Source organism: Medicago sativa, chromosome 7 (assembly GCF_051527215.1).
Source record: "Medicago sativa cultivar Bolivia chromosome 7, Bolivia_mono, whole genome shotgun sequence".
Classification (NCBI taxonomy): domain Eukaryota; kingdom Viridiplantae; phylum Streptophyta; class Magnoliopsida; order Fabales; family Fabaceae; genus Medicago; species Medicago sativa.
In genome coordinates, this window is record NC_140755.1 from 102331663 (window position 1) to 102392610 (window position 60948).

The 60948-nt window shown below is 35.0% G+C and overlaps 5 protein-coding genes across 7 annotated transcripts; 3 read left to right on the top strand and 2 right to left on the bottom strand.

Annotated features, from left to right (window-relative positions):
• The first annotated feature begins 33678 nt into the window (after window positions 1-33678).
• Window positions 33679-34530, top strand: LOC146911458 (histone H2AX). Its single transcript, XM_085725108.1, has 2 exons — window positions 33679-33978; window positions 34139-34530. Exons 1-2 carry the CDS (start codon window positions 33781-33783, stop codon window positions 34358-34360), a joined length of 420 nt encoding a protein of 139 aa, XP_085581234.1. The 5' UTR covers window positions 33679-33780; the 3' UTR covers window positions 34361-34530.
• Window positions 34531-35807: 1277 nt separating this feature from the next.
• Window positions 35808-38857, top strand: LOC146911459 (stress regulated protein). The gene is made up of 7 exons (XM_085725107.1): window positions 35808-36112; window positions 36275-36493; window positions 37227-37313; window positions 37404-37550; window positions 37877-37903; window positions 38021-38116; window positions 38201-38857. Exons 1-7 carry the CDS (start codon window positions 35870-35872, stop codon window positions 38399-38401), a joined length of 1020 nt encoding a protein of 339 aa, XP_085581233.1. The 5' UTR covers window positions 35808-35869; the 3' UTR covers window positions 38402-38857.
• A 1536-nt stretch (window positions 38858-40393) lies between these two features.
• Window positions 40394-51682, top strand: LOC146911460 (DHHC-type zinc finger family protein). 2 transcript variants are annotated; one of them, XM_085725111.1, is made up of 10 exons: window positions 40394-40613; window positions 40717-40810; window positions 42002-42096; window positions 42186-42353; window positions 42432-42504; window positions 42612-42664; window positions 50286-50377; window positions 50469-50521; window positions 50618-50743; window positions 51254-51682. In XM_085725111.1, the coding sequence occupies exons 1-10, from the start codon at window positions 40465-40467 to the stop codon at window positions 51530-51532; spliced, it is 1182 nt and encodes a 393-aa protein (XP_085581237.1). In that variant the 5' UTR covers window positions 40394-40464; the 3' UTR covers window positions 51533-51682. The 2 variants fall into 2 exon arrangements, with proteins under 2 accessions (XP_085581237.1, XP_085581238.1); XM_085725112.1 differs by having other exon boundaries at window positions 40417-40613; window positions 50645-50743.
• Window positions 44668-47955, bottom strand: LOC146911461 (zinc finger BED domain-containing protein RICESLEEPER 2-like). Its single transcript, XM_085725109.1, has 5 exons — window positions 45852-47955; window positions 45638-45757; window positions 45318-45530; window positions 45140-45221; window positions 44668-45056 (listed from the first exon to the last, which is right to left on the bottom strand). Exons 1-2 carry the CDS (start codon window positions 47953-47955, stop codon window positions 45648-45650), a joined length of 2214 nt encoding a protein of 737 aa, XP_085581235.1. The 3' UTR covers window positions 44668-45056; window positions 45140-45221; window positions 45318-45530; window positions 45638-45647.
• Window positions 51683-54032: 2350 nt separating the features above from the next.
• LOC146911462 (protein BONZAI 3-like) lies at window positions 54033-60432 on the bottom strand. Of its 2 annotated transcripts, XM_085725113.1 has the most exons (15): window positions 59969-60432; window positions 58497-58544; window positions 58215-58360; window positions 58032-58080; window positions 57577-57633; window positions 57309-57488; window positions 56891-57025; window positions 56548-56609; window positions 56245-56456; window positions 56084-56160; window positions 55335-55475; window positions 54984-55151; window positions 54753-54866; window positions 54560-54656; window positions 54033-54357 (listed from the first exon to the last, which is right to left on the bottom strand). In XM_085725113.1, exons 1-15 carry the CDS (start codon window positions 60107-60109, stop codon window positions 54227-54229), a joined length of 1758 nt encoding a protein of 585 aa, XP_085581239.1. In that variant the 5' UTR covers window positions 60110-60432; the 3' UTR covers window positions 54033-54226. The 2 variants fall into 2 exon arrangements, with proteins under 2 accessions (XP_085581239.1, XP_085581240.1); XM_085725114.1 differs by lacking the exon at window positions 57577-57633 and having other exon boundaries at window positions 59969-60381.
• Between the last annotated feature and the right edge of the window lie 516 nt (window positions 60433-60948).

A 60948-nucleotide genomic window follows, 5' to 3' on the forward strand; every position in this document is an offset into this window, starting at 1 on the left:
CGCGAAGACCGTTTTGTTGAAGTACAAGAATTTTGTGTTGCTAAAGGTATTCCGGTGCCAAATATGGATGAAGAAATACCGGTTCGGGGTCGTTCAAGACTAGAAGAGGTCGCGGAAAGGGCATTTACCTCCTAATTTTATTTAGCACGCCATTGTCAGGTTATATTTCTTCTCTCTTATTTCAAATTGTACTTTTGTTGAAAAAATAATGAACCTCTTTTATTTCTATTTATGACTCTATATATATATATATTATGTCATATATGAATTCGGGACAAAAATTTCGCCCAGGCTCTAGAAAAATCCTGGCTCCGCCACTGGTTATACAAGAAAAATAATTTGTTTGGCTCGCATTTTGCTTGAGTGTTTCATAAGATATATCAAAAGTAAATATTGTGGTATTAACTTCGTTCAAAAGTGGTTACAATTTTAAGTTATGGGTTGGTTGGTTTTGATTTATAAGTTTTGAATGAAAGTTAAAAACAAATAAAAGGAATGTAAGTTGACAAAGAGTTAAAGATGTTGGGGTTAGATTTCATTAATCACTTTTTCAATTATTCTAATGACTAAACATACATATTTCATGCTAACATCAATATCATCGGCATCACTAATGATTTTATGACTACTGAATTTAAACATATTCATGGTGATTAACCCCGAAATTAGATGATTTATCTTAAAATCTCTGTTCGAATAGTATTTTTCAATCAAACTTCAAATCTAAAAATCAACGTATAACTGGCTAAGCTATAATCAGCAATGAACATAAAAATAAATCATTTAAATCAATTAGTAGCGAGAAGTATTTTAGAAACCTACTAAAACTTTGTGAATGGGTATTTGTTTTTAAACGAATATATCCTTTAAAATTAACAGCAGTTGTTTATTGAAAACCTAAAATGTGTATTCCTAAAATGTGTTTTTGATAAACCTCAAACCCCATAAACAATTTTGGGTGTTGTTTATGATAACCAATTGTATCTGAGTTTCCTTATAAATAGTTGGTTATTTCCTCATTTTTTCAAATTAATGTAACTTGATTTTTCATTACAGTTTTTTATCTAAATGTTATATATAATAGATAATAGATTCAAGGATATGATTGTGGCATGCTCCCTCAAAAAAAAAAAAACAAGAAGGATTGTGACAGATATTAATATAGTCAATTTGATATTGATATGCGAAAGTAAAAAAAACCTGCATCACATAGGTTTGAGTCTAGTTTATGAATAATGTCTATGAAATAACATTTTTTTCTCTCGCATAATCACACAGGTTTGAGTCTTGTAACATTCTATTATTTGATGGGTGAATTATAAATTACGCTAGTGACTATTTTAAACTTAGACAGGGGACAATATCAATGTTAGTTAGTTAGTTAGTTATTTTGTCTCTTATTATTTGTTTTCACATATTTTTTGTAGGGTTAAAATTGTTTTTTACCCTTATAAATATTCTAACTTTTGGTTTTAGACACTTTAGAAATTATCTTTGACATCCAGTCATCCATATATTCAAACTTTTCGTTTAAGACCCCTTATATATTATAACCAGAGGTTAAAATGTTTATAAGAGCTAAATATATATGCAAAAGAATTATAATACCAAGTATATATGCTCCTAAGCTTCTATTAGCACGATTAAGAATTATAATATCACAAATTTACAATGCACGCAAAAAATCATACCTACTAATGAAGTTAAATTTTACTTAAAATATAATAAACAACATGCAGAGCAATAAAATAGACACATGTCGAGGAAAAACAATAAGACGGCAACTATTATCCCCAATTTGGAACCTCTACAATAAACAAAAAACTATTTCTCCCACCGGATACGTCTTGTGTTCTGGCTTGATTATTTTAATAAATTTGGCTCTTTCAAAAATAAAAAAGTACGTATAAATTTGAGTAGTTATCATCTTACAAGTCAAGTCAAACTCGTATGGTTGAATTAGACCAACCCAAATTTTATGGACTGCAATAGTACAGTTATGTGATTGAACGTATCTCTGATTATGAAAATGTGATAGGTTCCTAATTTGAGGAAGCAGCATATAGTGCACCTTTAAACAAAGTTTTAAGGTGCAAGACACAATTTGGATATCATCTGCTGCAAGTTTTATCTGAGAGGTATTTCCTGACATGTGTTTTTTAAGTTGGATTATAAAATATGTTTAGTTCCAATGTGAAATTAATTGAATATTTTGTTATTTATTAACGCTTATTGATGGCTTGATCCAAGTAGCCAACATGATCTTATGCGATAAGACTTAGTAATAGTAGTTGTTGTTTGTTTCAAGGAGTTTCTCATGCCTTGTATATTTACTCTTTGAATTGTTAGGGAAGAAACGATGCTTTAAAACATTCAAGTTGTATGTGAAATTTCAAGATCCCAACTTTTTGGAGGAGACACCGTTGATTGATGTTCGAGAGCCTGAAGAAGTGTATGCTTCTATTTTCATCAACTTTTAACTAGTTTTTGAAATCACTGAAATGCATTATTGTATGATATGTATATGCTCGTTTGGTTTTATTACTGCTAGTACTTAGTACGTCGAGTTAAAAATGTGAAGTTGATGAAGAAATGAGTTTGCACAAAGGAGACAGTATCAAGTTGATCTATAATGCACTAGAAAATATCGAGAGCATTTCAACGTTAATTCCCTTTTGATATCTCATGGCTATATATTTTTATATGATTTCATATTCCAATATTTTTCTTTTACAATTTAGATTTTTAAAATTTTAAATTTTCTTTTTATACTGCTTATGTTTACATCAGTGGTTGATTTCGGTTTTCCTATCTTTTAATAATTATCTCATCATGCACAGGGTCACACCATCTTTGCCAAGATGTACGGTTTTTCCCATATGGTTTTTAAGATCAAAATGTTCTGGTAAGCACAACTTTAACAGTTCGAGTTTGAGTAGTTACATGCCTTTGTTTTTTGTTGTTTAAATTCATTCATCTTTAGTTTAATGCTCAACACTGAAGTTGAATTAACTGTTTAGTTTTTTTTCTCTCTCCAAAGCATGCATATCGAATGACCTGAATTCTAAATGCAGCGTCATAACGGAGTGCAGTCATTACAGGTTCGTAGGTGATTGTAGTTGTAGGTAAATATTTTTTGTTTGATTGTCCGTCCTTAAAAGTGTAAGCATGTCTATGCGTTTTTTGCCTAAGAACTTGTTCACATGCTGTTATTAGTGTAATTCTGAAGTAATGCAGACAATTGTTGTTTTATGCATTTAATATTTGTAAATTGCTTTTAAAATAGAGAATGTTGTATTGTAAACAAATACCAGAATAAAACGGTTTTCACTTTATCAAAGTATGTGTTGTAAGTTAGCGGTGTTATAGTACTATAACATAGTGCAATTTTAATAAACTGTTAATGTTCAATGATTTAGTATAAAGCGTTGTCTAATAATGTGAGAGAATACAATTGAATTGAAGGGATGGTCAAGTTATTCGTTTTGAATTAAAATTGATCTAAACCGTTTATTTAATCTATTGGCAGATATTTAACCTTCTCACTTTTCGTTTTAAAATCACTTCTCATTTGAAACACACACACACACACACACATAAAAAGTGAAAACATAAGTCAAACACGTGTAAAGCTAATGGTCAAATAATTTTTTATGACAGACTTACTACTAATATTTGATTGACTATTTGCTATCATTCTAGACATCTGACTATGGATGCAGTATAAATCTTCATTATGGAAAATAAACCAAGCTTCATAAATCATAATTCATTTTTATTTACTTTTCATAACTAATCATTAATTTGAGTATGTGTAGTTTTTAACGTTCGATAGTGATGTGAACAGGAAATCCAAGTGTTTTTTTTCATTGCTTTATTTCCATCAAATTATGGTCGAGTATTATGTTTTGGATGATAATGAGTTGTGTTTTGACAAATAATTGTTATTTTTAGACGTGTTTTTGGGTCAGAGTGTATTGTTCAACCCAATCCGCATTTAACTTATAATTACTGTTGTATTCTACAGTATTTTAACCCACGCATGCATGTGTGTGTGTGTTGATGACATTCTGTCATTACGTAATATTAGGGACTTATTGTGACATTTTGATAGAGTTCTCATGCAATTTATACTGTTCTGGAGTGCAAAAAGCTTCAAATTTGAAGTCTGTTCGAAGGAAATCGCGCCACGCCAATTTCAAGCCGTGCTGCGATTTTTGAAGCAAAAATACACACTTCCTGTAAAGAGGAAATCGCGGCACGCCATTATACAAGGCGCGGCGCGATTTTGATGGGTCAGGCCCATGACTTCTATAAATACTGCACTCAATCTGAAGAACAAGAGTTACGATTTGGGAGAACGAAAGTGCGATTTTAACACCCAGAAGGCTGCAGCGGAGAGGATTTCATCATCTCTAACCCAGTTTATGTATGTTTTAATTCTTTCATTGATTATGCTATTTGTAAACTCAATTATGAGTAGCTAAATCTCTTAGAGATTAGGTCGGAGATGAACCTATGTAACCCTAATTGATCATATGTTGCTGTGAAACTCTATTACTTATTAATGATATTCTAGTTTTCATTCAATTCAATTGTTCTTACTGCTTTTTATATCCTGATCAAATATAAACATGATTTTGTGAGATCGAATGACTACTGACCATAGCTTTCGACTTAGACCTAATTGAATTGTTCTAATAAACATGGTTAGTCTAGGAATGGATAATCGTTTGTTAGTGATATTAGGTTAACGTGCTTAAACCTTTGATGATTATTAGACCACCTAAGGAATTAGGGGCTGTAGTTTAAAAAGAGGGTCCTAACTCAAGGGATTGATTAGGGCTAATTTGTTAACTATCGTGAAACTAGAGAATCATTAGTAATAATAGGTGCAGTAACCAATTAGGGGAAACATAGAGGATTCGAAGACCTGATCTCATCTCTCTCCATATTTTCTTAATCAAATCTTTACTTTTTTATTTGATTTCTTAAAATCAAACCAAATCTACTGCCTAGTGGCAAACCAAAAATAACTTTTATACATCCTAATTATATAACGCAATTGAATTATTGAAGTTAAAACCAGTCCTTGTGGGAACGATATTTTTACTACTTCGATAGTTATTGGTACACTTGCCAAACGTCTATCAAGTTTTTGGCGCCGCTGCCGGGGACTGTTGAATTATTTCAACAAGGAAATTACGTTATTATTTAGGATTTCTGTCTTTTATATTTTTGTATATATATATTTATAAAAAAAAATATTATGCTCTTTGTTTTCTTCTCATTGTACTGTGCTGCTGAAAAGTTTATCCAAGTTTTGCAGCTATGATAGACAGGTTACTCCTCTATGACACAGAAGAGATTGCTAAGTTGCAGTATGAAAAATATATGCTATCTTTTAAGATCAAAATTTTGGACAACAAAATCTCGAGTTGTGGTCATTATGAGGCGAATCAACCAGGTAGTGATGGTGAAGGGAAGAAAGAGGTGATCAATATCGATCACAATACTCAACTTCAGAATATTTTAGATGATTTCTTGGTGTCAAATCAAGTTTTATTTGAAAAGTTTGATGTTCAGTGTGGTGATCTTGTTGAGAAAGCACATGAGTCTCAGAGGAAGCTGGTTCAGATGGAGATTGAGTGTCACAAGGTTGTGGTGGAAGAAAATCCAAAAGTGAGGAGTGTTATACCCTAATTTTGGACCTAAAAATACTTGTTTAATTCTTCTTTTCTGGCATTATAAGTCATTTGATATGTCTCTGGTCAATTACATTTTTCTCTGCATTTTATTTCAATGTTATTTGCAAAAATTCATGAAAAAGGGTATTTTAGTCATTTCCTGCATTCAATTCATTTTAATCTTTGAAAATTGTTTGAGTCTTTTAAATTGGTTTGTATAAGCCCTTGTTTCAATCTCATGTCAAAATTCATTTCAAAAAAATATCAGTTAAGTCATCTTTTAGCCAGTATAGCCCCTAGGGGCATTTTGGTCATTTCCTATGTTAAAATTTCTTTCAATTTTTAAAAATTTGTTTGAGTCTTGTCATTTGGTTAGAATAAGTCTCTGTTTCATTCTATGTCAAAATCCATTTTAAAATTGCATTTGAAGTCATTTTGGGTCAGTTTTGCCCCTAGGGGCATTTTAGTCTTTTCATGTGTTAAAACCCTGTTTAAATTCTAAAAAATTGTCTCTGAGTCTTTTAATTCGCTTGTATAAACTCTTGCTTCAAATCCCTGTTAAAAATCCAGTTTAAAATTTCATCTGAGTCATTTTAGTCGTTTTAAGCCCCTAGGGGCATTTTGGTCATTTCACATAATATTTCTGTTTCATTTTAATCTGCTTTGTTGATTTTAATCGTCTCGCTTTACGTTAATTTTCAATTTTACTCTTTCAATTCAATTTTAGTTTTAATTTTCATTTTAGTCCTCGCATTTTTGTTATTTACATTTTAATCCCTTTTAAGTTTGTTAGAGTCCAAATGCCATGTGTCCAAATGCTATTGGTCCACAAAAGTTTGTTACAAGTCAAGTCCATGTGGCATTTCCTCATTGGTCCAAGCATTCCCACATCACCTATAAATTCAACTCACCTCACAATTTTTCATTCAACCATTAATTATTTTACACATCCACAAAAATAACAAAGTCCATTTTTCTTTCCCTCTTTTCTTTCCCCACGTGCCTATTCTCTTTCACCACCATAACTAACTTTTCTAACCATTCCACCACCACAACAAACCACAACCACCACTAAAACCACCCTAACAAACTACTCCTCCACCTTCAACCTCTCATCAACAACCTTCAACCACCACAAACTCCTCCATCACCAAAAAGTTTCAACAATCTTTTCACAACCTCACGCCTCAATCAAATCGGAATTACACCGCAAATTCAACCGCAAAATCACAAATTCAATTCAACTCCACAATCATCATCATCGAACTCGGACAATCACCAAGTTCTCCTTTTCTTTCACAAATTCCCAAAACCTTCACAACATCTCAACTATCCGCCGCAAATCTTTCGAAACGGAATCCGCACAAATACACTCACGCAGACGACAACAAAGAATCGCAGCAAGGTGCGTGGATCACAAAGAAGGAAGAAGAAGACAGAATCGCAGCAAAACGAAGAGGAAGGAGGTCCGAATTCTGATTGTGTGCAAAGAGGAGCCTCATAGCTTGCTTTCGAAACCGAATTCGCAGAGAAGAGGTAAGTGTTCCTCACCTTCTTGATTTCACATGTTCTTTCTCCGATCTGCTCATAATCTCTTCTTCTTCGCCGAAATTGAATCCGGACTCGTAATGAGCATGAAAAACTCTTTTAAAAGATGTAAAAAAACTTGGAAACGGAAGAGTTCTTGAGACTCCGACGCGGTGGTGCTACTTCCGGCCACCACGCCGGAGTAATAAGCTTGCCGGACTGATTTTTGTCTCCAACGAAGGAGAAGAGATGGAGAGAGGTTCTTGTTGTGTTTCTGCGTTTTGTTCTTGCTGTATTTAGTTTATATGATGCTAATAATCCCATGCATGCTAGCCTAGCTCTGTTCCGTGTTCCCTCACATGCTATAACCTTTGGATCTCGGATCTGATCCAGTTGGATCAATCCGACGATCCTCAGGTGTTATGCTGATCCGTTTTATGCATATTTGTGGGCCTGGGCTTAATATTTCATTTTTCTGCAATTTTCTTGCTATTTTAACACTACCTAATGCTGTTTGCACCCGTGTTCTTACTAAAATCCTTTCGAAAATTCCAAATAAATTCTTGTATGTTTCTTGATACTTTTTTGAAGTGTTGTGATGATTTTTACATGTTGAACATTGATGGAAAAAATGGTGAAAGTTTCGTGCTTATATGTGATGTTTTGTATCAAATTTTGAGGAATTTCGCAACGTTCTTGACTTTAAACCTTGACACATGATATTGAATTTTGAAATGTGAATTTGTGACGAATTTACTTCTTTTTTTTGATATTTTACTGTTTGTGAATGTGTTGTTGTTAGTTACTCGTCTTACAAGTCATGGTAATATTTGTTTGTGGAAAATAAGTGTGAAATAGGTTTAGAATATGTCATAATTCGTAAAATTTGGCGTTGCCTTGTAATTCTCTTGTTAGGGCCTGAATGGAATTTTTTTTTTGGAAGATTGCAAGTAACATGAGAATTATAGGTCTTGGGCTTATATACCTTCTATGACATATTCTAGGCATATTTTTGCTATCTTTTTGGCTAAATCTTTGTGACTTTTTTTGTCGAGTTTTGCTTGCTTCGTTATGCAATTTCTACTTGCTTTATTTTCCATATTATATCTTATATTGCTAACCTCTTCGTTTCATGTTTCATTCATAAGCATTCCATACTCCATATCCTCCTTCATTTTATTTCTTGCACTTTAATCTTCATGCAAAGTTAGAATGTAAAAAATCCTAGGAATCTTGTAATATTTTACTTTTATACCACTTTTAATTTCTTGGCAAAGAGGCCATAGAATGTATCTAGGGTATGATGTAAAGGACTATGGACTCTAATGATGTACACCGACACAAGCACCGACACATGCACACACATCACTAAGTAGCTAGAATATGCATGTTTAGATGTATGTTTAGGATTGTATGTTTAGATGAATGCCTAGGACTTATACTTAGAGAAAAACCAATTTTCCAAACAAATGTGAGCAACTTCACTCAAATCTTTCACAATAAACCTTGGGGTCCAAAACCCCATTGAATTTTCCTTTTGTTTTCTTAATCAAAAATCCAATGAAAGTAATCATACTTTGACCTCTTTTGCAATTCACTAATTCAACCTCACCATTTCCTAATCTCATGCCCTTGAGGCCTCTTTCTATTCTTCAAAATCCATTTTTCAAACTTAAAATCAACCAACAAAAAAAAAACAAAAACATTTTTGAGAGAGAACTACGGTGGATTTGATCCCTTAATCGGGTACGTAGGCAAGGAACAAAATTCCTTCAATTCAACTAAAATAAAAATCCAAAAACATTCTTCTCCCTCCAATTCTTCATTTAGTAATTCTTAGGTGTAAATAACGTTTTCAAAATAGCATTTAAAAATAAAGCGCGCGCGTAGAAATTAAAGACGGTTCCTATAGGTTACTATAGTCGTTATGGGTGCCTAACACCTTCCCGTAGCGAAAACAACTCCCGGACCTCGATTCTCAAGGGTTTTGCTTACTTTTTCCCTTCCCAAGAAAAAATAAGATATCACCGGTTTAAAAGGTTCAAACGTAATCAATGTTTGACACCCGAAAAACCAAGATAAAACAGCTGGCGACTTCACTGGGGAGATTCGAGAGTTACGCCTAGTCTTTATTTCCACGCTTGCGCTTGTGTTTTTTACTTGCTTCTTTTACTTGCTTTCCTATGTGAATAAATGTTTAAATTCTTGCAAACGTGTGGGGTGAGAATATCAAAAGTCCTGCACCCGGGCTGAGTGAACTTAGGATTTAGGAGGGATATAATCGACAATTCATTCCGGGGGTTGCCTCGTGTTTTGGATTATGCGATCAATCCCACATAGCTGAGGCATTTTGGGGGTGATGTTGTCGGCGCGAGTTGTCGCGTTTAGGCACTTTGCCTCTAATTGTTCTATGACGCTATGAACCGTAGATAACCAAACCCATCCATGGCCATTTTCTAGGATGTAGTGCGGAGGCTAAACCGGGTGTTGTCTCGAGTTTTAGTCGTCACGCGATACTACACTCAAGTTAGACCTTCCACGTATAATCATGGAGCGAGTGTTGTCTCGTGACACCATGAGATACGTCGGAGAGGTTGCAACTTGGGAACCTTTTTAGAACCCGGTTACTATTATCCTAAAACCCTAGTTTCACCGGACACCGTGTCCACCCATGACTCCTCGACTTTGAACTTCAAACCCACCATGTTTTCTCCGAACTTGAACATAATCATGCATTCATGCATACATGCATACATGCATAAACTTTTTTCCATGCATTTATCAGAGGACTTAGACAAGTCATCTTTCGAACATCACGGATGTGAACACCAAGTGATACCATCTCAACTAAACTTTTAGTTTTGCTCAAGATTTTCAAATAAAACCGTGTTTCTCCGTGATGTTCACAACCACTTTGACAAAGTCCTCTGACAAAAAAGAGTCTTTTCGCATTTACATATCATGCATCATATGCATCATTCATCGGTCCACAAATGGCTTCTCTCGTGCTCATTGCCTCCTGGTTTTGTCCGCCGCAGTCTGAAAAGTGGCTCGTGTTCGCAAAGTTTACCAACCAGATAGAGTACAGCAGACAAGATGGTACAAGAGAAGAAACATGGCTAACCTTGAGGAAGAGAATGCCAGCCCCTCGGGCCAGCCCATTGAAGAGTCTAATCTGGATGAAATTCTGAGGCTTATCAAGAAGAGTGACTACAAGATTGTTGACCAACTGCTGCAAACCCCATCAAAAATATCCATCCTGTCTCTGCTCATGAGCTCAGAGGCTCATAGGAAGGTGCTAATGAAGATACTGGAGCAAGCTTATGTTGACCACGAAGTCTCTGTGGATCAGTTTGATGGGATAGTGAGTAATATTACCGCCTGCAACAACTCGGGGTTTGGTGATGATGAGCTCCCCGAAGCAGGGAAACATCACAACTTGGCTCTACATATCTCGGTGCACTGTGGGTCTGATATGATATCCAACGTTTTGGTGGACACTGGATCATCGTTGAATGTAATGCCTGAGTCCACACTAAGGCAATTAAGTCATCATGGAATTTCCCTGAGGGGTAGCAGCTATCTGGTTAAGGCTTTCGATGGATCCCGCAAAGATGTTCTTGGGGAAGTAGACTTGCCGATTACCATTGGTCCTGAGACATTTCGGATTACTTTCCAAGTCATGGACATCAATGCTTCTTACAGCTGTCTCCTCGGAAGGCCGTGGATTCATGACGCTGGAGCAGTCACTTCTACTTTGCATCAGAAGCTCAAGTTCATGAGGAACGGTAAGATTGTCACTGTACATGGTGAAGAAGCATTTCTGGTTAGCCAAGTATCATCTTTCTCTTGTGTTGAAGCAGGGTCCGCTGAAGGGACGTCATTTCAAGGCTTGACTGTTGAGGGTGCAGAGCCCCGGAGGGCTGGTGCTAGCATGGCCTCACTGAAAGATGCCCAAAAGGCTGTTCAAGCAGGGCAAGCTGCTGGCTGGGGCAAGGTGATTCAGATCTTGGAAAACAAGCGTAAAGAAGGCCTTGGATTCTCCCCGACATCTGCTGTTTCAAAGGGAACTTTCTACAGTGCTGGGTTCATCAATGCTATTACTGAAGATGCCGCTGAAGGTGGTTACGTGCCTACATTTGTTATACCAGGAGGCACTGTGAGAAATTGGGAAGCCATTGATGTTCCTTTAGTCATGCATGCTTCCATGTAATGTGTTTTGTTGCTCATGTTTTCGTTGTTTTCAAAATAACAATCCTTTCGCTCTGCCCAAGGCGAAAGTGATATCATTGTAAGGGCGTGTTTGTTTCGGCATTGCCGTTAATCAATAAAAAGTTGTCGTCTTTTTCACGACTCTTTGTTTTTTTTTACTTTTTAGTGCCTTTTTCTTGGAAATAATGGTAATGCCAGAAAAAACCAAAACATTTGTTATTTTCTTATTAATTTCAAAAATCTGCATGAAAAACTTTTTTCTAAAATCATCCCAATCATATTATGCAGATTAAACCATAATAAACCCGTTGAACACAGTGACCCTATGGTTCCTCCAAATTTTGAATTCCCCGTATATGAAGCTGAAGATGAGGATGATGATTATGAAGAGGTACCGTATGAGATCACTCGACTGCTCGAGCAAGAAAGAAGAGCCATTCAGCCTCACCAGGAAGAGATTGAGCTTATCAACCTGGGTACTGAAGAGAACAAGCGAGAGATCAAGATCGGTGCTGCACTTGAGCCAGAAGTGAAAAGGAAGATCATTCAGCTTCTCCATGACTATCCAGATGTCTTTGCATGGTCCTATGAAGATATGCCGGGTTTAGATCCCAAGATTGTGGAACATCGGATACCGACAAGGCCTGAATGCCCTCCTGTCAAACAGAAATTGAGAAGGTCTCGTCCAGACATGGCTCTTAAGATCAAGGCTGAGGTGCAAAAGCAAATTGATGCGGGTTTCCTCATGACAGCTGAATATCCTGAGTGGATTGCCAACATCGTACCAGTACCAAAGAAAGATGGGAAAGTTCGAATGTGTGTTGATTACAGAGATCTGAATAAAGCCAGTCCAAAAGATAACTTCCCATTGCCTCATATTGATGTGCTTGTTGACAGTACTGCTCAATCCAAAGTGTTCTCCTTCATGGATGGTTTCTCTGGTTATAATCGGATACGAATGTCTCCTGAAGATAGAGAAAAGACGTCCTTCATCACTCCGTGGGGAACATTCTGTTATAAAGTGATGCCGTTTGGCTTGATAAATGCTGGTGCTACCTATCAAAGAGGTATGACAACTCTGTTTCATGATATGATTCACAAAGAGATTGAAGTATATGTTGATGATATGATTGTGAAGTCAAGTGATGAAGAGCAGCATGTTGTGTATTTGAAAAAGATGTTTGAAAGATTGAGAAAGTACAAGCTGCGATTGAATCCTAACAAGTGCACATTTGGTGTAAGATCTGGAAAGTTGCTAGGCTTCATTGTCAGCCAAAGGGGCATTGAAGTTGATCCTGACAAAGTCCGAGCCATCAGAGAAATGTCGGCCCCTCAAACTGAAAAGCAAGTCAGAGGTTTCCTCGGACGTCTGAATTACATTTCAAGATTCATATCTCATATGACTACTACTTGTGGTCCAATCTTCAAACTGCTCAGAAAGAACCAGCCTGTTGTATGGAACGATGAATGTCAGGAAGCTTTTGATAGCATCAAAGAATACCTGTTGGAACCACCTATCCTTGTCCCGCCAGTGGAAGGAAGGCCTTTGATCATGTATCTGTCAGTGTTAGATGATTCAGTTGGTTGTGTTCTCGGTCAACAAGACGAGACTGGTAAGAAAGAGCATGCTATCTACTATCTGAGCAAGAAATTCACCGACTGTGAGACTCGGTATACGACGCTTGAAAAGACTTGTTGTGCTTTAGCTTGGGCTGCCAAACGCCTGCGTCATTATATGGTGAATCATACAACTTGGTTGATATCCCGAATGGATCCAATCAAGTACATCTTTGAAAAGCCTGTTGTTACTGGAAAGATCGCACGTTGGCAGATGTTGTTGTCTGAATATGACATTGTATACAAAGCTCAGAAAGCAATCAAAGGAAGTGTCCTTGCGGAGCATCTTGCTTGCCAACCTCTTGATGATTACCAGCCAATTAAGTTTGATTTCCCTGATGAAGAGATTATGTATCTGAACGCAAAAGACTGTGAGGAACCACTGATCAATGAAGGGCCAGATCCCAATAGCAAATGGGGATTGGTGTTTGATGGTGCTGTTAATGCTTATGGTAAAGGAATTGGGGCCATCATTGTAACTCCACAGGGGCACCACATTCCTTTCATTGCTCGAATAACTTTTGAATGCACCAACAACATAGCTGAGTATGAAGCATGCATCTTGGGCATTGAAGAAGCCCTTGATCTGAGAATTAAGCACCTTGACATCTATGGAGATTCTGCACTGGTTATTAATCAGATAAAGGGTGAATGGGAGACTCATCATGAGAAGCTGATCCCATACCGTGACTATGCAAGACGTCTGTTGACATACTTTACAAAAGTTGAGCTACACCACATCCCTCGGGATGAAAATCAGATGGCTGACGCTCTTGCTACTCTGTCTTCCATGTTTCGGGTGAACCATTGGAATGATGTGCCTGTAATCAAAGTGCAGCGTCTTGATAGACCTGCTCATGTGTTTACCATTGAGAATATGCCAGATCAAGCTAATGAAGATGTGAATGATAAAAAGCCTTGGTATTACAACATCAAACAATTCTTGCAGAATCGTGAATATCCACCTGGTGCTTCCAACAGGGATAAAAAGACTCTGAGACGATGGGCTGGCAAATTCCTTCTGGACGGAGAAATCCTATACAAGAGGAACTATGACATGGTCTTGTTGAGATGTGTTGATAAGCAAGAAGCCGAGAAATTGATGCATGATGTACATGATGGTACCTTTGGGACCCATGCTTCGGGTCACGCCATGTCAAGAAAACTGTTAAGAGCCGGCTATTACTGGATAACTATGGAACGTGACTGCCACAAGTGTCAAATTTATGCTGACAAGATTCATGTGCCTCCACATGCCCTCAATGTTATGTCTTCCCCATGGCCTTTCTCTATGTGGGGCATTGACATGATAGGAAGAATTGAACCAAAAGCTTCCAACGGACATCGTTTCATCCTAGTGGCAATTGATTATTTCACCAAGTGGGTTGAAGCCGCTTCCTATGCAAATGTGACCAAGCAAGTGGTTGTCAAGTTTATCAAGAATAACATCATCTGTCGATATGGTGTTCCCAACAAAATTATCACTGACAATGGTTCCAATCTGAACAATAACATGATGCAAGCTTTGTGTGAAGAATTCAAAATTGAACATCACAACTCTTCTCCTTATAGACCTCAGATGAATGGTGCAGTTGAGGCCGCTAACAAGAACATCAAGAAGATTGTTCAGAAGATGGTCACTACTTACAAAGACTGGCATGAAATGCTACCATTTGCCTTGCATGGTTACCGTACTACAGTGCGCAGTTCAACCGGGGCAACCCCTTTCTCTTTGGTGTATGGTATGGAAGCAGTTCTCCCTCTGGAAGTGGAGATTCCATCTCTTCGAGTAATAATGGAGGCAAAGTTAACTGAGGCTGAATGGTGTCAAAGTCGGTATGATCAATTGAATCTGATTGAAGAGAAGCGTATGGATGCCATGACTCATGGACAGTTGTATCAAGTGCGAATGAAGAATGCTTTTGACAAGAAAGTCCGACCTCGAGAATTCAAGGAAGGCGAACTTGTATTGAAAAGAAGGATAAGTCAGCAACCCGACCCAAGGGGCAAGTGGAAACCTAACTATGAAGGTCCTTATGTTGTCAAGAAGGCTTTCCCTGGTGGTGCTTTGATTCTTACACACATGGATGGTGTTGAACTCCCAAATCCTGTTAATGCCGATATAGTCAAGAAATACTTTGTCTAAAAAGAAAAGAACAGCGTGGTAGGTCGAAAACCCGAAAGGGCGGCCTAGGCAAAAATGCGCTTCCCGGTGGATCGAAAACCCGAAAGGGCGATCCAGGCAAAAGTTAGGGACAAAAAAAAAATGAATATGAAAGAGCTCGCTGAGATTGTACACAACTCAGGCAAGAATGAGCGCCTCGATGAGCCGAAAACCCGAAAGGGCGGTTCATGCAAAAATGAGGTTGATAAAAGACAAGTAACTATATCTGGCAAATCACCATCACCCCTTGGGGCATCTGCAACCGTCAATGATCGTCTTCATCAGAGGCTTCTGTACTTGTGAATTCAAAATTTCTATGAAATGTAGCGGTCATCGTGTTCAATGTATCACCAACCAATAAAATTACCATTTTCCAAGCTTTGTAAATCCGTGGAGTCGTGCCCTTGGCTGACTTTCACTCTTCTACATCAATTTGAGCCTTTCTGTTGTTTGAAACTCTATTTTTCTTTCTACCTTCAATGCTATATACAAAACATTTTCTTTCTATTTGATAATGTTAATGTCTGAAACAAACATTTTTGAAAATTGAAAACTCTTTTCCTATCTATTTTGAAAGCAAACCTGAGCAACAGGGTACATTTCAATGAAACATGCATGAATGAATGAGTGTCAATGTCTATTTCAATACATGTTACAAGCAGGTTACTCCCCAGGATGATCTGTGGTCAATGGCAAGAATGAAAAAACAGAATGAAAATGAAAATGAAAAATGAAAAATGAAAATGAAAAGCTCGCTAAGTTGAAAACCCGAAAGGGCGGCTTAGGCAAAAATGAGCACCCCGCTGATTGACAACCTATGAAGGCAATTCAGGCAAAAATGGGGCAATGAAAAGAATCTTTACTCCCCGGTGAATCGAAAACCCGAAAGGGCGGTTCAGGCAAAAGTGGGGTTTGAAAATGAAAAATTGAAAAAAAAAAAGCATTGACCACAGATGCGAACATCCAATGTTTACCCAGCACTGACACGCCTAGCAACGGCGACCTGTATCCAAGAACCTTCCAAGGGTCCTCCTTTACAAGTTTTATTGCCCTCAGCCATGGTTTCGATACGTCTCTCAACGACGGTCTCTCCAAAGAGGTTTCTCCCCTGTGAATATGTTGCAGCACGAGCCACTACGTGCCCAATCTTCCAGTGTCTTGTCTGCCTTTGTGAAATTTCTCTGCCAAATTGCCAACCAATCATGCATCTCAAGCATTCATACATGCATAGTCATGCATTTTATGTGCTCATACATCCAATAATCTTGCTATACCATACATACATGTTGCATATCCAACTGCCAGCTGTCAAATGTCAATGTCAATGTCAATGTCAATATTCAATGTCAATGTCAATTTCAATGTCAATGTTAATGCCAAATGCCAATGTCAATGTCAATGTCAATGTTAATGTCAAATGCCAATGTCAATGTCAATGACAATGTTAATGTCAAATGCCAATGTCAATGTCAATGTTAATGTCAAATGCCAATGTCAATGCCAATGTCAATGTCAATGTCAATGTTAATGTCAAATGCCAATGTCAATGTTAATGTCAAATGTCAATGTCAAATATCCAATGTCAAATGTCAATGTCAAGTATCCAATGTCAAATGTGAATGTCAAATGTCAATGTCAAATATCCAATGTCAAATGTCAAATGTCAATGTCAATGTCAATGTCAAATGTCAATGTCAAATATCCAATGCCAATGTCAATGTCAATGTCAATGTCAATTTCAATTGCCAAGCCAATGTCAATTTCAATTTCCAAGCCAATGTCAATGTCAATGTCAATTTCAACTTTCAATTCAATTCAAATCAATGTCAATTTACTCTTGGGCCAACAAAAATGGTCATGTCTATTTTCAAACCAGGTCAATGACAATGTACCCTCAATTGGTATCTTGTTAAACCAGACTTTCAATTTGTATCTTGTTACTGGTCAAGTGCCAGGTTCAATTCAAAAAGAACCACTTGCACCTGCTTATATGCCTATGCTTCCGGACAAACGACAAGTTCGATTTGAAGAACAGTTTGTACCCAGCTTATGCTTTGTTATCGGACAAACGGCAAGTTCGATTTGAAGAACAGTTTGTACCCAGCTTATGCTTTGTTATCGGTCAAACGGCAAGTTCGATCTAAAAGAACAGTTTGCACCCTCCCATATGACGTGGTGATAATCCAACAAGCAAGTTCGATCCAAAGAACAGCTTGTATCAACCCTTTTTGTCTATAGCTCCAGCCAAACGGCCAGTTCGATCCGAAGAACAGTTTGTGTCTGTCTATCTGTTTGTATTTTCAATCAAGTGTCAAGTTCGATCCAAAGAACAGCTTGTGTCTGCCTATATGTCTATGTTTCCGATCAAGTGGCAAGTTCGATCCAAAGAACAGCTTGTACCCGTTTCTTGTTTGTATTTCCGGTCAAGTGGCAAGTTCGATCCAAAGAACAGCTTGTACCCGTCTTTTGTTTGTATCTCTCGGTCAAGTGGCAAGTTCGATCCAAAGAACAGCTTGTACCCGTCTTTTGTTTGTATCTCTCGGTCAAGTGGCAAGTTCGATCCAAAGAACAGCTTGTACCTGTCTAGTTGTTGCCCGTTCTTTCTACCTTGATGTCTATAAATCCCTTGGTGGTGTGACACAGCCCGTAGATTCCGGTTCGATTGTCTTGCATTCATAAATGAAATGTTGCATGGCATTCGTGTTTGTTTGAAAATCTGAAAGTGTATTTTGTTGCCCGTTCTTTCTACCTTGATGTCTATAAATCCCTTGGTGGTGTGACACAGCCTGTAGATTCCGGTTTGTTTGTCTTGCATTCATAAATGAAATATTGCATGGCATTCATGTTTTTGAAAATCTGAAAGCGTATTTTTATGTCCAAAAGCAGTGCAAATGTTAATATTTAAGTATCTTCGTCCCGTCAATTCTAAGACTTCGTCTCTTGACTCTCCGGACAAAGAAACTTAAATAGGGGCAGCTGTTATACCCTAATTTTGGACCTAAAAATACTTGTTTAATTCTTCTTTTCTGGCATTATAAGTCATTTGATATGTCTCTGGTCAATTACATTTTTCTCTGCATTTTATTTCAATGTTATTTGCAAAAATTCATGAAAAAGGGTATTTTAGTCATTTCCTGCATTCAATTCATTTTAATCTTTGAAAATTGTTTGAGTCTTTTAAATTGGTTTGTATAAGCCCTTGTTTCAATCTCATGTCAAAATTCATTTCAAAAAAATATCAGTTAAGTCATCTTTTAGCCAGTATAGCCCCTAGGGGCATTTTGGTCATTTCCTATGTTAAAATTTCTTTCAATTTTTAAAAATTTGTTTGAGTCTTGTCATTTGGTTAGAATAAGTCTCTGTTTCATTCTATGTCAAAATCCATTTTAAAATTGCATTTGAAGTCATTTTGGGTCAGTTTTGCCCCTAGGGGCATTTTAGTCTTTTCATGTGTTAAAACCCTGTTTAAATTCTAAAAAATTGTCTCTGAGTCTTTTAATTCGCTTGTATAAACTCTTGCTTCAAATCCCTGTTAAAAATCCAGTTTAAAATTTCATCTGAGTCATTTTAGTCGTTTTAAGCCCCTAGGGGCATTTTGGTCATTTCACATAATATTTCTGTTTCATTTTAATCTGCTTTGTTGATTTTAATCGTCTCGCTTTACGTTAATTTTCAATTTTACTCTTTCAATTCAATTTTAGTTTTAATTTTCATTTTAGTCCTCGCATTTTTGTTATTTACATTTTAATCCCTTTTAAGTTTGTTAGAGTCCAAATGCCATGTGTCCAAATGCTATTGGTCCACAAAAGTTTGTTACAAGTCAAGTCCATGTGGCATTTCCTCATTGGTCCAAGCATTCCCACATCACCTATAAATTCAACTCACCTCACAATTTTTCATTCAACCATTAATTATTTTACACATCCACAAAAATAACAAAGTCCATTTTTCTTTCCCTCTTTTCTTTCCCCACGTGCCTATTCTCTTTCACCACCATAACTAACTTTTCTAACCATTCCACCACCACAACAAACCACAACCACCACTAAAACCACCCTAACAAACTACTCCTCCACCTTCAACCTCTCATCAACAACCTTCAACCACCACAAACTCCTCCATCACCAAAAAGTTTCAACAATCTTTTCACAACCTCACGCCTCAATCAAATCGGAATTACACCGCAAATTCAACCGCAAAATCACAAATTCAATTCAACTCCACAATCATCATCATCGAACTCGGACAATCACCAAGTTCTCCTTTTCTTTCACAAATTCCCAAAACCTTCACAACATCTCAACTATCCGCCGCAAATCTTTCGAAACGGAATCCGCACAAATACACTCACGCAGACGACAACAAAGAATCGCAGCAAGGTGCGTGGATCACAAAGAAGGAAGAAGAAGACAGAATCGCAGCAAAACGAAGAGGAAGGAGGTCCGAATTCTGATTGTGTGCAAAGAGGAGCCTCATAGCTTGCTTTCGAAACCGAATTCGCAGAGAAGAGGTAAGTGTTCCTCACCTTCTTGATTTCACATGTTCTTTCTCCGATCTGCTCATAATCTCTTCTTCTTCGCCGAAATTGAATCCGGACTCGTAATGAGCATGAAAAACTCTTTTAAAAGATGTAAAAAAACTTGGAAACGGAAGAGTTCTTGAGACTCCGACGCGGTGGTGCTACTTCCGGCCACCACGCCGGAGTAATAAGCTTGCCGGACTGATTTTTGTCTCCAACGAAGGAGAAGAGATGGAGAGAGGTTCTTGTTGTGTTTCTGCGTTTTGTTCTTGCTGTATTTAGTTTATATGATGCTAATAATCCCATGCATGCTAGCCTAGCTCTGTTCCGTGTTCCCTCACATGCTATAACCTTTGGATCTCGGATCTGATCCAGTTGGATCAATCCGACGATCCTCAGGTGTTATGCTGATCCGTTTTATGCATATTTGTGGGCCTGGGCTTAATATTTCATTTTTCTGCAATTTTCTTGCTATTTTAACACTACCTAATGCTGTTTGCACCCGTGTTCTTACTAAAATCCTTTCGAAAATTCCAAATAAATTCTTGTATGTTTCTTGATACTTTTTTGAAGTGTTGTGATGATTTTTACATGTTGAACATTGATGGAAAAAATGGTGAAAGTTTCGTGCTTATATGTGATGTTTTGTATCAAATTTTGAGGAATTTCGCAACGTTCTTGACTTTAAACCTTGACACATGATATTGAATTTTGAAATGTGAATTTGTGACGAATTTACTTCTTTTTTTTGATATTTTACTGTTTGTGAATGTGTTGTTGTTAGTTACTCGTCTTACAAGTCATGGTAATATTTGTTTGTGGAAAATAAGTGTGAAATAGGTTTAGAATATGTCATAATTCGTAAAATTTGGCGTTGCCTTGTAATTCTCTTGTTAGGGCCTGAATGGAATTTTTTTTTTGGAAGATTGCAAGTAACATGAGAATTATAGGTCTTGGGCTTATATACCTTCTATGACATATTCTAGGCATATTTTTGCTATCTTTTTGGCTAAATCTTTGTGACTTTTTTTGTCGAGTTTTGCTTGCTTTGTTATGCAATTTCTACTTGCTTTATTTTCCATATTATATCTTATATTGCTAACCTCTTCGTTTCATGTTTCATTCATAAGCATTCCATACTCCATATCCTCCTTCATTTTATTTCTTGCACTTTAATCTTCATGCAAAGTTAGAATGTAAAAAATCCTAGGAATCTTGTAATATTTTACTTTTATACCACTTTTAATTTCTTGGCAAAGAGGCCATAGAATGTATCTAGGGTATGATGTAAAGGACTATGGACTCTAATGATGTACACCGACACAAGCACCGACACATGCACACACATCACTAAGTAGCTAGAATATGCATGTTTAGATGTATGTTTAGGATTGTATGTTTAGATGAATGCCTAGGACTTATACTTAGAGAAAAACCAATTTTCCAAACAAATGTGAGCAACTTCACTCAAATCTTTCACAATAAACCTTGGGGTCCAAAACCCCATTGAATTTTCCTTTTGTTTTCTTAATCAAAAATCCAATGAAAGTAATCATACTTTGACCTCTTTTGCAATTCACTAATTCAACCTCACCATTTCCTAATCTCATGCCCTTGAGGCCTCTTTCTATTCTTCAAAATCCATTTTTCAAACTTAAAATCAACCAACAAAAAAAAAACAAAAACATTTTTGAGAGAGAACTACGGTGGATTTGATCCCTTAATCGGGTACGTAGGCAAGGAACAAAATTCCTTCAATTCAACTAAAATAAAAATCCAAAAACATTCTTCTCCCTCCAATTCTTCATTTAGTAATTCTTAGGTGTAAATAACGTTTTCAAAATAGCATTTAAAAATAAAGCGCGCGCGTAGAAATTAAAGACGGTTCCTATAGGTTACTATAGTCGTTATGGGTGCCTAACACCTTCCCGTAGCGAAAACAACTCCCGGACCTCGATTCTCAAGGGTTTTGCTTACTTTTTCCCTTCCCAAGAAAAAATAAGATATCACCGGTTTAAAAGGTTCAAACGTAATCAATGTTTGACACCCGAAAAACCAAGATAAAACAAGGAGTGCTGACATTTTCCCGAAGTCTGAACAAACAGGTGTTATACCCTAATTTTGGACCTAAAAATACTTGTTCAATTCTTCTTTTCTTGCATTATAAGTCATTTGATATGTCTCTGATCAATTGCATCTTTCTCTGCATTTTATTTCAATGTTATTTGCAAAATTCACATAAAAGGGTATTTTAGTCATTTCCTGCATTCAACTCATTTTAATCTTTGAAAATTGTTTGAGTCTTTCCTTGTTTCAATCTCATGTCAAAATTCATTTCAAAAAAATATCAGTTAGGTCATTTTTTAGTCAATTTAGCCCCTAGGGGCATTTTAGTCATTTCCTGTGTTAAAATTTCTTTCAGTCTTTTAAAAATTTGGTTGAGTCCTTTCAAATAGTTTGAATAAGTCTTCATTTCAATTCTATGTCAAAATCCATTTTTAAATTGCATTTGAAGTCATTTTGAGTCAGTTTTGCCCCTAGGGGCATTTTAGTCTTTTCATGTGTTAAAACCCTGTTTAAAATTCTAAAATTTGTCTCTGAGTCTTTTAATTCGCTTGTATAAACTCTTGCTTTAATCCCTTGTTAAAAATCATTTTAAAATTGCATTTGAGTCGTTTTTAGTCGTTTTAGTCCCTAGGGGCGTTTTGGTCATTTCACATAAAAACTCTTGTCTGCTTCGTTGTTTTTAATCGTCTCGCTTTACGTTAATTTTCAATTTACTTTTTTCAATTCAATTTTAGTTTTAATTTCCATTTCGGTCCTTGTACTTTTGTTATTTGCATTTTAATCCTTTTTAGTTTGTTAGAGTCCAAGTGCCATGTGTCCAAATGTTATTGGTTCTTAAGAGTTTGTTAGAGTCCAAGTCCATGTGGCATTTCCTCATTGGTCCAAGCATTCCTTTCATCCCCTATATAAGTCAAAGTCTTGGTCAATTTTTCATTCAATCATTTTCACAAAAACTCCACAAAAATCATCAAAATTCATATTTATTCTCTCTCAATTTTCCCTCTCTTCTAACAACTTTCTCTCTCCTCTAACTAACTTCCACCATAGCCAAAAGCTTCAACAACCTCCATAACCACCACATCTCCACCATAACCACCTTCAACCACCACCTTTAATCACTCTAACCACCTCAAACCACCACAATTTCATCACAATCCTCCACCATAATCCACCATCATCTTCACCATTCAAGTTCCATAACCGAATCAAACTAACAACATTCATCAATTCATCAACAAATCCTCCCAATTATCCGTTCTTCAATCTCCTTTTCGAAACTTCGATTCAAGATTGTTCCATAGAAATCGAATTCGTACGGCAGCAATTCACAATCGCAATGAAGCTGGACTTGCAAGGCATTAAGGTTCAACCGTGAATCATCTCTACCGAACGCAACCTGGATTTTCGCGAGTTACGGCGAACGGCCAGAATTGCAAACCAGAGAAAGAGGTGGCTATTCGTTTGAGCAAGAGCAGTCAGGATCGAAACAGAAAACAGAGAAGAAACGGGGAACAAAGGCCAAAGAAGCATCTGAATCGAACTCAGGGAACAAGAAAACAGAACCAAAGCTTCAAGGTTCGAACCAGACGAGATCGAGCAAGAAAGAAGAACTTCCAGATCAGCTTAAGAACCTCTAGCAAGCTTGATCAACGCTTATGCCCAGGTATTGTCATCAATCTATGTTTATATCTTCTTTGATTGATGATTTGAGTTGTGTGTCGAACTTTTTGCCTGAAATCAAGCTTCGAATACATCTCTCTCTGTTTTTGTGCTGAAATCAATTGTTGATTGATTTGTTATGCCTCTGTTTTGGTGAATCCGCTCGTAATCTATTGCCGTCGTGTTTAAAAACTCGTTCCATCAGCGCTTATGCCCAGGATTGTGTGCTTCGTTCTCCTTCATTTCTCTTCCGATTGGAATTGGCTTTAAAGCAGTTATGTGCGTTTTCGTATGTCTGTAAAAGTCATGGTGAAAACGGTTATGTGTTCATGTGTGCGATTTAGGAAGTTTTGGGAGAGGGATGTGTTTGAAAGAAAGAAGGACGGAGGAGAACGATTGAAGGAAAAGATGAGGAAGAAGGGAGTAGGCGCGTGTCTGGAAAGGAAGAAGAAAGAACCCATATCCATCAATCCATGGATCCTGACCCATGCCCCATTAACCGACCCATTACAAGTCTGCAGGCCCAACTGCTTGTTGTTTTTACCTTCTCCATACAGTTTCGCTTTTCGTACCCCCCTTCCCTGCGTGTTGTACTGATTTTTTTGCTAATTGCACCCCAAGTGTTCAAAAGGTCTTGTAAAAATTCCTAAAAAAGTTACTATGTGTTTCTAATGTGTTCTTTGATGAATTTTTGATATTTTTTTACATGATAAAATTGATAAAAATATATGTGATGGTTCTTGATTAATATTTTACTCTTTTTGTGTTAAATGTTGTGAAATCTTGCTATGATTTGATCATGATGCCTTGACATGTGATATGGATAATTGATGTGTGGTTTTATGATGAATATGCCTTTGAATTTGTGGTTGTTTTACTGCATTGTGAAATGATTTGTGAATTTCTTGTTTTACAAGTTATGTGATTACTTTAGTATGTGAATAAAGTGTAAAATATGCCTAAGAATGTGTCATAGTCCTTGGCTCACTTTGTCCTTGTAATTCTCATGATTATGACTGAAATAAAACCTTTTGAAAATTTGTCATGATGTGAGGATTAGAGGTCATGTATTTGCCCTATTGTTGTGATGAATTCTTAGGTATATTTCATTACATTTTATTGAGTCTTGCTACTTCTTTTGTGGTTAATTTTGGTTATCTTACTATGCATTTTTTTTTACTTGCTTATATCTCATTTTCATGCCTTATTCCACTAACATTTTCATCTCATGTTTCAAGCATTCCACACTTCATCTTCTTCTCCATCTTATTTCTTGCACTTTAAGTTTTAATTTCATGCAAAAAAGTTAGAATGTAAACACTTAGGAGTTTTGTAATATTCTTCCTTTATGCACTTTTAATTTTCTTGGCAAAGAGGCCATAGAATGTATCTAGGATATGATGTAAAGGACAATGGACTCTAATAATGTACACCGACACAAGCACCGACACATGCACACACTTCACTTTAGATATGTAGCTAGAATATGCATGTTTAGATGTATGTCTAGGATTGTATGTTTAGATGAGTGTTTAGCCTTTATACTTAGAAAAATCAATTTTCCCAAAAAATGTGAACAACTTCACCCAAATCATTTTCTTAATAAACCTTGGGATCAAAATCCCATTGAATTTTCCTTTTCTTTTTCTTAATCAAAATCTTAATGAAAAATAATCATACTTTGACTCTCTTTTGCAAATGACTAATTCCACCTCACATTTTTTACAAACTCATGCCCTTGAGGCCTCTTTCTATTCTTCAAAATCCCATTTTCAAACTTAAAATCAACCAACAAAAACAAAAACATTTTTGGAAGAGAACTACGGTGGATTTGATCCCTTAAACGGGTACGTAGGCAAGGAACAAATTCCTTCAATTCAACTAAAATAAAAATCCAAAAACATTCTTCTCCCTCCAATTCTTCACTTAGAATCCCTTTAGGTGTAAATAATCATTTTCAAAATAGCATTTAAAAATAAAGCGCGCGCGTAGAAATTAAAGACGGTTCCTATAGGATACTATAGTCGTTATGGGTGTCTAACACCTTCCCGTAGCGAAAACAACTCCCGGACCTCGATTCTCAAGGGTTTTGCTTACTTTTTCCCTTCCCAAGAAAAAATAAGATATCACCGGTTTAAAAGGTCCAAACGTAATCAATGTTTGACACCCGAAAACCAAGATAAAACAACAGGGGTTAAGGAAATCACTCGTGTGCAAATGGATGCATGTCCTTCTCTAAGGTGGGAGAGCTTAAATTCCAAAGGTTTAACTGTGAGTGCATGGGAGCATCTACTTCTTTGTTACAAATTCATGGAATTCCTACCAAACAAGAGGAAGAAGAAGGATGATGTGTTCTTTTTGACATATTTGCCACCCTAACAGTGGTTGAAACGTCAAGCTCAATGACGTAAAAGAAAGCGCTTGGTGGGAGGCAACCCACTGTTTAATTTTCAGGTATGATTTTATTGCTTTCAAAAATAAAAACACAAAAATATTTTTCTTTTCTTTTTAATATGAGGCAGGAAAGTTTTCGAAAAATTGTTCTAGTACCTCCTATCAAGAAAATCATGCAAGGTACTGATGTCTTGCATGATTCTCTCTTCAAAAGTTTTTCAAAAATTCAATAAGACTCAGGCATTTTTCAAGAAAACATGTTTTGGCATGAGAGAACTCACTGTTTCTACAAAATCGCGCCGCGCCTGTATATGGCCGCAGCGCGATTTTTCTCCTCAGCCTATAAAAACCTCACTATTCATCATCATTTTCATTCCATTTTTCCTACTTTTCTCTACTAAAAATTTCCCTAGACTTCCCATTCACGAATTTTTCCCATCTTAATCTACCTTATCACTTCCTAAACATCATCAAACCACAATCCAATCACAAATTCATCAATCCAAACCATTATCATTCACAATCCATTACAATCCATCATAATTTTCCCAAACTTCACAAAACTTCCTTTTCACCATCTTCCTTAACCACAAATGGCCTCCAATCCACGAAACACCCGCTCAAAGAAAGCCACCAACCCCAAGCCATCCACAAGCAAAGCCAAACGCCCTCGTACCGCATCCGAACCACCCGAAAACGCCATTCATTTTATCAATGACCAAGCCCAAGAGTTCCACAAAGCCATGAAAAGTTTTGAAGTTGTGGGGGAGAGGAAGTTTGAATTCACAAAGCTTGTGAATTATCCGTTCTTTGAGGCTGAGTTACGAAGGAGAGGGTGGACGAAGTTGAATGAGATGATCGATGAAGCGAACAACAAAATCGTGATCGTCGAATTCTTTGCAAATGCACGGGTTTTCGATACACCCTTTCAATCTTTTGTTTGGGGCAAGATCATTGATTTCAGCCCTGAAGCCCTTAATGCATTGCTGAATGTTCAACCGCCGGAGGAGTGTTGGGTTAAGAAACTGAGGAGGGAAATCACTGACAATTTCAATGCCACCAAGCAAGATCAAGGGGATGACATCTTTGAAGGATTGAGGACACCGGGGGCTGGACACTCGGATGATGATGTGAACATGGGCTGATCTACTGATGGATTAGCATTTTCTGCTTTGTATTTTACTTTCAGTCATTTTTCTTTGGATGTATTTTCTTTATTTTCTTTTTAATGTCGAAGTCCATTGAACTTATTTCCCTATTGTAATTGCTCCTGCACTTGTTTTAATGAATTTGTTTTGTTTCATGTGACCTATTCCAGTTTAGTAACAGTTGTTTGATGAAACGGTATTCCAAAAGTTCTAAAGGAGGGGTGACTTGATTCAAAGGCGAAGTGTACGGCGTTGCTAGGTAGTCACATACTCCCAGAAATCTCATCCATAAGGTTCATTTCCAAATTTTGTTTTTCAATTTACTTATATTTAGATTAGTTTTCCATGCAACTACATTTCTAGAACTTGCATTGTTTCTCTATTATTGATTGGTCTTTGTCAATTACACACTGAGGCAAAAGTGCTTGGTCCTGTGAGCCTTTTTGAAGCCTACCCTGTTTAATTTGTTGAATTTATCCTTTCTTAACCAATTGTGAGCCGGTAGGATTAGAACTTTTTGTTCAGTGACAAACTACATTACAAGCCTAGAGACTTTTAGGACTTGTCCCTTAATGTATTTTCTGAGTTAAGGCATTGTAGAATGTTGCTAAAGATTAAGTTTGGGGTTGCTATTGGAATTTGCAACCAACTAAGTTTGGGGTGGGGGTACTAGAGAATAAGAGAACAAAAATGAAAGAAATATGAAATTGACATGCAAAATACACACAAAAATGGTGTATCAAAAAAAAAAAAGAAATTGAATGATGAAAAAGGGACAAAACATTGAAAATCCGAGTAACTTCAAACTCGATTGTCCCTAAATGTTAAAAATATTCTCTAGTACCTTTGCATTGATTGTATTTCCACAAGGTGAATGATCGAAGGATTGAATTTTGTGCTTTAATTTTCGTAGGAATGCCTAACTCAAATTTTGTAGCCTACTTATCCAAATATATCCCACCTTTCACCTAAGCCCCGTTATAACCCTAAAGACCTCAAAAGTGTGTAATGATATTGACTTTAATTGATGTTTAGAAACTTTTCAAGCGTATGGTAATATGTAGACCTGCATGTCGACTGGTAGAACCCTGTTTCAATTTGATGCGAGGAGTTGTGAATTGGTGGATGCGAACAAGTCAAACTAGCTCATCTTTAGCTAGAAGGAGAATGAACTTTTGGGTACTATCATTTTGTCAGGTAACTGTTATTTTACTGTCGTTTGTCACTGTTGCAAGCAAATTCCTTGAGGACAAGGAATGGTTTAAGTTTGGGGTTGTGATGACATTCTGTCATTACGTAATATTAGGGACTTATTGTGACATTTTGATAGAGTTCTCATGCAATTTATACTGTTCTGGAGTGCAAAAAGCTTCAAATTTGAAGTCTGTTCGAAGGAAATCGCGCCACGCCAATTTCAAGCCGTGCTGCGATTTTTGAAGCAAAAATACACACTTCCTGTAAAGAGGAAATCGCGGCACGCCATTATACAAGGCGCGGCGCGATTTTGATGGGTCAGGCCCATGACTTCTATAAATACTGCACTCAATCTGAAGAACAAGAGTTACGATTTGGGAGAACGAAAGTGCGATTTTAACACCCAGAAGGCTGCAGCGGAGAGGATTTCATCATCTCTAACCCAGTTTATGTATGTTTTAATTCTTTCATTGATTATGCTATTTGTAAACTCAATTATGAGTAGCTAAATCTCTTAGAGATTAGGTCGGAGATGAACCTATGTAACCCTAATTGATCATATGTTGCTGTGAAACTCTATTACTTATTAATGATATTCTAGTTTTCATTCAATTCAATTGTTCTTACTGCTTTTTATATCCTGATCAAATATAAACATGATTTTGTGAGATCGAATGACTACTGACCATAGCTTTCGACTTAGACCTAATTGAATTGTTCTAATAAACATGGTTAGTCTAGGAATGGATAATCGTTTGTTAGTGATATTAGGTTAACGTGCTTAAACCTTTGATGATTATTAGACCACCTAAGGAATTAGGGGCTGTAGTTTAAAAAGAGGGTCCTAACTCAAGGGATTGATTAGGGCTAATTTGTTAACTATCGTGAAACTAGAGAATCATTAGTAATAATAGGTGCAGTAACCAATTAGGGGAAACATAGAGGATTCGAAGACCTGATCTCATCTCTCTCCATATTTTCTTAATCAAATCTTTACTTTTTTATTTGATTTCTTAAAATCAAACCAAATCTACTGCCTAGTGGCAAACCAAAAATAACTTTTATACATCCTAATTATATAACGCAATTGAATTATTGAAGTTAAAACCAGTCCTTGTTGGAACGATATTTTTACTACTTCGATAGTTATTGGTACACTTGCCAAACGTCTATCATGTGTCTATATATATATATATATATATATATATATATATATATATATATATATATATATATATATATATACACACACACACATACACACACAAAAAAAAGTGAATATCAAACACCTGTGTTTATTATAAAACTAATTATGCATGTGTTTCTTAAACATGACCTAAATATGATATGCTCCATTTTTCACATGCTTATTTCTCTTTTACCGTTTGGTTGATTGAGATATATAAAATAATTTTAACAATTTGATATTTCATAACTTAAATATATCTTTGAAACTTGGTTATTCACAATATGAATTTTCCACTCCACCGCTGACTATCAATGCATAACATTATATCATTCATAATGTCTTGTTTCTTTGTGTGTTCTACTCCACCTGGTGTGATGCTTTTATTTTGAAGAAATTTTTTGATATCTTTTATTCGGGAAAATCTAACTCAAGATTATAATAAATTAATATATATCATGAAGATCTAATGCGAGCTTATAAACATGATATATGTTGCCGTAATGGATAAGTTGTGCAATATGATGTGTGATAAGGGTTTTCTTTAGCCAACGACCACTGCACTAAATTTTGTAGATATGTTATAGACATAAATGTTTTCCATGTTTCAATTAGCTTTCAAAATTTAAAATCAGTTGCGAAGTATGCGTGCAAGAAGGAAAAAAATATAAAAAAAGGCAATTCATTTTGTATAAAAAACAATTGTTTGAGAAAAGAAAATATAAAGGTTTAATTGTATTGATTATATTTTAAAAGGCTTCATTTACACGAGTCATTCAACCAGAGGCGGATCTGGGATAAAATTATTAGTGGGACTAATTTTTTTTTTGTTGAAAAAAGTAGGACTAAAATTTTGACGAAATAAATTATACAAATCGTCAATCATTTTATTCCTTATGTAGTAAAGTTGTTTATATTTTAGTGAATTTAACTTTTTAATTATAATTTAAATGACATCATAAAAATGATATAATAATTTAAATGAATGTTAAATTTGGAGTAAAAAATCTCAAATCCAAAAATGGGTCTCGCCTATATATTCATATTTAGTTTATGTTGTTTATATTATCATCTGAAAAAATTAAAAAAATTGCAAGTGAAGAGATTTGAACTTGAAAAAATTAAGAAAAAATACAGAAATTAAGAGTAATTGAAAGTTGAACTTGGGACATCCAAGTCTGCACTCAAAAACTCAACCCACGCCAAAAAGCCAAAGCTACAGAATTGTTTTCATTACGAAATAGAGGATATATATTACTTAAGATAGGCTTTGTATAAATAAAAAAAAAAGTATGGGTTGGGCTGGTGTGGCTATTGCCACACTCTGCCCTGCTCAGATCCGCCCCTGCATTCAACAACTGCATCAACATCATCATTAATTGGTTCATGGCTGTCCTTTGTATTTCAGGTGTCATGTGCAAACATAGATAATGATGCGGAGTAGGGAAGAAGATGAATAATGGCAAAAAAGGGAGATGACGTTGGTGCATTATTGTATCTAGTAGAAATGCATGATCTAATAGTCGTATATTTAATAAAAGAGCAAACACTTAAGGGAAATGTTAACGAGTCAATTAATATTAAACAAATTAACAAAGGTTTTTGGTGAATCATCTACAACATATGTTCCACCACCTACAATATGTGTCTACCTTAAACATAGGTTAAAAGTTAACAAAATCAAACCAACTTGACTAAAGAAATAACGTCAAGGAATTCAAATGTAATGTTTAAGGATCTAGATGTAACATTAATTAATTAAATGATCAATATAAAACATTAAATAAGTTAAAAGATCGTGTATCTAATTCATCTTAAATTTTAGGCTTAAATATGTTTTTGGTTCGGCTTAATTCGATATTTGGTCCCCTGACTAATTTGTTGTTTTCATTTTGGTCCCATAACTCGTAAAATTAACATTTCGGTCCCTCTTGTTTTGCTCCGTTAGTCAATTTGGTCCCCTCCGTTAGTTTTTTAATGTCTAAAATTTTTGATTTGATTTTAACCATTTGATTGCATGTCTATTGTATTTACAGTGAACCGTCAGCACCTAATTTTTTCACTTTTCACTGTCTTCTCTCTTCTTCTTCTTCCTCTATCTATATCAATATTTTCCAGGAAAAAATTCCAGAATTCCTTCATCTCCATAAATCTTCATCGCTTCTTCTCTCCCAAAATAAAATCTTCATATCTTCTTCTCCCAAAATCCATAAATCCCCCAATTAATTACTCTGTACCTAGAAATTCATAAATCATCACATGCCACCATCATAAATTCATCACTGCACCAACATCACAGAAAAAGAAATTCATAAATTCATGAATTCATAAAACCCAGAAACACAAAACCAACAACAACTCTAATTTTCCTTTTGTGTCCATTTTTCTGATTTTCGAAAAAACAAAAACAAAATAGAAAAAACTCTTCTTCTCTCTCACACTCACGTATACAACAACGACAGAAGCTCTTATTCTCTCCTCAAACACCACCACCACCACCATTTTCCAGCCACCGTTACTTCTCCGTCCGGACTCCTTTGGCAACCCCACCACCACCATTAAATTTCTCTCTTCTTCCTCTTTAATAACCATTAACTTCTTTTTAGATTGGTGAGAATTTGAAATACCCCAATCACCACTTTGTCTCTAAATTTCGGCCACCATGAAACTCTTTTTGAGAAACGAAAATGACAATCTTGTTCCCTATGATAACCTCTACAAAAGCCCTATATTTACTTCATAATTATAGTAACTTCACCGGCGGACCACCGTGCCGGAAAACTGGGCAGTTTTCGTTTTAGTCAAAATCCTCTTTATCCCCTTTATTTATCACACACACGTACCAACGAATTTCAACAACAATCATCATGTATTTATCCTCTTTGCAATTAAAAGATAAAACTAAAGCAAAATGAAAAATCAAATCCTCTGCAAAGAGTTCTCGAGAGTGAGTTGCAGGGCTTTAGATTCACGACCTCTTTTTTCTTTTTATCAATAAATAAGGGTTGATTAAAAAAAATGTTGTTGGCTTCAGATCTGGAATCATATGAGTTGTTGTAGTGAAAAATCAATGGTTTTTTTTCTTGGGTTTTTAGGTGGAAAGCGAAAATGAGAAGATGGAGTGAATAAATTAGTGTTGGTGAAGATGAGAAGATGGATTTTTTTGGGTACAGTGAATGAATGAGAAGATGAGTTTTTTCTGGGTTTTTTCTATGAATGTTGATGAATTTGTTGTTGATGATGATGAAGAGGAATAAAGAAGATGAAGAAAAAGTACAAAAAATTAGGTATCGATGGTGCACCATTAGATAAAATAGACATGTGTAATTCAGTGGTCCTCTTTTTTTTTTTTTTTAAAATCGAACGGTTAAAATTAAAAGAATTAATAAGATCTATGATGGACCAACATTGTTTATGTTCTACCTAAGACATTTAAAGTTAAAGTTAACAGCTAAGGACCTTTTTGACTAACAGAGCAAAACAAGAGGGACCAAAATGTTGATTTTACGAGTTATGAGACCAAAATGAAAACAACAAATTAGTTAGGGGACCAAATATCAAATTAAGCCTTTTGGTTCCTATAAATATATCAAATTTTCGTTCCAGTCCCTCTGAAATCTTCTTTCGACTTTTAGTCCCTATAAAATTTTTAATCACAACTTTTGGTCGTTATTTTTAAGTTAACTTATGTATTTTTTTAATGAAATTATGCAGAATATCGTAAAAATCTCAACCAAAAAAAAAGAACTTTTTAATCAAACATGAATTAAATATGAATTTTTAATCACAAAAAATATAAAAAATCGTATTTAATTTATGTCTAGTTAAAAAAATTTAATTTTTTTTGGAAGAGTTTCTTAGAATATTATCAATTTTTCTGCAAAATTTTATTCAAAAATATAAATTCTATATGTAAATTTTCTTTAAAAGAGGGACAAAAATAAAGATGATTTTGTTTTTTAAAACTAAAACTTCAAGAAAATATTTAAAAGAATTAAAATAAAAAGTTTATTTATTTATAAGAATAAAAAAAACATACTTTTTTTTGAGGAAAAAAAAACTTAACACTAATTTTTTTTGAAGGACTTAACACTAAATTTTAAAAGGTCATGTTAACTAGTTAACATTTCCCAATTTTAAAACACCTTATGAAATATAGCGCGGGGTAGTTGGAAAATGCCCAAAAACAAAAAGAAATGAAATAGTTCGCGCGAATCTTAGCGTGAATGCCACGCTGGCGATCCGTGCCTTACAGTCTAGACCAATCAGCACATAGGCTAGGGTCCTATATAAAAAACATTCCACCGATTGAGCCCTCAAATCTATTCTCGCTTTCTCACTCTTCTCAAATCCATTTTCTCCCAAATTCAAGTTTTAGGTTTTCAAATTTCTTCTCCGATCAGAAAATGAGCTCTACTGGAACAACCAAAGGTGGAAGAGGCAAACCAAAGGCTGCCAAATCGGTTTCCAGATCTTCAAAGGCTGGTCTTCAATTTCCCGTCGGAAGAATCGCCAGATTCCTCAAGGCCGGTAAATACGCCGAACGTGTTGGTGCCGGAGCTCCTGTCTACCTCTCCGCCGTCCTTGAGTATCTCGCTGCTGAGGTTTGTTTCTTTTCTCCAATTTTTCTTTCACTATCTTTTTTGTTTAATTTAGGGTTCTAGATCCAATTCAATCGAATTGTCTTTGTTTTATTAGGGTTTTATATGAATCTGATAATTGAAAGGTAGAAACTCAATTTTCTGTTAATTTTTTGTTGATTAGGTTTTGGAATTGGCTGGAAACGCTGCTAGAGACAACAAGAAGAATCGTATTGTCCCAAGGCACATTCAGCTTGCTGTCAGGAACGATGAAGAACTCAGCAAGCTTTTGGGAACTGTGACCATTGCTAATGGTGGTGTTCTGCCTAATATTCATCAGACTTTGCTCCCAAAGAAGGTTGGAAAGGGCAAAGGAGAAATTGGATCTGCCTCTCAAGAATTTTAGGGTTTCTGGGTTCTGTTCTGAGTAGTTATAGTTTATCTTTCTGCATATGTAGCATAAATGATAAATTTCTATATTACTCTCTTGGGATGAGGGTTGAAATGTAGCACTCTGATGAAGTGAATGGTTTTGTAATGCACTTAGTTGAAAATGAATGGAAAACATTATGAATATATACATGTAGCTTCTATTAATGTTTTAATGTTCATTCGCTTTAATCTGGAATCTGTGGTTGTTGATACTTACTCCTATGAGTCATAGCAATGTTTCATTTTCTTTGAACTTGAAGTGAGTCTGAGCTTTGGAATAAACCATCATTTATCTTTAGAGTTAATTTTTATATAAAAAGGGTATATGTCCCTTAATTGATCTCGAAGTTAGGATCATCTGTGTGGGTATATTTCTTTCTTTCTTCACGTGGTTAGGTACCTTTCTGACAAGTCCTTTGTCTGTTTCTCTACACGGCTCCTGCAGTTCCTTTGACGTGTAGTACTTTTTCAGTGTACTGTTAAGCTGGAAAAATAAATTTCACATCTTGATTGTGTGAATGCGTTAGTCGTTACTACCTCTGTCTCAATTTAATTGACACAATTTTATTTTTCACACATATTAAGAAAAATGTATAAATAAAGGGGAAAGTGGAATATATTGTATTGGGAATGATAAAAGTAGTATTATTTAGTGTTATACTGTATTGGGAATGATGAAAGTTGTATTGAAAATTGAAATGGGTCAATTATTTTGGGACACTTTTTTTTAGAAAATGGGTCACTTATTCCGGGACGGAGGGAGTACGGACGGAGGGAGTACTGTTTTTTCCTAGTTTTTGTATATTTATTCTAGCGTCAGTTCAATGTTGCGAATTTGAAGATTATTCTCAATTCAAATTGTTATTTGAGAATGCTTTAGCATCAATATAGTGATCTCTACTTAATGTATGGACGTTTTTATCAATTTGATGGAGGATTATTAGTTTGATGAATCTCCAATTTTGCATGAATTAATCTCGCACCGTTAACAACTGTAACTTACACTCTGCAGGGTATCAAATCGATGATACAAACACACTTTCGTAGATATTTTCACTGTTCAAAGTTCAAACATAATACTAGTAAAGTCCTACCAATACAAATAATTTTTATACAAAAAAAGCTAACAAATGAATATTTTAGAACTTGCACAACCAAAGTCTTAAAAATATAAAAAAAAATGATATTTTCAATGTAAAATGTCATTTTTTTTTTCTTTTATTTTCTTAACGTATGCTCGAGGGACATTAGTTATAGGAGGCCATTTTTGTAAGTGAAGATATTTTGTGTGCAATAAATGGGGTTGGAGATTAGGCAAATTGTTTTTCTTGATTTTAAAAATATGATTACGTCTCCTATTTTATGTGGTGGATAACAAATTGAATGGAAATACAACAACAGCCTTTGACAGACATGGTCGCATGGCGTGGAAAACAAAATAATACCATGATTTTTATTTCATTCATCCAAAGAATTTGATTAAATGATTGTTTTGAGTCTGATGCATGGTGTCTGTGTGGGCGTGGGTCTCCCATCATCCCTCGGGCAACCTAAACTTGTAAGGGTGAGAATCCAATGCTCCACCAAGGTTTCTAGCAACAGACAACAATTGCTTGAAAGTGTAGACAAGGAGCTAACAAAAGGGGATGATAGAGCTGCTCTTGCACTTGTTAAGGATTTACAAGGCAAACCCAACGGGCTTCAGTGTTTCGGCGCGGCTAGACAGGTTGGTTAATTAAAGTGACACTAACGACCATTTTATATCCGTTCGAGTGAATTTGACAACTCCCATCCTTGATGTTAGTCTTTGAGTTATGAAGTTAGGAATATAAAAGATTAGGGACTGTATTTGTAGCTTGTTTCATTTGTTGTGTGAATTACTGTGCAGGTTCCTCAAAGGCTTTATACATTGGATGAATTGAAGCTAAATGGAATAGAAGCCATGTCTCTTCTATCACCTGTGGATACAACTCTTGGTTCAATTGAGAGAAATTTGTTGATTGCTGCTATTGTTGGAGGGGTTGCTGCTTGGAATGTCTTTGGAATTTCCCAACAACAAATCTTTTACATATCTTTGGGATTGCTGTTTCTGTGGACTCTGGATTTGGTATTACTACTTGCACCTGGACACAAATTTACTGCATTCATTCCACTATATGAAACTATGAATGAAATGAAAATGCCATGTCTCACAGAAGAACCACCTGTTTTACATATGTTAAGGATTTGTTTGGATTGGCTTATTTGAGCATATCTATTGACATTAACACTTGTGAGACTTTTTGAGAGAGCATATGGATGCAGCTTATCATATGTCTATTAGCTGTTTTTAGCTTATTTTCATAAGCCCTGCTTATAAAAAGCTTATAGTTTATATGAAAAAAAAAAAACTTGACTTTATTTTATATGTTGATATAGAAATATCATGTAAATATTCGCTTATCCAAACAGAATCTTTGCCGAACAAAAGCATTTGTTTACTTTTGTGATAACTAATAACTATGATACTCTACTTGTCTATTTGACTGAGCTTATTCTCTTATCTCATGCTTTTTCTACCCGACTTGTTGGGGTGTTGGTCATTTTAACCTTATCGAAAAATGCTATTTCAAATTTGAATGTTTCCAATACGAATGAAACATTTTATTTTCATCAACCTCGTATGCTGATTTTTCCTTATAAAACAACATCATAACTCTGAAAATCTTGACCAAGTTTGTTTATCAATCATCGCTAGCTGCTACTCAACGTCCCGTTACATCTATGTTTGTCCGCTTACATGCTACTTCAGTAACCAGTGCATGGAGATTTTTTATGCTCATCAAATTGATTGTTTTCAGGTCTCTTTTGGTGGAGGTCTTGGTAGTTTGGTTGTTGATACAATTGGTCACAAATTCAGTCAGAAATACCACAACAGGGTTACTCAAGTCAGATTCATTTTATTGTTAGCACTTGCAATAATTTTATTTCTTACAGCTTACATCATGAAGTAACTAGAACAAAATTTAATTATGCAGCATGAAGCTGGCCATTTTTTAATTGCTTATCTGGTTGGAATACTTCCTAAAGGATATACACTTTCTAGTTTGGATGGTCTGATGAAGGAGGGTTCTCTCAATATTCAAGCTGGCACAGCCTTTGTGGATTTTGAGTTTCTCGAAGAAGTTGGTTACTTTATTTGTTCCGTATATTTAATGCACTATTTTTACTTTCAAAGGTACTACTTGAAAGAGAGAAAAAGTATCTACTAGGAATGTGTCCTTTGCATGAATACCTGTCCTAGTAGTCTGAGTTTGACCCTTGTCGCAATTTAGCAGCAAGACCTTGTCTTTTCGCATCTATTTTAGTCCAGTGACTCCATAATATTTATGTATATGATAGAAATACATGTTTTAACTCACTTTGAACTGTTTGCTTATCGAGTAGACCATAAACTGGGGTTAGTTGACGATTATATATGTTGATTGTTATTACCTTTGGTGTCATGCAGGTTAACTCAGGGAAAGTATCAGCTACAGTATGTTTCCGCCTTACAAACATCTAATTTTAATTGCTTTGTTTTCTTTAATCGACGTTGTGTAGATTATGAAGATAAGATTGATTATGTGACAAAACCTTTGTTTTATGTTATCAGACATTGAACAAATTTTCATGTATAGCCTTGGCCGGGGTATGCACCGAGTATCTTATATATGGATTTTCTGAAGGAGGTTTGGATGACATAAGAAAGGTAACTTGTTATTTTTTGTCATGAGAAATGGAATGCTCACATGGTATTGACATTAATAACTGTAGTTTTCTTAATTGTGAATAGTTAGATTCTTTGCTCAACGGACTGGGCTTCACACAGAAGAAGGCAGATTCTCAAGTTAGATGGTCTGTGCTAAACACAGTCTTACTCCTGCGTCGGCATGAAGCAGCTCGGTCCAAGCTTGCCGAGGCCATGTCTCTGGGAAGTTCTGTAGGATCCTGCATTGATATTATAGAGAATTCTATCAATGTTTCAGATCTATAACGGAAGTTGGATATACTGTGTTCCTGGCTCCGGGTACACATTCAAGTTTCGAAAAAAATTCCATTCGGTGTTACCCTGGTCATATCTTATGCAAGCAGAATGTGAATGGCTTTTGTTATAGTTGAACGGGTTTGCGATTTCCGAGACTTCGTGTGTGAAGGATCCTTTATGAAGAGAAAAAGGACAAGTGATGTAACCCTGCAAAGTAGGTTTAATTTTCAAGGATAAAGTAAACTTGTATATATAGTTGAGGTATGCTTAAGTAAGTCATTTGAACATATTTGTATGGTTATGCACCAGAAAGAGCTTGACTATGTCTGAGCTTGTATATACAGTTCATGACACTACAGGATAGTTCAGTCTTTGACCATGTAGCTGAGGCATTGTCACTACTCAGTAGCATAACGGTCATATGTTAGACAAGCGTTTTTAATTGAGACTCCTTGTTGTGTCCAAGTTTACGGAGAAATCTTTTCAACAAGGAATCCATAGTAAGCGCGAGTCATTAGCTCGTGCTGACTACGTCCATGCGCTTTGTACACAACGCCCGATAAAAAAAAAAGTTTACTAAAGAAGTTAAACGATGATAGCAAGAAAAGAAAAGTTTTCTTTTATTTTTGTCAGAACTGTTGTATCTACACTGCATGAAAAGAATTCTGCCCATTAAAAACATGAAAAATGCTAAATAGTACGGAACTATGGTAACGAAAATTCACGGATGCCTTCTAAACTGCGACACTTTTTTTTTTTTTTTTTAAAAAGTAAGTGATTTAATTAATAAAAGGAAAGTTTAAAGGTTAGCACTCTTTTTTTTTTGGTCGTGAAAGATTAGCACTCTTTAATCTTAACACTGATTTTTTTTTTTGTTTGATGGAATTAATCTTAACACTAATAAAATGAATTCTTAATTAAACAAACGGTGCAGCAAATTAATTCAAACGGTGTTGACCACCTTTTTCTTTGGTTGAATTGCATAACAATAGAGACATAGTGCACTGCATAACAATAGAGATCGTTCAGATTGCTAAGCGTTCGTGAATTTTCGTGAAAATTTCCCGTACTATATAGCAATTCTCTAAAAACATCATTGGTTAACGATATTGAATTCTAATCACAAGGCATGATTGATGGAATTGGAAAGACTTCTTGCTTGCATGTTGGCTAACAATATTAGATTGTGCTTTCAGAAGCTTTACCAAACAGTCATACAAAACTTATGCAAGAAGTCGTAGATAAACTCAAATAAGTCAATTCAAACATGCCAAATTTGAAAATGAAATACAATTAGGTCTTTTTTTTTGGATAAACAACTTAATTTTCAGCTTACAACATAAAACATAAGTGTTTATCATGATTGACACTTGTATATAAGTTATTTCTATAACAAAAGCTAAAATAAATATAAATTGTTTTAGTATAAGTTATAGGGTCTTGTTAACGAGTGCTCCGAGCACTCTTTAAACACTCTAAAATAAGCAATTATTCTTTAAAAAAGTTAAATATTTCAATTTCGAATACATTGATTACACACATTTTCATAAATACTTACTACTTATGATCCTTAAAAAGTGTTTGGAGCACCGGTTAACATTTCCTTAATTTTTTTTTTTTGACAAGGTTTCCTTAAAACCTTTGAAAATGACAAATCCATTTTATATGTTTTTATCAATAGTCTCACAAATACATATGGATAGACTTAAATAACCTATTAAAAAAACACATAAACTTAAATAAGTAAACTCGAAAGGCTCTAGAAATCAATTGTTTCTCCTATTTCTTTGTAGGTGCTGTTTGTTTTTATTAAAATTAAAATTAAAACAACAAAAAGGAAGTGCAATTGCATATGTAAAAATTAATAATATTTAATTTCTTACTTATGTTATTGACAAAAATATAAGTAAGATAAAAATGAAAGTATTAATTTTCCCCTTCCCTAATTTTTTGAAAAGGTATTAATTTGTTTTCAGAAAAACAAACAATTAATAATTAATTAATAAATAAATGAATGTAAAGGAAGGTAAGATAAAAATGGTTGAGTCTATTATTGAATTGAATTGGTAGTGATGGGGGTAGGTTTGTTATTGGTATGCCATGGATTGGTGACAGCTTTGGTTGTGATCTCTTTCCTTTGCGGTCGATGGCCAATTTTCGAAGGCACTTTCATTCAACGCATTCACTATTTCCTCACTTTCGGCGCTTACGATTACTTCCTGTACTGTAACTAACTCTCTCTCTCTCTCTCTCAATCATTCATTTTCATGTTGTTTCACTATTTATTCCTCAATCTCACTCTCTCTCTGTAATCTCTCTCTCAGGCGTTTTATTGGCGCTGTTTTTGGCTCTAAGTGTACCAATGCTGTTCTTTCTGTTGAATATTATTGCTGCGATCGTCCCAATCCTCTCTTACAGGTTTCAATTTCGAATTTCGATTTCTTCAACTATTGATTGTCAATTGTGATCAATTTAAATTGGTATTAATGTATTCTAAATCTTAAGATCGGTTTTCATTGTGATTCAAACCATCAATCAATTTATTTACTTCTAAATTATTACACTCTCTCCTATTTAGTACTTCAAGTATGTAAATTTAAATATAGGTCTCTAAAACATACGCCCTCCGTCTCAAAATATAGGTTTGTGCACTATTTCTAAGGAAATGATCAATTGTCTTGATTTTAATGGTAAAATTAGTTTCAGGAAATGATCAATTGTCTTGATTTTAATGGTAAAATTAGTTTCACTTACTAAAATACCCTTATTAAAATACCCTTATTAAGTGGAGTAGTTAAGTTAGATGACATTCAATGAATAAGAGTATAATAGTGGGAAAAAAACGTTTCATTGACATTCTAGATAGAGAACGATAATTTTGAGACAGAGAGTATCTATTTAGTCCTACTTAGTAAATATATCTATGTTAGTCTTAGAGTATGAACACAGACATGACACCGTATCTAGTAATAATTTGAGAAAATGAATGATTTGAACGTAATCACATGTCTCAGTGTTGTATCAGTGTTGAACACGACACTCCTTTGATCAGGGGTATCAGTGCTACAAAGGTCTTAGATACTAACATGATGAATTTTCATATACTTTAGCGACTACTTATTTATTTTCACATATTGTTGGGACTGAATCGGAGAGAGAATGATACTTTAGGGACCAAATTGATGGATTATTCAACCAAATTGTGACTCAGGGTTCTGTTTGGATTGACTTATTTTTGCTTATCTACTGACATAAACACTTTCTGAAACTGTTGGAATTATAGAAATAGCTTATGGCATGTCCTAGCCTATTTTCAGATTATTTTTATAAGCTCTCTAGGATAGCTTATGAAAACAACTTGGAGCTTATATGAAAACAATTTGACTTTATTTTATCTTTTGTTGTAGAAATAACTCACATATACATAAGTAAGTTATATGATAATCGCTTATACTATCAGTGCTTAATTAAGTTGTTTATCCAAACAGGTCCCAAAACAGGGGCATTATACCTCATGAATTTGTTATAAGAAAATCTTAGAACGTTTTTTTAAACATCATTTTGTGGTGTTCTCTGTTGGTTTGATAAATAAATTTGTGTTAATTGCAGATCATATATCTTGTGATAATCAGCTTTACATATTATTTTGCCGTCAACTCTTCCTTTGCCTATATCCCTGGATACTATTTAAGTGCAACTCACAAGTAGGGTACCCGACACGCCGTTATTGTACTCTTTTCTTGATTTATGTATTCTTCAGCATTATTCTATCCTGAATTCTGTTAGACCTTAGGTACACAAGCTTCTTCGCAGCTGCTGTTGGAATTCTGCTCTTTCTTTTGACCAGCTTTACTGATCCTGGGACAATAAAGGCTGAGAATGTTTCTCAATATCTTGCTGCTTATCCTTATGATAATATCATTTTTTCAGAGAAAGAATGTTCCACTTGCAAAATTCCAAAGTGAGTTTGCTGCTAGTGTTAAATTTGGTGAAATATTAGTTAAATCTAGTTATAATATTGTCTTAATTTTGTTTACAGACCTGCTAGATCAAAGCATTGCAGCATTTGTGATCGCTGTGTTGCACGATTTGACCATCACTGTGGATGGATGGTTAGTAATCTTTGAAATTTTCCTTCTTTATAGGGTCACTTAAGCGTCTCTTAATAAATAAATCATCCGTTTATTTTAGATTTTACTAAATGTTTTTTTACTTGCAGAATAATTGCATAGGGGAGAGAAACACTCGATATTTCATGGCTTTTCTTTTATGGTGAGCTCTATATGTGGTGCTTCTGTTTGTTATTGATAAGTTTTGTAACAGAAAGTGGAAACTTTTTAGAACTTCAAACAATGAATACACAAACACACAGATCAACATAACTGTCCTTGTCCTACCGCATGACTGCCCCAGTACACAATTAAACAACTAATCAATCACTTTCTTACCATATAGCAGTGCCCCCGGGACACTCTTTAAGCACCTTAAATAGTAAGTTTTATGAAAATTTGTGTATTCAATGCATTGGAAATTGAAGTATTTGACATTTTTAAAGAATGATTTCGTAATTTGTAATCCTTAAAGAGTGCCACAGGGGGCACTCGTTAGCAAGACCCTTTTCTTATTTATGTACACAGGGCACTGCCATGTCAGAGTCAGTCAACTCCATTTAACAGTTGGGACCAAAATTAGTGACGAAAAACATTTGAGGGACTAAAACTTGGTGAAAATTTTTAGAGGGACTAAAAGCGAAATTTGATAATTTTACAGGGACCATTTACTTATTAAACCCATTTCTTATTTATACTAAAGTACACTAGCCACATTTTAGACTTGTTTTCCGCATGATTCAGATCATGGCCACATTTTGATTTTGGACTCTTACATGTATAGTTAACAAAATGTGTTTTGACGTGATTATTATTTTGTGTGATCTAACTTCTTCATAAAATAGGACTACACCAAGGGTCAACCCTAAGTCCTTATCTTTTTACTTTAGTTTTGGATGTACTGACGGAACACATCCAAGAGTTAGCACCGAGATGTATGCTTTTTGCAGATGATGTAGTCTTGCTTTTTGAGTCGAGGGAGGAGTTAAACGGGAGGCTAGAGACTTGGAGGCAAGCCTTAGAAGCGTATGGCTTCCGCCTGAGTAGAAGCAAGACCGAGTATATGGAATGTAACTTCAGCAAAAGGAGAAGTGGGTCTACCTTGGAGGTGAAAGTTGGAGATCATATCATACCCCAAGTTACGCGGTTTAGATGTCTTGGGTCCATAGTACAAAATGACGGAGAAATAGAAGCCGATGTACATCATCGTATTCAAGCTGGGTGGTTGAAATGGAGAAGAGCCACATGTGTTTTGTGCGATAAGAAAGTACCACTTAAGCTGAAAGGAAAGTTCTATTGGACAGCAGTCAGACCGACAATGTTGTATGGTACGGAGTGTTCGACGGTTAAGAGCCAACACGAGAGTAAAGTAAGCGTAGCGGAGATGCGGATGTTGCGTTGGATGAGTGGTAAGATTAGACAGGATAGGATTAGGAATGACACCATTAGAGAGAGAGTGGGGGTAGCACCTATAGTAAAAAAGTTGGTAGAAAATAGGCTTACATGGTTTGGACATGTAGAGAGAAGACCCGTAAATATGCCGTTGTAAGAAGAGTAGATCAAATGGAGGAGAGTGTTAAAAGAGGTAGAGGAAGACCTAAGAAAACCATTAGAGAAACCATTAGAAAAGATTTAGAGGTCAATGAGTTGGATCCAAATATGGTTTTTGATAGAACACTATGGCGTCATTTGATCCATGTAGCCGACCCCACTTAGTGGGATAAGGCTTGGTTGTTGTTGTTGTTGTTGTTGTTGTTGTAACTTCTTCATAAAAGAAGCTGGGCAAATTAAAATTAAAAATAAAAGTAAAAACTGAGGGAATTTCCTTTACCTTGGGTAATACTATTGAGATGACGATCACACAAAACACGAGGTATCTTCTTGAACTTCAGATAGTAGGGGTGGACAGCGGTCGGGTATGGGTGGGTTCGGGCTCAGAAAGCTCAATCCGAAACAATCCACGGTTGAGAAATCAAGGCCCAATTTCACCCAAATGAAGCAACGGTTATGGCGGGTCTCGGTTAATCGGTTTCAGCGGATGTTATGGGTGGGTTATGTCGGATGAGGCCAACATCGTGCCAGTTGCGGTTTCATACGAATTTTATCCCCTGTAAATCTAAGTTACCAATGAAATACAAACAAATTAGGCCTATTTTCTTGCCAAATCATACAAGAGTTTAGTTGGCTTAGAAAAGCCTAATTACATCATTTGATCATTCATGATTCAGCCCTGTAATAGTAAATAAACATGAATTTAGTTGGCTGAAAGAAGCCCAACTACATCATTCATGATCATTCATCATCCATGTGATATGTATCATAATATTACAGACTTAAAATAAATAAAAGTACACTTATGCATTGCTTTAAGTTGTTTAGAGTTGATAAGAATCTACTTCAAATAAATATTACAAATCAAACTTGGAAATGTTCAAGTCCAGTCTAGAACAAGCTCATTATCAACACTTCACAAACCGTGAAGCACCACCATAGCACAGTCGATCACCATCCATGCATCATCAGATATCATCATCACAACACAACATCAAAATGATCTACATATGTTAAAAAAAACAAAATCAGATGTGTGCATTTTTTAGAATTTGACTCTATTAAAAAATGGATTAAAATCCCTCACCATCATAAGTTGTAAATCCCTCCAAATGCTTCCAACTTCCTGCCTTTCACTTCCATCACCTTGACTTTTACTTATCCTTCAACTGTATACATGAATATTTCATTTAGATTAATATTAATCAAACCTAGCTGCTGAAATCTTTTATAATTTACAAATATTTGTGTATAATAAAATTTACCCAATAACTATCCACAATATAGCTTGCTTCATTCACCAACTTCACCTCCATCATAAGTTGGATTAAAATCCATCACCATCCTCCAGATGCTTCCAAAAAGAGTTGTTGTGTATACCGGACAAATTCCACAAAAAGAAGTAGATTCTCCAAAAAATGCACTAAGCAAAGTCATTAATCATTATGATTAATGACACCAAAAAAGGGGTTAAGAACCTGTAAATATAAACAATAACTAAATTAATAAAATAAACATTGGCATAAATTAATAAAATAAACAATAACATAAACACAATCAATGGCAAAATACTATAATCACTAACACTAGTTTTTTCAATCACAGCTCATTGGCTGTGATTGAGATGATGATGCATCTCCTGGTACAACAGCAGCTGCTCTAACACCACATGATGTTGATCCATTAGTTGATGATCCATCAAATTCTATATACAAGGATCAAGCAATATGATTAAACAGTGTAATTTAAACAAGAATAAACTCCACACATTGAAAAGTTAAAATAAACATATTAAATACCTGATACAACAGTGGCAGATAACTCAAATTCCTCATTTATGTTGAGGTCTTTGAATTGACTCAGAGTGGGTTTCAACCAATTTTGTGCACAGATCAATGCCTCAGCCATTTGTGGGTTCAATGAGCTTCTATATGTATCTATAACTCTTCCTCCAGTACTGAAGGCACTTTCAGAAGCCACAGTTGAAACTGGTGTAGCTAAAACATCCCTCACCATGGATGACAAAACAGGATAACGACAAGAGTTTTGTTTCCACCAAACAAGGATGTCAAAGTTGACATCCTCTGCACGCTCCTCGTCTAGGTACCTTTCAAGCTCATTTTTTTTAACTATTGATTCCTTCAGTTTAAGATGCTCCTTAAAAGCTTCAGCCCTTGCCAAATGAGATGGGACTTCAGCTGGAATCACATTCTCACTAACAGAACTAGACTCAGATGGACTTGCAGATGGATGCCCAGAATTATGTTGCTGGTCATGGGCATCCTTGTACCAATTGAATAGTTTGAACAGCTGAGTATGGATCACAGCAATCAGATCAGTAAAAAATGTAGGTTGGTCACCATACATGTCATTGAAGCACCACTCCACATAGCTAAACTTGTATCGAGGGTCAAGAATCACACCAAAGTAAATAAGCTTGTTGATGTTTTCAATTTTACCCCAATACTTGTTGTATTTTTGCTTCATTTCAGACCCCATTGAGGCTAAAACTGTGTTCAAGTTCATGGCTGCTCTTTTCAACTCACAATGAACAGAAGCTAGTTGGTGGAATGCCTTGTGCAAAGACACTTGCTGAGACGAGGAAAACTCTTTGGTAGCATCATAGAAAATTCTTAGAAACCTAACAAAACACCTAACATTCTCCCAGTCAGTAATACTAGGAGGACCAGCTTCCCCAAAAAACTCCAAATACCCAGAATCTTCACCCTCCAACTTCTCAAAGGCTGGTTGGAATTTCTCAGCACCATCTAGCATTATATATGCCGTGTTCCACCTTGTTTGGACATCAAGACACAACATCTTCTTACACTTAATTCTAGCAAACTCAATACACTCTTTGAATTTTGCAGCTCTTTGGGGAGAGGATCTCACAAACCTAACAGCATTTCTAACTGAAGAAATAGAAAGCTCATTTTGTTTTAAACCATCACCCACCACAAGGTTTAGGATGTGAGCACAACAACGAAGATGAAAGAAAGATCCATCACCCATTAAACCACCCATGTTATTAATTCTTTTCTTCAAGTAAGCAACAGCTACATCATTAGAAGATGCATTGTCCACTGTTATTGTAGACACATTCCTTATCCCCCACTCTTTCAAGATCTCTTCCACTTTCCTACCTATTGTGTCACCCTTGTGATTGAGGACATCGCAAAAACTCAGGATTCTTTTTTCATAGTTCCAGTCATTGTTAATGAAATGGGCAGTGAGGGTCATATAGCTAAAGTTTTGACCAGATGTCCAACAATCAGTGGTTAAAGCTACCCTAACACAGTCTGATTTGAAATACGATTTTAATCGAAGTTTTTCATCAAGATAGAGCTGGAAACAATCCCTAGCTATAGTCCTCCTAGATGGAATGGTTAAGAGAGGTTGCAACTGTCTACATAAGAGCTTAAAACCTTCCCCTTCAACTACCCTAAAAGCATGTTCATCCAGCATTACAAATAGAGCTATAGCCTTCCTACAAGCTTCAGGATTAAATCTTTGGCTAGCAGCAACTAAAGCACCACCCTCCCCATTAGAAAACATAAGAGCAGTTTGTGTAGGATCATTTTGTGGATTTTTAAAGCATACTTTTGAGTGGGCAAGCAAGTTAGAAGTTCCATGAGTTTTTGGATCACATAAATACCTTTTATGACAGTGTTTGCATGCAGCAGTAGGTTCTGGTTCATTAGGCAACTTAATGAAGTGGTCCCAGGCAGGAGAGGATCTCCTAGGACCACCAGCATTAGGCTTCCTCTTTTTCGCAAGACAAGGGAGAGGGGGAAGCCCGACAACAGGAACTTGAGTAGCAACTGCTACTTGTTCAGTAGGCTCAGCAACATTAGCACTTCCAGATGTTAAGGTAGAAGACAGATTTTGACTTATACTCTCCATTACTGAAAACATGAAGAAGAAATGAAACTGTTAGTAAAGCTAGTTTCTCTAAACAAAATACGAATTCAGAAATGACATAATAATGAAAACACTTATACCTTCTTGGAATGTAACTTGTTTCTCTTCTTCATATAACATTAAAAACAATGAACAAAAAAAAACAGTTAAAAATCTATTAGGAATAGAGTAAAAACAAACCCGAAAATAAATAATGATCACAACCATATAGCCATATACCTTATGTTCTTTAAGTTGAGCTTCGAAGTCTTCTTCAGATAAGAGAAAATGAACATACAAAATTTAAAAGAAAACTTGGTTAAATAATCTATGATGGAAAAACTCAAACCCTAGCCAACAAAAAGTGAATACAGTACCTTTGTGGAAATCGATCTACTGGTACCAATGAACTGTCAAAACATCAGAAAAGATGAAGATAATTAGATGGATAACAACAAAATCAAGAGATTAAGACGAAAATGAAAGCAAACAAAAACCAGTAGCGATTGAGAGAGAGGAAGCAAACGAAAGATGAACACTTACACAGCTTTGAAACAGACATCTTCTTTGGGTTGCAAAATGAAAGCGATCGAGAAAGAGAGGAAGTGGTTAACGGCGGCTGCACAAGGAAACTAGGGTTTCCCTTAACTTTACGAACTCTGTTCTCTTACTCTCTCTTTCTCTCAATGAAATGGATGAAATGGATAAGAATGAGTATGTTTTGAGATATAACCCTAGTTTGTTGTCAATGGACTTAATGATTTGGGCTTAAATTTGATCCAAGAAAAATGCCCAATAACATAACAAAATCAGGGCCTGAGGGTTAAAAATAAGATTAAAATAATATATACTGGGCTCGGTCGGATTTGGGCTTCGATGGGCCTGAAAATTCAGTCCGAGCCCGCCCATCTAAACCCATCTGAAACCATTCAATCAATCCGTCCAACCCGGAAACCGACCCGCAACCCACCCAAACTTCCAATTTTCCAACGGATTTGTCGGGTTCGGGTCGGGTCGACTATTGTTGTCCACCCCTATCAGATAGTTAGAGACCGAAATATCCTGTTATGATGTTGGGTTCTGACAAGTTTCATTAAAGAGATCCTGCAACAACCTTTAAATCTTTATTATAAAAAACAAAACACGTCTTTCTATGCAACACAAATCATGAGATTTTGACTTCCACGAACAGTAACTCTTCATTTTGCATGTCACTCTCTTGAACTCTTAACTGCACAATAAGCGCAAAAAGTTCTACAAGATCTGACTGTAAACTTGGACTTGGGTCCTCGATTTCCTTTTTGTTGGGGTTGCAATTGGGATTTTATTCGGGTCGTTTATGTGATGGGATGGGAGAAGTTGTAACGTAATGTGGGAGTTGTTTTAGGAGATGGGATCAACACGCAAACTTTCATAACTCAGTCACAAAAACTCTCTCCTCAGCCTTCAAAGATAATGAAATTGTACACTTAAATTAGAGACAATGAAATTTGAGAGTTTTCCCTCTCCTTCACGTTCACTTTGTCCACACTCCCTGCCTCCGTGGTCCGCTGTATCTCCACCAACTCCATTGCAATCATAACCCACACAAAATTTGGTGCACCTTTTATGGAGAACCTTTTTAATTTTTTTTTTATTTTTTATTTTATTTTTTATGAAGTAGAAATGGGGAACCTGCTATAACCAGTCATATTAGGAGGTCCACATTGGACCTTAAAGAAAGGGGACCGAATTAGGGGCTCCTGTGAAATTCAATTTTAGATGTGAAACAAAAATCCCCATAAATTGTGTTTTTACTTAAATTGTTTCGCTTACATATACTCCCTCCGTTTCAAAATGAGTGTCGCTTTAGCCAAAAAAAAATTGTTTAAAAATGAATGTCACTTTCACTTTCCAATGCAATAATAACTTTTTCTTTTCAATTGTACCCTCCAATTAAATACTCTGCACACTACTTCCAAAGTATTACTTTTAAAACTAACCAATAGTTAATAAGGATAATTTGGTAAAATAATCATTCTCTTTCTTTTAATCATTACATTTCTTAATATGTGTGTAAACACCTAAAACGACACTCATTTTGAAACGGAGGGAGTATTAGGTAAAATAGATATTAAAAATCTAAGTCATTTCTAATTTCTCATAGTACTACAAATTTTAGTGGCTGATTTCTGCTCTGGCATTGATATGATATCCAATACAGTATGCATTTTCATTTTAGTACTACATTTTTTAGTGGCTGATTTCTGCTCTGGCATTGATATGATATCCAATACAGTATGCATTTTCATTTTAGGCTCCATTCTTATTTGTGATTTTTTCGTGTCTTGTAGGCATTTCCTTCTATGTATGTATGGAACAGTTCTCATAGGTTTAATTCTCGCAGGAAGACTAAAAGAATTAAAAGTTGTCTATATTCTAACAGGTAATATAGATTTGCAAGTAAATATTTGTGTGAAGATTGAATTGTATCTTTTACTGTTTTTGATTCTTCTTTTCTTATCTTAACTTTGCAGTTTATTATGGAATTGAAAATTCATTTTGGGATTTAGCTCCCCATGTTGTACAGGTGAGGTTTTTCTTACTCGTTGATTGTCATGTATTGCTATATTTTTTTTCTTCCTATTTTCCATTTTGTGGTCAATGATATGTTATTATCATGCAGTGGTTATTGGGATCCTACAACACTCAGATTCTTCTTATAGTTTTCATTGCAATTGTTGGGATGCTGTTAGGCGGATTCTTCGGTTACCATGCAAAGCTTTGCCTTAGTAACACTACCACTAATGAGGTACTTTCTACATCTGGCCTTGAAATGACTATGTAAGTAAATTCTAGTAAATTAGGAGGATCCAGAAAGTAGCAAGCCATACTCTCCTTTGTTCATTCAAAACAAAAATCCCTATAACATCAGTGATCTCATTACTATGGCTATAATTAGTTGAGTTAAATATGTATGGATAAACAAAACAAAACAAAACAAAAATATGTATGGATACCGCTATGTCCGTTATTTGTAAGAAAATGCTAAGCATAATACATGATTTGGAAGTTGGCATCAACTGAGATTATAGAAAGATATTTACATTATGACAAAATGACATCTTTGCTGGAGCTTTCCAGTTTAAATCCTGCTGCAATTTGATGAGAATTAGATTGTTTGATCTCTGTTTATATGTATGTGTGTTTTCGCTTTCTCTGCATCTTGTTTATTTAGAGGGGAAATACCGCTTATCAGAAGCACTAGTTATACCACGAACATGGAACTCAATGCAGCTAATGGCTTCTTTCTGTATTGCAGACCTTCAAGTGGCAAGACTACATGGACTGGCAGAGAAAGTTAAAAGAAGCGCAGGCCAGTGCTGCAGCGCTAAAACAAAGTATCAGTGGAATGAACAGTGAAAAACAATCGTTGTCAAGCAACAAATGGAAAGCATTTTTTCGAAGATCACCTCTGGAGGATGTGGTAGTTGTTAAGAATAATGTTTACAATAAAGGTTTCTTGCACAATATTTGGGAGGTTATTTCCCCTCTCTCTACAAGGCAGTCCTTTACGAAAACAAAGTTGAAATCCAACTGAGTATGCTCCTAAAATGCGTTTCCTTTTGGCTATTAAAGGTCTTGGTAGCTGGCTAGTTGCACTTAAATTTGAATGGGCATGTCTCTCTACTGTTTAGGCTGCCCTATAAATCATTGTGAAAGCCAGAAATGTGATATTAATTTTATGGAAAATGCTAACAAGTGCCCTAAGGGCATTGTTTAAGCATCTAAAAGTAACAACTTTTGCATTGGAAATTGTACGATTATAACTTTAACAAGTGTTTGACTTGTATTTTCAAGACATAATTTCCTTTTGTGGGTTCCTTAAACAATGCCCTTAGGGCACTTGTTAGCAAGACCCTAATTTTATTGAAGGAGTTCAGGACTAGTTGTAGATTGAAAATGTTTTTTTTATTTTTTTATTTTTTTAGTTCTTGTGTCTGCGGATGTGTTGGTTGTGCCGTACTGTTTCATATTAGCAAAAGTAGAAAGGTATACATATGCATTTTATACCTGTAAAACGATTGATTTTGCTTATTTCAAAGTAAAGGTGCATTCTAGACAATAACTGATAATGTCTGTGGAGCTATTAGCTATGCACAGTCGATTGATGTTATGACGTTTACATTAGATTATAGTCTTTTTTTATTTATATTAGAAGAAGGGGTGGTAGTGCTAGAATGGTAGGATCATGAAGGATTCTGATTTGTAATTGTCTTCCTTGCGGAATTATCAATGAGTAAACCTTATTCAGAGATATGGCTCCATACAGAGGATTTGAACAATTGCGAAATTGTCATTGAGCCCTTGTGTGAAGACACGATCATTGCCTTGGGATTGCTGGACTGTTACATGCGGGTATTGCCACAAGAATAAGATCTGCAAGAGGGGCTGGGTTAAAAATTGCCGGTTTCATCATACATATTATCAATTTTGTGAAAAGTGAAATGATTAAACAATCTGCTTGTTTAACAGAATACAACTGATAGTGAATTTGTTAGATTATTTATTTATTAGTCAAAGACTTATATTCCATTCATTCAAACTGTTAAAAGACCAAACGTTGCACCAACCACCCCCTTTCAACGCAATGTACATAATTAATGCAAGCAAAATCAAAAAGCTATAAGCACTAAGCTTATTCCTGCCATATACAACGACAAGATCATAAGTACCTTGGAAAACAAAAGAATGAAACTAGACGTCATGAAAGGACACCAACAAGCAAAGTACATTGCAACAATAGCAGAGAAAGTTAAACTAAAGCACAAGAGAAACATCGAAAACTAAAAAGTTAACTAATATTCGTGCTGCATTGTAACAATAACCAACATCAAAACCAACAACCAACGTCAAAACACTACCACAAATAAAAAAGACACCCCATCCCAAGCATACTATACTACCCATAGCCAAATATCCGATAAGGAAATAACAGTCTAAGAGTCTAAAACTTGTGACCACGGTTGAAAATCATACCAAAACAAACACTAATTTAACAAGCAAACAACTACACACAACACTACACTAAACACAAACCAAATTAACCCCAAGAACAACTCTTAACACCGACTAGAAGAGGGTGAAAAGATCAAACTAACCACAAATAGGGATCCTAAACTAAATCTGGACCAGAGCGAAAAAAGATAAACACAATATCAAAAATCAGGTAAACGAACACTATAGGATCCTAACCTCACCGAATCACTCCTTAGAGACGAAATCACAGACATGACACATCCTAAACCAATGTACTCTAAACCGAAATAAGCAGAGACACAACTGGGCATAGAGACGAATCTTAGCGCAACAAAATCACAAGAACAAAACTCACATTCTTTTCTAGCCCTGAAACAAAGATAGAAAGGGAGCAAGGGCAAAGAGACACACGAGCTAAGCTGGAAGAGCACACACTCTTCTCTCTAAGAAGAAACTAAACCTTAACAGAGCTTTAAGGGAATCAATGGAGAGAATTCTCTCCATTAAGAACACACCTGTAAGAACAGGCAGAGAAAGCAATCTCCACACTATGGAGAGAACCGCACCCTAGCATAAGGCTAAGGGAACTTAGATGACACCGAGTTATGAAATTCTAACTTTCTAACAAATGTTATCTTCTGAGAAACAATCACTAAGCTTTCTCCAAACATTGGCAGCTTCATCAGTCTACAAAATGCTTGTGGCAGCGCTAGCTGACACACAATGACTGACTCACGAAAGCACCAACAGGTTGCATCTTTTCCATTTGTCCGAGGTAGAGGCATCATAGTAAAGTTTCTAAATAGTTTATTTTTACTTTATAGAGACATAGTCATGGAACATGACCAACACTAAAAAATTTAACCTTGAAGGATTGGAGAAGTAATTACGAGGGAATGATTTTCATTTGGTTGAGAATGTAGAAAAGAAAGGGGACGAAGGTGACAGAAGTAGAATTATTTACATCTGATACCAAATGAAATATTAAAGCAAACATTCTTACTCTCAACAATGAATCGTATATCAACTTGAAACTAAAGTAACGAAATGCAAACTCACAATAAATAGAAGTAACATAATTAACCACTTTCAAAGGAGATTCACACTTTTGTTTATAGTTGATTTGAATAAAAAAAATGCAAATATATGATGTGACGCCTAAAATTCCGTCTTCACCCAACACTAAAAAAGTGGTACTTAAAAGGAGCTTTGTGGATCAACTATCTAAAGATAGAAAAGGCTCTAATTGTAAAATCTAATGAATTTTGGATGCATGTGGGAAATGGGATTGGGAAGGAAGTGGTTTGATATTTCTACTTCGCATGAAAGACAAAAACTGATCAGGTAGTTCTTCCAAAAGAGCTTGCACAACAGAGATCTGTCCTCCTGGCAAAAACACAAGAATGAGATTTGATCAAATGAAATGATAAAAAATTGTTACCATGTTAAATATGTAAAGTAAAAAGTTTATTTTTATTAAAAAAGTATCTATTACAAATTGTACTATATCTCTAAGGGACAAAATGATTCTAAGAATTGAAAGACTATTAAACAAGTTACTTGAGAAGCAAGCAACTATAGTACTTACTTTGTACTTCTCTCATGGGGACAAATTGTACTATATCTCGTGCAGCTACACGACCAGTAGAACTTTTTAAGCGAGGTCCGTTATCAGCATCCAGTACCTGAAATAATTGAACCAAAGCACATGTTATTGGTACTCACTCATATAACAAAGCATATCATTGCCATGCTAAGGAAATTAAAGAAAGGATATAGACCTCCATGCTGGTGAAATCAGCGGCTCCAACACCAACTATAAGTATCGATAGGGGAAGATCAGAAGCATTAACAACAGCATTTATTGATTCTTGAAGATCCGTAACAATTCCATCCTATGAGAAGAACATCATGGACAATAAATTAGTATGCAATTGTGAAAAACATATTTGTGCATGATGCTAGACAATTTTAATTGGTACTTATATCATTTTTATAAGTTTCTTTCTTACCGTTATGATAAGCAATACATAGTACTTAGAGCTGTTATATGATGAAAGGGACTCTGCAGCCATTTGTGCAGCCAAGTTTATAACTGGGCCAAATAAAGTGGGTCCTGATAGAGTCACACTACGTAAAGCACTAGCATAGGCATCCATTATGCCTTCAATTCCTTCCACCTAAACAAAACAAAAAAACTATATCTTAAATTTTTTAAAAATAATAATCTAGCAAGTTCATGATAAATTAGTATAATATAGATAAAATTAAAAAGGGTAACGCGGTGCACTAAAGCTCCCGCATACGCAGAGTCCGGGAATGGTATTGTAACAAAATAATAAAATAGAGAATTTCTCACAAACCTCAGAGCTACCTGGAGCTCCTCCATTCAGATTAAAACAGTGAGATACAGCACCACCGTGTACATTTCCTCCAAATCCCCAAGCAGGAAACCGCTTATCAGAATCATAGAACTGAATAACTTCTCCAACCTCCATCATAGCCTACACAAATTTTACAATGTTTATTAGGCAAGACACTGATAACATGAAATGAAGCCCAGATACGCAATGCCGACACTAGTTCTATACGACACAGATACTTGGATGCGGCGGACAAATCATTTTGATCATTACGACCAGATAGATGCAAAATACTTGTAAAGAAAGAGACATTTTGATCATTCTTTATTAATGTATACTCTGATAAAAGAGACATTGGTCACACTTCATTCATATAGAGCTATAATGCTTATATGAAAAAACTTAGAACTATAATGATGTTGGTGAATTGTGATCACAATATACAAAAAAATACTAGTGATTACTAGGGAAAGAATTTATTTTATTTCAACAAAGATGTATCCGATTATGTCATGCCATATCCATGATGTATCTCAGTATCTGAAAACCAATTTTTTAAAAATAATTAAAATAATCTGATTTTTCTAGAAATATCAGAAAAGAAGTTAAAACGATGTAGGGTCATGATCCTAAAAAAATATCAGGAATAATATACATGATCATTGTAAAATCTTGAACGTGATTAATTTATGTTTCACAAGTTGATGATTAAGAGATTAGGAATCTTCCATGACAAATATCAATCTTACCTTTTGGTATGAATTTAACCGACCGGATATGTCAATGTAATGCAAAGAATCCGACTTTTGAGGATCTCCATTTGAAGCTGAAAAAACATTGAAGCTTTTCACAAACTACAGAGTTGAAATTAGTACCAATCACTTCAGTGAATAAAACAATTGACACCTACCGGTGAAATCTATTGCAACCATGAAGTTCAGTTCAAATCCACTAGATATATAATCAATAAAGCTGAATTGTTCCTTTTCACAATATTGGTCCACAAAGAGTTGACCCTTTAGAACCTTCTCTTGTCCTTTACGTTTGGATGGCATGACAAAATTCGCGCCTTTTCTCTCATTGCATAGCTTTTCAAGGTCTGCTACTGTTTTGTGCATTTTACTGATTGCAACAAACTACGATGTCACTTTAAAACAAAGACTAGAGAACTTTAGGGTCAAAAAAAATTAAAGCAACTATAATTTGACATTACCCGATAAGTACATGATTGCCGCTGATATTGAAATCAAAACACTCGATAACTAATGGAGTATCCTGCATAGAAGTTATTGAAATTTTTGAAAACTTGGTTAATTAACATATCCTTACATGAGAAAGTAATTAAAAAATGATTTAGTTGATATGCACCGACAATCCAAAGATAAATACTTTCTGAATCGATCATATCATTGGATTATTGAAATTATTTGAGCTGTGATTGGCTGACAACTTAAATAGTTTTATAATGACGGTGCACAAAAAATTAGCTCTAATGTTATTGTGATCCATATATGATTTAACATTAGACATGTTGTGTTCAAAGATGGAAAGCTTACTTTACTTCCAAACTGCTGGAAATTAAGACAAACTGGTTTCCATTTTGGATTTAAATTGTTATCTATAACTTCAGTCTTGCAAATAGGAACAGAACCTCCACTCTCAACCATTCTTGATATCCTTAGAAAAGGATCCTACAAGAAAAAACAAAATGACAAGTTTTACAAATGTCAAAAACAACAAAAAATTTATACTTACAGGATTGAATTTGTATACATTATAAGCAAATTTAAAGCGTCAAATCATTAAAGATTTTTGACTTTACTCATAGCTACTTTTATAGTCATAAAATTGATTGGTTGTAATATGCTGACATTGTAAACCTTTTACATCGACAGTGTATAAAAATTTAAATTTATACTTAAATATGAAACATATATATGTATGTATGTATGTAGCAGGGTATTGAATATGTACACTTTTAGAAAAAATGTCTTTGTTATCCAAGCGAGAACAACGGAAGATAATCTCAACAGCACTCCTTGAAGCAACAGTCTCTTCAGCATGAATGGTAATTGTTCCAAGATATCTTCGAACATGATTCTCTCTGTTGCTTTGAAGCTTTAAGGTTAAGCTCCGGCTTGGTTTGGTCACTATCTGTTCCATAGTATACCAACATAGAAATTGCAATAATGAGAAATATTTGGGTTTTTTCAATTTAACATGGTTATCAATTGATGCTGACCTCTGATAAATTGCAACTGGCCTCTCCAATGAAATCTTGATCTTGCAGTTTTAGTGTCTGCAAGAAGTGACTACTAGATTAACATTGTAGGGGGAGATTTGACTTGGCAGTCCAGGTTGTATAGATGTGCATCATTGCCAACTACTAGATGAGATCATTGCCAACTTCTAGTTTCAAATTCATATTCAATATTACTAAGTTACTATCATTCTAGTCCCTCCAAATACCAATGGAGAGATGGATTTAATTAAAATTTACAATTACAATGATCAATTTAGAATATCTATGATGTAAGAGTATAGATCGATTTGGTCCTACAATTTTAAGGACTAAGTTGGATATTTACCCTATTTATTTTGAAAGCATTCCATAAACAGTTTTTATTGCAAACTAAATTACGCTGTAGCTGAAGTTATGAAAGACAGAATTATTATAAGGTTGGTAAACAAACAAACCTTAGTGGAAACGCCATGATATGTTGTGTCAATGTCATACACATGAAATCTGAAAGAAAGCAAAATAAGGGAGAGAGAGTTACATTACATATAAATCAAATCAGAAAGAAGTCTTGTAATCTAATTGCTATATAAAAAAAGAATACTATTTATGTAGGAATAGGAAGATGAAGGATAGCTTACACAAGTGATTGCACAATCTCAAAATGAAATGCAATATTAATTTTTTCTATCCATTCTGGATTCAAACAATTCGTTATGACTTCAGTGCGTCCCAATTCTTCAAATTTCCCATCTTTTTTTGCATATAGAACAAGCATAGGATCACTCTAAAATTATAAAAAAAAAAAACGGAAATCAGTCATGGTTTTAGGTAGATAAATAAATAAGAAACATCGTTGAAAAAAAAAAAAAAAACGTTGCCAGCCAATTCAGGTCGTCATCATTTATGAATAGGAAAAGTACCTTTGATGTAATGTCCATATCAAGCAAGTTACTTGCTGAAAAAGATAGCTGCAGCAAAAGATTAAATAGAAAACCACAAGTAATTGTCCAAGATGTCCAGGTTCCAACAATAACAAATAGTATATTTGTAATAAAATAAAAAAAAGAAATAGTATATTTTCATCCTTAAAAAAAAAATTAGTATATTTTAAATAAATAAAACGAAAGAAAAAAGAAATGAACTTGTTAGTTATCGGTGTGCAATTTTTGTACTAAATAAATATTCTTAAATTTCAATTTCAATTAAATTAAAAACATTATTGACTATATTTCTAAACTATTTTTTTTTTGTTCTTGCTACAATTTTAAGTCTCGCCACTATTTTTTTTTGTTAAGTAGCCTAGCAATTAGATTCACACACATTATGCGTGGAGAAGTGGGGAATTCAATGTTTAAACCCCGACCTTTTTTTTGGTCTCGCCACTTTCTATTAGTAGATACATGTATTTTTTTATTTTTATAATTTTAAATCCTTATCTTTTAAATATTTTTACTAAAATAATTATTTGATATTTTTTTGGTTACTATGTTATAGCTACGAAATTTTCATATACCGTTTAACATACATTGACAGATCTCGATCAAGAAATTTGAGTAGAGAAGACGAGTTCTCTTGTTCTTATTGATTTTCTCTATACTTAAGAGTAATCTTTGATCACTTAAAGGGTTCAAATCTACTACCATTTAATTGATATTTTGACTTCTAAATTGATACTTAATACACACAAAATAAATTTTTTAATTTTTAATTCCAGATGGAATTGCAAAATTACTCACATTAATCTTATTTAAGCTTAATAATATTTAGCAACGACCGTAAAAAAAAACATTTAGTATTGATTTTATTATTTGGATGCAAAATTACTCACATTAATCTAACACAATAATTTCTATTTGTAGCTTTTAATTTTAAAACAATTCTAACACATAAATTTATAATAATTCAACTCACTTTTCCTTATCTAAACACATCTTTTTATCAACAACTCACTTATCAATAGATTCAAAAATCAATTCTCGTCAAAGCAGAACCAAACATCACTAAAGGTGTACATTTGCTACATGTTAATTCATCAAAGCACGCACATGGACAACATAGCCTCGAGGCTCGCACCATTCCAAACTACTCGAATCCGCTTCAAATTTGACAGTAAAACTGCTCTTTGATTTTTTGTTGGTTTTCTCAACTTTGTTTGTTTCTCAATTAAGAGTTCAATATTAACTAGATTATTTTGCAATAAATACATTTAACAATTCATTGCAGATAGGATACACAATGAGATATATAATTTTATCATAAATAACACAATTTATAATTTAAAAAAAAAGAAACTACAGGGCACGTAATTCACTAATCTGCGTTCTTTATAACGAAAATTGATAAGATTAAATGTCTGTAAAAATAGAATTGGGGATGAGAATGATGAGCGTACCTCAATTTGTGTGAACAAAGGCTTAAAACCTTGAGAAGTGTAGAAGAAATCAACCGCATCATTGTTGTTGTTTGTTGCCTTTTGATTAACACCTCCAACTGCCTCTTTCGCTCCTTTTATATCTGAAAAGCACCCTCCCATTCTATTCTATTCTATTAGTAAACCCTAATTAATATGAAGTTTTTTCAATTTCAATCTCAACAATTTAATGTAACAGTACTGAGTGAATCACTGATTGATCGATCGATCGATCAATGCCTTTTATTTCTTTTCTCTTCTTATGATTTATGATTTATATATATAGCCTAATAATAATAAGATTTGTTTTTTCCTACGAAAAATGCTTCATACGTAACAGAATGATCTTATCCATTTTCATTGCATTGCATGAAATAATAATAATAATAATAATAATAGTGTAGAAGTAACGAGGAAGGTGCGTATATTAATTTATTGACCATTATGATCTTATCTTACAAATCTATGATTAAATTCTTTTTCTAGGGAGAGGGCTATAATACGTGTGGCAGAAGAAAACTCTATTTATAAATGTGTGGAATCAAAGAAGAATAAAACAAAAGAAAAAGCTGAATCCTACTAATTTCTATGTGTAAATTCCCTTGTACACTCTCCCATTGAATAAGAAAACTTCCATGTATGAGACATGAGAAATAACCCATGAAATTGGTTAGTGTTTGACCCGTTTTATGACCCAGTTTTGGTCATCATTATATTTCATTTTATTATTCTTTACTTAAATATATTTAGCCAACTCAGATTGGTATCCATTTGGTAAAAGTTGATGATCACACTCATTTATAAGTATCTCTATTAACATGCACCCATCTATAAACTTTTTTGATGAGGGCCAAAATTATTATAATATGTTGATAAAAGAAAATATTTTATGTTTTTACAAAATACACAATTTCATAAACAAAACCCCCAAAATAGATATGTACAACGGTATTTACTTTCCA

What these genes read in the sequence shown, in the direction of transcription:
- LOC146911462 (XM_085725113.1), bottom strand. Translation starts at nt 60,109, where the DNA reads ATGGGAGGGTGCTTTTCAGATATAAAAGGAGCGAAAGAGGCAGTTGGA. An exon ending in GAGATTGTGCAATCACTTGT is followed by an intron (nt 58,081 to 58,214) that starts GTAAGCTATCCT and finishes GCTTTCTTTCAG; the next exon opens with ATTTCATGTGTATGACATTG. An exon ending in GGTTAAATTCATACCAAAAG is followed by an intron (nt 55,476 to 56,083) that starts GTAAGATTGATA and finishes AAATTTGTGTAG; the next exon opens with GCTATGATGGAGGTTGGAGA.
- LOC146911459 (XM_085725107.1), top strand. Translation starts at nt 35,870, where the DNA reads ATGATTGTTTTGAGTCTGATGCATGGTGTCTGTGTGGGCGTGGGTCTC. An exon ending in ATTTTGAGTTTCTCGAAGAA is followed by an intron (nt 37,551 to 37,876) that starts GTTGGTTACTTT and finishes GGTGTCATGCAG; the next exon opens with GTTAACTCAGGGAAAGTATC. An exon ending in CAGGGAAAGTATCAGCTACA is followed by an intron (nt 37,904 to 38,020) that starts GTATGTTTCCGC and finishes TTATGTTATCAG; the next exon opens with ACATTGAACAAATTTTCATG.
- LOC146911458 (XM_085725108.1), top strand. Translation starts at nt 33,781, where the DNA reads ATGAGCTCTACTGGAACAACCAAAGGTGGAAGAGGCAAACCAAAGGCT. An exon ending in TTGAGTATCTCGCTGCTGAG is followed by an intron (nt 33,979 to 34,138) that starts GTTTGTTTCTTT and finishes TTTGTTGATTAG; the next exon opens with GTTTTGGAATTGGCTGGAAA.
- LOC146911461 (XM_085725109.1), bottom strand. Translation starts at nt 47,955, where the DNA reads ATGGAGAGTATAAGTCAAAATCTGTCTTCTACCTTAACATCTGGAAGT. An exon ending in ATCTGCCACTGTTGTATCAG is followed by an intron (nt 45,758 to 45,851) that starts GTATTTAATATG and finishes CCTTGTATATAG; the next exon opens with AATTTGATGGATCATCAACT.
- LOC146911460 (XM_085725111.1), top strand. Translation starts at nt 40,465, where the DNA reads ATGGGGGTAGGTTTGTTATTGGTATGCCATGGATTGGTGACAGCTTTG. An exon ending in ACCATCACTGTGGATGGATG is followed by an intron (nt 42,505 to 42,611) that starts GTTAGTAATCTT and finishes TTTTACTTGCAG; the next exon opens with AATAATTGCATAGGGGAGAG. An exon ending in TAGCTCCCCATGTTGTACAG is followed by an intron (nt 50,522 to 50,617) that starts GTGAGGTTTTTC and finishes ATTATCATGCAG; the next exon opens with TGGTTATTGGGATCCTACAA.